General features: G+C 41.6%; 1 protein-coding gene and 1 pseudogene across 1 annotated transcript; both read left to right on the forward strand.

Annotated features, from left to right (window-relative positions):
* Window positions 1-25,420: 25,420 nt before the first annotated feature.
* On the forward strand, window positions 25,421-58,183 carry MEOX1 (mesenchyme homeobox 1). The gene is made up of 3 exons (XM_069067558.1): window positions 25,421-26,322; window positions 54,908-55,080; window positions 55,741-58,183. Exons 1-3 carry the CDS (start codon window positions 25,869-25,871, stop codon window positions 55,861-55,863), a joined length of 750 nt encoding a protein of 249 aa, XP_068923659.1. The 5' UTR covers window positions 25,421-25,868; the 3' UTR covers window positions 55,864-58,183.
* Window positions 42,108-43,650, forward strand: LOC138145907 (elongation factor 1-gamma-like; annotated as a pseudogene).
* Window positions 58,184-67,077: the final 8,894 nt, after the last annotated feature.

The raw sequence follows: 67,077 nt of genomic DNA on the forward strand, positions 1-67,077 counted from the left end.
AAACCAGAGAATGTCAGAACTGGAAGAGACTTTAGAGTTCCTCTAGCCCAAGAGTTCCAAAACTTTTTTATGCCTTAGACCCCTTTGACAGTACAGGGAAGTCCATTGATCCCTTCTCAGAAGAATGTTTTTAAATGCATAAAATAAACACATGGGATTACAAAGGAAATTACTTATATTAAAATAAGGATGTAATTTTTCCCATCCCAATTCAGGGACTCACTGAAATATATCGATGGACTCCATGTTAAGAACCTCTAATCTAACCTAACCTCCTCCCTCATTTTACCAAAGGAGAAACTGAAGCCCAGAAAGTAGAAGCAATTTGTCCAAGGTCACATTGGTCTTCTGATAGAACAAGGACTGTGTCTGAATCTCCTAACTCCCTGGTCACTACCTCCATGCTCCCTCCCAGCATAACATGTACCCCTTTGAAGAAGATAGCTACTTAGTAGAGAAAAGCCCTTCAGCAGGCCCTACGTTCTTAAGAAAGAGAGAGCCATGGCATGCAACAGTGTCCCAGATTACAAGACTTCTTTCCTCCATATGCTAGGTCCTCTGAATGCTCCTTTCAACCTGTCTTCCTCCTCATCTCTGCCACCTTAGTCTCTGAGGAGGGGAAGGAGATTAGGGTTATGGCTTTTAAGATCCCATAGAGCACAGTCCTAGTTCCAAGTTCAAAACCCTTCCCTCAGACTACAGTCCCAGGCATCATGACTGTTCAGGACTTCCATGCTGACCTGTGTGGCTGCATCACTCCACCTGCAATCCTGGTTCTAAGGTTATCATGACTTGAACTCCCAGTCCCATGAGAATCATCTCTGACACCTGAAACTGAGGACACAAACAACACAGAATAGAAACAAATGCCTCCAGGCCCCTTTCTCAGAGCTAGGGTACAAAAGACATAAGCAGGGTAAGGTAAGTCCTTCCCCTCTCTAGTTCAGTTCATGGCGTCCATGCTGAGCATAGCAAATAGGAGTGATAGAACAGAGTATAGCCAAAAAGATGGTGGAAAGAGAGAGAGTAGCTAAGTATCACACCTTTTAAAAATAAAGGCCATCAATTACCCACATGGTAAGGGATATAGTGGGCCCCTTGCTAGACAAGACAGACTTGCCAAAAACATGCCAAGAGAAATCCAGATGACACAACCTCAACCTCCACAATCTTGTAGTCATCTTCTGTCTGCCTCCTCCTGCAGGTGACACATCAAGACCCTCTTAAGACTTGCAAGTATCACCAGGGATACCTAAACCAGGCAAGAAGGGGTAATTTCAAGTCATTCCTAGAATGTTAGATCTGGAGTCAGAGATTCTGGGTTTGAATCCTGCCCTTCATTACTGATGAGATCTTGGGCAAGTCAATAACCAGTAAGCATTTATTAGGCATTGTGCTAAGGATGGAAGAAAAAAATAAGAAAAAATATATAGTCCCTGCCCTTAAGGAGCCTACAGTCTGATAAGGGAAGAAAGTGCACAAAAGTCACTTAGAATCTTGGATCTTGAGCCAGAAGGGACTTCAGAGGTCATTGGATATACACCCCTCATTTTATGGATAAAGAAACTGAGGGCCAGAGAAGCAACATGACTCACACAAGATCACATAGGCACTGAGTAACACAGTTGGCATTCAAACCCAAATACTCTAATTTCCTATCCAGCGCCTCCACTTTCCTTGTTGGGCCTCAGTTTCCTTATCTGTAAAATGAGGGGTATATACCCAATGATCTCTGAGGACCCTTACCATTCTGGTTCCCATATTTTAGTGTTCGGGGGTGCTAAAGTGGTTGGGCATATGAAACATTTGGATTTCTGTGGCTCCTTAAAATATACTTCACCTGAGCATCAGGACAAGGGAATTAAAGCCTTAGGTTCTAGAATGTTTGTGGTAATGGAAGGGATGTGGAGGATTCTGGACTATAATCTTTTATACACATTTATCTTTTATCCCTCTCTGGCTCATCAAAATCTCATTTGCCTTGCTGTTCTACTGTAAATACAGGGCTTTAGAACAGAGATTGCTGTCCCCCTGGGATTACAGCAGAAAGTGAGTTCATGTTTCCTGACACTTTGCCCAATATCTAATGCCTTTCACTCTTTAACCACACTGGCTTTCTCTTGGCTGTCTGAGAGATCATTTAGCTTTTCAAGAAAAATAATCCCAAGTCTATGCTTTTATCATTCTGATATCTCTGGAGGACAGAAAGATGGAGAACTATGCAAGTGACCAGTGGGCAGATCCCAGCCACGGCCTGTGAGCTTATCTATTTCAGCCCTCTCTCTTGTCCTCATTAATATCTTTCCCCTCCCTTTCAGTGACCTGATTCCCCCCTCCCCCTTTGAAAGTTTCTTCCTTAAAGAAATAGCCTGTCAATAAAGCAATTTTCCTCGGGAAAAAAAAAAGTTTCATCCAAGTCTCACTCCCCTCTCTCTTCTGTGGCCCAAATTCATCCAAGTCTGACTCATTTCTCATTCTTCCTTTCCCTGGCATTAAAGGCACACTGCATCTGGATGACATAGGAGCTCAATCAACCTCCTCCTTCCCACTTACTCAAGTTCCCAAAATTTCCATTCCAGGAAAAATCTTTTTTATACAAATATTCTCCCTGCATGTGTTTGAAACTCACTCAACTTTTCTCCTGCCCCTAAGAGATTGCCTCCATCATCATCAAAGGGGGAAAAAATCATGACCGAGTCTGGGATCTCATGCAGATATCATAAAATAAACCTTCTTCCTCAGGCTAGACTTTTATCACATCACTTCACTGCTCAAAACCCTCTCTTGGCTCACCACCATTCTTAGAATTAAATCCAAATTTCTCTGCCTCACTTTTAAAGTCTGTCTCAATCCTTACTGTGAAATAGAATTCTAGAAAATTTCTTTTATGATTGAAAGGATTTTAGATATCACCTAGTACCATCTTTTCATTTTACGGACTTGAGAGAAAGCAAAGGCACAGGTACTACCTGAGCTGAAGGGTAGAACCTAGATCTTCAGATTCCCAAAGAAGAGTTCTTTCTACTATGCCACAATTCATTACTCTGCAAAAAAAAAAAAAATGTGAAATGTATTTTGAGGCTAGTAGGCCTTAAGTGTGACATGGCTAGACCTCTAGACTTAGGCAGAGTTTTATAAACTATTAAGCATGCTTCACTTTAGGAAGGGGAGCACGAAATTCCCTCCCCTTTCCCCAGGGGAGACAAAAGCAATGGCCAAAATTATTGAGAATTTGCAAATGTGATACTTTTTTTTTTGGGGGGGGGGCAAAAACAAAGTGTGAATTAGATGACAAAAGTGAGACAGACAGGGAATTCAAGACAACTGCCAGTGAATATGGTGCAGGATTACTTTTTCAGATATGGGCAAAAGTGGCCAAATTTTAGTTATGGTATGTCAGGTCTCAATGGAGGAACCATCTGCCACCATCACTGTTGATGCAGGCCTGTGACAGAGAGAAATTGTGGTTTTTTTCCTCACTCAGTGTTTCTTAACATAAACTGTACAAACTCAAAGTTGCATAATTATTTTGTGGAAGATAAAAGTACCACAGTATCTCCTATATCCATCATCATTATTCATTTTGGTAAGTACAATATCATATGTAAACTGGTTTCCAAAAACAATGCCAACCTTTTATAAACAGACGTAACTGGAGAACAGTTATAGAAAATTTCTTGAAGTGATCAACAATTAAATTTGTCACAAATTCGTTATTGTTTTTCTTTTTTTTAAAGTGAAATAAATATTATTTTTAAAAATACATAAACACCTAGCTAGTTTGAAGAAAAAAATCCATTAGAGCAGCTGAAACTAGTATAAGCAAAAATAATAGAGATGATTTATGTGGCAGAAATATAAAACAAAAAGGCCAAATGCAGAAAATAATACCCAACGTGGGATTCATAAATACTGGCATATAGAAAAAAATGCAAAGTATTTTGGAAAGGTAATTCGCTAGCAACTGGGGAGATCAAGAAAGGTTTCATGTAGAAGATGGCAATTGAGGTGAATCTTGAAACATTTTGAGGGGAGGAGCTGAAGAGGGAGTAAATTCTAGCCACTGGAACCCACCAGTGCAAAGGCACAGAAATAGGAAATGGAATGGTGTGTGTATGTAGAACAGCAGGTAGGCTAGCGGTCCAATATGCAGAGAGGAATGCATCATGTCTCAGTCCCTTGCTTGTTCTTCCAGGTCTGGACTATGTGATGGATTCTTGACCTCATCACTCCCATAGAAAGCTGGACTTTCAGAAATTCTTACCAGTTGGACATATGATTCCCTTCTCAATAGCTGCCATCTCTCAGGCCAAGAGTCTCTGCCACTGACTCTTCATGCAATTTATATCTTGGGTTAAGGGAGAAATGCTTGAAGGCGAGGATGAACAGAAAAGTCTTATAGTTTTATACTAATAAAGCCAGACTTTATTATTCTCCAGGGACCAAAATTGGGTCTATGGTCAATTCGCTTTGGATTTCTTTCTGGCAAATCATCCAATAAGAAAGAAAGGAAGGAAGGAAGGAAGAAAGAAAGAAAGAAAGAAAGAAAGAAAGAAAGAAAGAAAGAAAGAAAGAAAGAAAGAAAGAAAGAAAGAAAGAAAGAAAGAAAGAAAGAAAGAAAGAAAGAAAGAAAGAAAGAAAGAGAAAGAAAGAAAGACAGAAAGAAAGAAAGACAGACAGAAAGAAAGAAAGAAAGAAAGAAAGAAAGAAAGAAAGAAAGAAAGAAAGAAAGAAAGAAAGAAAGGAAGGAAGGAAGGAAGAAAAGAAGGAAGGAAAAAAGGAAAGAAAGAAGGAAAGAAGGAAAGAAAGAGGAAGGAAGGAAGGAAGGAAGAAGGAAAGAGGAAGAAAGAAAAACTTGTTTTTATTTTTACGGGTACCTTTTGTTTTTATATTACAAATTTTAAATGTATCCCTCCTCCTCCTCTACCCAGTGAAGCTGCCATCCCTTTTCTCTTGGTCTGTGTTCATTCTTATTTGTCACAAATGAAACACTCAGGGCTATCACACTCACATCAGTTAGTTTTATGAAGATATAAAAATTCATACTGAGCTTGGTTTTCCATGATCTAACCCCCAGGTGAAGGCGTCCTGCAGGGTTGCTCCATTTTGACCTGGGGGCTCTTGGAAGGCAATGAGAACACTCCCCTTCCCCCCCATGGGCTCCTCTGAGAGGCTCCTCCCCTCCAGGTGGCTGCTCATTTACCTGGGCCCAGATCATCTACCTGGGTTACCCAGTGTGCTCTATCCCTCACCACAATCCACTCCTTGATTTTTTTTTTTTTAAAGCATTCGGGGTTAAGTAACTTGCTCAAGGTTACAGGGCCAGTTATTTCTGGGTGTGGTGCTGAGTATCTGAACCCGGATTTGATCCAGGTCATCCCGACACTGGAGCCAGTGCTCTTACTCGCTGAGCCACCTGGCCGCCCCTAAGCAATTGGGGTTAAATAACTTGCTCAAGGTTAAATGGCCAGGTGTTTCTGGGTGGGTGCTAAGTGTCTGAGCCCGGGAATTGATCTCCAGGTCTTTTCAACACTGGAGTCAGTGCTCTTACTCGCTGTGCTACCTGGCCGCCCCCCACTCCTTGAATTTTGACCCTCTGGGACCTAGTGAGGGTCACAATTCCTGCAAATAATGGCCAGGTTCCAGGAGCTGGTACCCCTAATCCTCACAGCTGCTTCCCCCTTGGTCTCTGGTTTCACCAAAGCAGATGTTAGTCCAGAGTCTCTCTTCTGCCCCCTCCTCCTTAGAATAGTCACAACAGTTTTCCCTGGAGTTATCCCCAGGGCTCCATACTGGTATTTAAGTGGAGGAGTCTTTAGCAATTCCAGTTTACATTAAGCAAAAGATTATAATGGGCCTGCTCGTGCAGCTGTCCCACTCTGGTACTGGTACTGGCACAGATGCCCCAGGAGCTGGTGTCTGTGCTGACTGATTTTACTAAAAAAAAAATAGTTGTCTGGTCTTCTTAGGTAGCAGATTATATACTATTCTTCCTCTCCCTGTCTCCCTCCTCCTAACCCCATCCTCTTTCTCTCTTTCCCTGTGCTTGTAGTTCTCCAGAGGGGGCACTGATGATATTATTCTCAGGGTTCTAGAAATGACTATTTTAGGTGGTTACACTCCTATCATGTAGTTCCTGAAGCCCCATCAATGCCACCCATTAGCAAATCAGTTAGCTGACTCAATTGAGTCTTAACAAAAGAATTAACATAAAAGGTAAAGCAACAATAATTATACAACAAAACAGCAACAAAGAACAATAATTATACAACATTCCACTCATAAACCTGGAGTGCACTCTCCTATAATAACAAATAGAATCCATGAGGGAGAGTGTACAAAAACTTCAAATACCATGGCATATATTTAGGGAATATGTGTATTGTTGCCGCATGGCCATAGCAACTCATAATTTTGGAATTGTCAGCCTTAGTGTCCTTTACCTGTCTTGAGGATTGTGCTCATAAAGATTCATTGATGGGCATGGCATCTGTGTTTCAGTGGTAGCTTTCCTGCTAAGCTAGGCTGCCCCAGTACATTGAATAAATCATCTGCAGGCTAAACCATAATTAGGCAATGTATAGTTGTACAATAATCACAAGACAGCTTTCTCCTCTTGGCCATGTGCAAATAAATAGAAGGTAAATAAGGCATCAGTGCAGATTTTGTCTTCAGTGAGTGCATTGTCCCTGTGGAATGTTGTTGTTGTTTTTTTTTTAAGTGTTTTTCACATTCGAGTCTTAGGCTTTTTTATTGTCTTTGTCCCTTTTAGTCAGGAAAATTGCCAAAGCCTGAAAAAGACATTCTTGTACTTGTCAGCAGTTCCAGAACTTGAGGAGTCTTTTTGTTTCTGACTACTACCCTTTCTGCCCCACAAGGTCATCGTGCTGCATCCTATCAGCTACAGCAATTGGTTCTTGTTCAAATTTGATCTGATCTGGCACTAACAGACTTTTAAGGAGCAGCGGTATTCAAATCAAGAGGTAACTCCTACTGAAGTACCAATGCATATATAGAACAAGGGTTCGTCACCTCCTTGCCAGGCCCACTCAGTGACCCCAGATGGAGGGAGCCCTCACAATTAATCTCTCAAGTTTGAGGAGCGCTCAGGATGGGGACAGAGAATCCCTTCTAAGCCCCCAGAGAAGCCCTTCCCCTCCAGGTGACTGTTCACACACATGCTCAGAGAAGCCTCCTGGGTTGCCATTTGCCCAGTGATTAAGCCAATTATTGACTGCCACACCTGAAGCAAGATTTAAAAAGAGGGAGAGGCAGCTAAGTGACACAGTGAGTAAAGTGAGTAAAATTGCTGACCCTGGAGTCAGGAGGACCCAAGTTCCATTCCAGCCTCAGATACAACACCCACACCCACACCCACACACACACACACACACACACACACACACAAACTAGCCATATAACCTTAGGCAAGTTACGTAACCCCAATTGCCCTCCAAAAAGGGCAAATAAATAAATAAATAGAGGGAGAAAAAAACAGTCTGACAAAACCAACCAACATATCAACATCATATGCAATATTTCACATCTGTAGTCCCCACCTCCATAATGAAAAGAGGATGGAACATTTTCTTAACACTTCTCTAGAGTCAAGCTTGAACATTATAATTATACCAGGTTCCATTTCTTTTTCGTTGTTGTTCTGTTTAGCCTAACCCTTTTTAGAGACCTAGTACAAAAGTATATCTTAATTGAAGCAGTAAAATATCATTCTCAATGCTAAGAATTAACCATTCATCTTTAATGAGGTGTAGATGAATCAATTAAGTACTTGGGGTTGGGGTGCAATCCTACTGTCCACTTCCCATCAAGGAGTTCTCCTTAGTCTTCCTTAGGAGACATTATTGACGTGCCTTTTATAGGAACACAGGATCAAAGCCCCAATTGAGACCTCAGCTTTAAGCTTTTTTTGCTTAAGCTCCCACATTCTTTACTAATATTTAAACATATTCTACTATTTCCCATACACTAGTACTAGCTCTGTCAAAGCCCAGCTGGGAAGAAGCAGGAGGTAAAGGGTTAACCAGCAGTAGGGGCTTAGTGAAATCTACTGTAATTTAAAGCGGGTCTGATGGGGTTAGCACCATATAAACGTGAGCTATTATTCTTTCCCCCAGAAAAAAAGGAGAAAGGGGGATAACGTCTATTAGTTATTAGTTCTTTAGGTAGTTGTTTGTTTTTCTCTTTTTCTGTTGGTAGGGTAGGGGGAGGTGAGAGAAAAAGAAAATAAGTGCTTGCTAATTGAAAAAAATTATTTAAAAAAAAAAGGTATTGTACTATAATAAAGAGGGCACTGGCCTAGGAGTCAGGAAACCTAGTTTCTAGGTCCTAGGAACCACCACTTCCCTGACTGTAACCTTAGCCATGCCTCTTAAATCTCTCCAAGACTCAGTTTTCTCACCTGTAAAATGAGACTGGTGGAGAAATGATCTCTAAAATCTCATTCAGGCAAAGAAACAAAAACAAAAAGGGGCAACTAGGTGGCACAGTGAATAGAGCACCGGCCCTGGAGTCAGGAGGACCTGAGTTCGAATCTGACCTCAGACACTTAACACTTTAATAAGTGTTTCTAATAAGCCATGTGACCTTGAGCAAGTCACTTAACCCCAATTGCCCTGTCTTCCCCCCCTCCAAAAAGCGAAATAAAATAAAAGCTCATTCAGGGTTCAAGTTCTGACTAGAAGGAACTTAGCATAAGCCTGTTCCATGGCTCTATGCTATGGCCAGCGCCTACCTTAAGGAAATTCAAGAGTATCTGTATCTATAAAATTAAAAGTGCACAGCAGAGAACAAAAGAAAACTTAAAAGGAAGTGAAGAAAAGATGGATAGCTCTCAACACAATGTATAGTATTTATTATATAGGCTTTCTTCAAATGGAAATTTATTGCTATATATTTTGAATCCTCTTATACTCTGCTGTGTGCATGACATGGTTTTTTTCCTTTTCTTATTGTATTTAAGTTTATAATATGTTTCTTTTTCTTTTCTTATTGTGTATTTAAATTTTAAAGAAATAATTTTTTTTTAAAATTTTAAGTGTCTGTATTTTAAGGATGGGGAAATAGAGGCACAGGACAGAGACCACTCCCAGACACTGCTCTGCCCTATTCTGCCTCTAGGTCAGCCAAAGTATCTGTGGAATTTAGTGGCCCCACGTTTTCCGAGGAGAGAAGCTCCAAGAGCCTAAGCGAAAGGTTGGGCAAAAGAATTCACTCTGCTGGCCCCCCTCCAGGCCACAGTGCCCCACTGGAGAGCCCTTCCCACAGTTCCATTTCCTACCACAGGATGTCTCTCCTGGCGCCTCCCGGTGCTGAGCCTCCTGGCTCCCCTCAAGCTAAAGTCGTTTCTGCCTGAAAGCATTTGCTTCAAACATGGAAACTGGCTTCTTCAATGAGTTCCCATTTAGTGGAGGAGGAAAGTTGACTCCAGAGACTGAAGGACAAGCCCCTTTGAAAAGGCAGCCAGATGTGCATGAAAGGGCCCAGACCTGGTCCTAAAATATTTTTTTTGGGTGCTAAAATGCTAGCTCCCCACTGCATGTCAAGATGAAGGAAGAGAGAGATAGGAAGGTGTCTGTCTCTGATAGAGTTGGAAGACCCAGGTTTGATTCCTGGCTCAACTAGCCAACCCCAGTCAAGTCAATCCTCTGAGCCTCAGTTTCCTCCTCTGTAAAATGAGAGGCTTGAACTCAATAGTCTCTTTAGTCTTTTCCAACTCCAAAGTTGTATAATTCTATAAAAATACTGCCAAGTAAAATTAACCACAAGTCCAGCTTTCCAAGAAAAATACAAGGGGAAAAAAGTCATGCGTAAGAGAGCGAATGTGCTCCAAGATCTTGGTGTCTCTGAGCTTTTGCGTGTGTCTGGGGATATGTTTTGTTGTCTCTGAGAATGTGTTTCCAGGTGGGAACATGTGTGTGCATAAGAATGAATAGTGTTGCATAAACACATTGATACGTCTGGGTATTCATGTGTATCTGTATGCCTGCATATCTGTATCTGTTCTGTGCATCTGTGTCTCTATGTGTACTGATGTCTCTGACCGTAGAGAGTCCTAAGTGGGTGTATGCGCATGGTATTGATGTCTCCTAGAGTATCTGTGTCCATTTCTGAGTGTTTGTCCACATTGTTGCTGTCAGTCAATTTTCAGTCCTGTCTGATTCTTTGGGACCTCATCTGGGTTTTTTTTTTTTTGGCAGAGATAACTGAAGTGACTTGCCATTTCCTTCTCCAGATCATTTTACAGATGAGGCAAACAGGGTTAAGTGACTTGCCCAGGGTCACGGTCACACAGCTAGTGAATGTCTGAGGCCAGATTTGAACTCATAAAGATCAGTCTTCCTGACTCCAGGCCCCGTACTCTATCTACTGAGCTACCCACCTGCTCATATGTCCAAATAGCATTTATAGAGGGCTTTAAGGTTTGTGAAGTAGCATGTGTATGTGTACATATATGCATGTAATATTGGGGTATTTATTTATAGAAGGCTTTAAGGTTTGTAAAGCAGTATGTATCTGTGTGTATACATTTTTAATATAATTTCATCTGATCCTCACAACAACCCTGGGGAGAAGGGAAGGTGCTCTTATTATCCCCATTTTACAGATGAGGAAACAGTGGTTAAGAGAATGACTTGCCCAGGACCACTCAGGTAGTAGTAAGTGATCGGGCAAATTTGAACTCAGGTCTTCCTGACTTCCATTCTCACACTCTATCTATGCACACCCTACTACTGGCATCTTGGAGAATGGTCAAGGTGTTGTATGTACGTACACATATTGATTGCTCTAGGCATTTTTGAGGGCGTGTGTATACCACAGGCCCTCACTAGGCACCAGGTAAGTCTTCTGCTGATTTCTCAAATTTTCCTCCTTTCTCTGGGAGACAGAAGGACATCCATCTCAAATAGCCACTCTTACAGTAAGAATCACACCTACATCTTCTCCTTGGCCAAATAGGCCTCATATATTATTTATTTATTCAATTAAAGAAAAAGAAGCTGAGGGAATTGCTGGGGCGGAGCTCTAAGAAATTAACACACTTTTAAAAAGCTACAGCTTTTAAAGTCATAAACACAGTAGGAAGAGCAGCGGCAGCAGCATTTTAGTTGCCCTGAGGTTCCTCCCTCCCTCTCTCAAATGGGTCCTGCTTCCCACTGCCCCTGAGGAAGATTCTCTGCTTTACTAGAAGAAATGGCCCTGCCACTGGCCTGGTGAATGGTCATGGAGAGATATGAGGTCACTGCCCCAAAGCATTTCCAGGGCATGTGGTTCCTATTCTTCTGGGTTCACAAAGTCAGAGCTATTTTCATAATAACACTTGTTGTTGTTCAGTTGTTTTTCAATTGTGTCCTATTCTTCATGAGCCCATTTGGAGTTTTCTTGGCAGACACTGAAGCTGTTTGTCATTTCCTTCTCCAGCTCATTTTATACTTGAGGAAACTGAGGCAAACATTGTAAAGTAAACAGTGTAAACAAGTAAAAGTGACTTGCCCAGGGTGACACATCTAGTAAATATCTGAGGTCAGATTTGAACTCAGGTCCTTGGGACTCCAGGGCCAGCACTCTCTCTGCCATGCCACCTAGCTGCCCATCAATAGATATGACCCATATAAACAATAGCTCTTGGAGGGGTCCTCAATTTCTGAGAGTATAAAGATGCATTTAGGGGGAAGGCAATGGCAAATTAATGTCATCCCAGCTCAATATATCTCCTCTCCCACTCTTCTCCACTAGTCCCCACCAAACTCTGTCCAAGAGGCTCCTCCTTCCCCTCCTCATACCACCCTAATAAGGAATACTGGCCCTCCTAAGTGATGTCCTCAAGTACTCTCTCTCCACTCTACCTCCACCTCCCTACCCAGGACCAAAGGCTAAGAATGACAAAGGTTGGGAAGGCCACCCAGAAGGGGCAAAGAGGGTCATTTGGGGGAGACTCTCAGAATGATACAAAGGGAACTCTGCTCTACATGGAATAGTCCCACTCCCCCACCCCCTTTCATAGCCCCTTATAAGTAATTCACAACTGTGGTTTTCACTAGCGTTTATTTCTTTTTAAAAAATACTGCCGTGTAAACAGTGTTGGAAATGTGAGCCATTCCCACACTACATAAATCCCTGGGTTGCCAGTTCCTGTCCTATCTTGTTAGGCCACTTTCCCAAATAGTTCCATTGTTGGCTCCCAGGCAAATGGTTTAGAAAACATGGGGCAAGGGATTCCTACAGAAGATCCACTGGGCTCAAGGGTTTGGGTCCCTGGTGGCTCCTGCACAGGAAGAGGAAGCCCAGCCTTCTCCAGCCCACTCTTCTCTTTGGTGCACTTATAAAGAGAGTCACAGCAGGGCAAAGATGGCCTGATGGGAAGGTCCTTGTTGCCTGCCACAGGTATTTGGATTTGCCTTCACTCATTTGACCTGGAACTCTTGCTTCTCTTCCATCCTGACCTTTACAGTTGACATGGAACCAGAAGAGAGCTGGGTTCAAATTCCACATCTAACATTTACTAGCTGTGTGGCCGTGAGCAAGTTATTTGTTTGTGTGATGGAGTAGAAAGAGCAATGGGTTTGAAATCAGAGGACTTGAGTTTGAATTCATCTTCTGACTATGCAACCTGGAGTAAGCCATGTGTATTCATAAAATAAAAGAGCAGGAACTATGTAGGTGGAGATAGAGAGACAGAAAGAGGGATAGAGATGGCTAGATGGGTCAATGGATAAATGGAATAAACAAACATTTATTAAGTGCCAGGCATTGTGCTAAGCTCCAAGATACAAACAATTATAGAAAGCAAAACAGTCCCTGCCCTCAAGAAATTTACATTCTAGTGGGAAAAGATAACACATTAGGGGAATTTAAAAATGGGGTTGGAAGAAAAGGAAGAATACCTGCACAGGGAATAATGCCAAGAGGGAGGAGAAGGAATTCAGAGAGATAGTCCAGGCATGATTGAGGCGAAACATGGATATAGCCGATATATTGTCAAAATCAAATAGAAATGGGGACTACTAAACCAAATCTAAGGATCTCTGCTGGTCATGTATTGACTTAGAAAAACACATATTAACATCATCTCTGTTCTGTTGTGTTTTTATTTATCCTGTTAAATATTTCCCAATTACTTTTTTTTTCAAGGCAATGGGGTTAAGTGACTTGCCAGGCTCACACAGCTGTTAAGCGTCAATTGTTTAAGGCTGGATTTGAACTCAGATCCTCCTGACTGATGCCCCAATTACTTTTTAATTTAGTTTGTGATATACTCGAGTATTTCAGGTTGGCCATGTTTGGCACCAATGCTACAGATCTTCCTAAAACGGTGGTCCTGAGATGATCACTAATTGTAAATCTAACATACTCTATAATACATGGGATAGACACACAAACACATACTATAGTTGACAATTATTTTGTGTTTATAGTTTCCCAAAGAACACAGTCTCATTGAGTCTCACAATAACCCTGAGAGGCAGGTATTAAAGATATTACATGTATTATTATCCCTATTTTGCAAATAAAGAGGCACCAGAAGTTAAGCCACTTACCCAAGCAAGCTCTAGATGGAGTATATCCAATATAGTGCTGAGCCTGTGTCCCAGTCACTTACAGGAAAACATGCTCACCTCTGGAGGAGTGGATGCTTTGGTATGAGGTCCTAGGAGGTTCCCTGGTTCCCCACCCATAATAGCTGAAAGTAAGGGGGAGGATGCATCAGAAGTGCACCAGAGAGAATGGCCCACTAAGTCAGGGTGAATGGCACACTTGTTTCTTTTTTTTTTTAAGCAATAGGGGTTAAGTAACTTGATCAAGGTTATACACGGCCAGTTATATTTTGTGTGCATGCTAAGTATCTGAGGCTGGAACTGATCCCAGGTCTCCCAACTCCGGGGCCAGAGCTCCTACTCGCTGCGCCACCTGACCGCCCACACTCATTTCTTAAAAAGAGAGTGGTTCTGCCCTTTGTCCCTTTCTTGCTTGGATTCTCCTATGTATTAAATAGTTCTCCCTCAATAGACTCTGTGATGGAATGAGCACCTTCCTCCCTCCTACCTACCCCCAACTTTGGCATCCCATAACCACTTAAATGTTCAATGAACATTTGCTGCGTTGTCAAAAGATGAATTTACTTTGACGAAAATTTTTTTAATGCAGCAAGATAAACAACTCCCCCTTCCCCAGATTATAGCTTAATGAATGCATAGGAGGCAAAGATTGAATCTGAGCAGGACCAGTCTGGGGCAAGGATGTAAAGCTGGTGAAACATGTTCATAGAGCCTTCAGTTTCCCCCATGGTCTCTCTTCCTCTCTCATTTGTTGGGGCCAATTATTTCATACTTTCTCTATCTTCCGACATTTTATTTTTCAATTAACAAGCATTTGTTTTCTCTCCCTCCCATCCCATTCCCTATGTAAAAAAAAACAAAACCCTGTAACAAACATGCCTAGTCAAGCAAGTCAAATTCTCCCATTTGCTATATCCAGAAACATTTCTCATTCTACAGCATGAATCCATCTCCTCTTTGTCAGGAGGTAGATAGCATGTTTCACCATCAGTCCTCTGGGATAATGGTTGATCTTTGCATTGACCAGAGTTCTTATGTCTTTCAAAGTCATTTGTTTTTACAATGCTGTTATTTTATAAATTGTCCTGGTTCTGATCACTTTACTCTGTATCAGTTCATACAAGTCTTATCAGGTTTCTTTGAATGCATCACATTCATAATTTCTTTTTTTTTTTTTAAGCAATTGGGGTTAAGTAACTTGCTCAAGGTTACACAGCCAGTTATTTCTGAGTGTGGTGCTAAGTATCTGAGCCCGGATTCGATCCCCAGGTTGTCCCGACACTGGGGCCGGTGCTCTTACTCACTGTGCTACCTGGCCGCCCCCATAATTTCTTATGACACAATAGTATTATACTGCATTCATATACCATAATTTCTTCAGCCAGTCTCCTAATTGATGGGTATTCTCTTTGTTTCTGGTTCTTTACCACTATAAAAACAATTACTATAACTATTTTTATGCATCTGGTTCCTCCTCCTCTTTTGTTTGATCTCTGGGTGTATAGGCTTAATAGTGATATGCCTGGGTCAAAGAGTATGTATGGTTTAGTGATTTCTGGGGCATAGCTCCAAATTGCTTTTCAGACTGGCTGGGCCAATTCATAGTTCCATCAACAGTGTATTAATGTGCCCATTTTCTCATGGCCTGTCCAACATTTGTCATTACCTTTCCCTGTAATCTTTGCCAAGATGGTGGTTATGAGGGAGAACCTCAGTTACTTTAATTTGCATTTATCAAATTATTAGTGGTTTAGAGAATTTTTTCATATGGCTATTGATAACTTGGATTTCTTCCTCCAAAAATAGCCTGCTCATATGATCCATTGGTAATCCCCTCTCTTTTGTTGTTGTTGAGTCATTTTTCAATTGTGTCCTACTCTTCATGACCCCATTTGGGGTTTTCTTAGCAAAGACACTGTAATGAGTTGCTATTTCCTTCTCCAGTTCATTTTACAGATGAGGAAACTGAGACAAAGAGGATGAAGTGATTTGCCCAGTGTCATAAAGCTAGAAAGTGTCTGAGACAGGATTTGAACTCACAAAGAAGAATCTTTCTGACCCCAGGCCAGCCTTCTATCCACTGCACCACAAACTGAGTCCCAGAAACAGGAAGTGACCTATCTTAGGCTGAATCATGAGTTATTGTCAAACTAGAACTTAGGTCTCCCAACTTCCCAAAAAGACGCTGCTGCTGCCTAGTCTCTGCCAGTTTCATTCAATTTCCCAGATAATGTCTATGCTTTAGATACCCCCGAAGAGCAGCAATGAGAAAATGAGGAGGCTGAGCTGCCATAGGACACCCTGGAGGCCCTCCCACTCCCCCATTGCTCTTGGTCACAAGGGCATGGCTAATTTAATGCTCCAATGGAGTTAGACCGACCCTGGTTTTCTGGGTCTAATCTGGATGTGGACTCATCTCTTCCTGAACTGGACTGAGCTTCCAGATGATCTCCTAGAGGATATAGGGTAGCCAGTCCCAGGGTCAAATTCAGGGGAAAATCTGAACCAAGGTGGCGACTGCTTCTTCCCTCTCTGCCATAGAAAATTATCTTTGGGCTGAAAAGATGAGAACAAAAATGTTATAAGAAAGTTGATACCCAAGAAAAATAGAGAGGTAGTAAGAAAACAACTAGCTACCCCTAAAATTATCTGATCCAAATGAACTACATTTATCCAAGGACACTGAAAATATTGGCAGATGTGATTGCTAAGTCACTGCCATGGCTCACCATGGAGAGTAGGGGACGTAATGCAGGTTTCAATAAGGAAACAATGTTCTGAGATTTTTAGATATAGGTATAGATATAGATGTGCATGTGTATATTGGAATCTATGTCTACAAATGCTCTGATATATATGTACACACATGTCTCTGTGTATGTGTGCATACATGTGTGTCATACATATATCTGTATAACTATGTGTGTTTCCCTACATATATGCATAATATAAATAGATACATACACATGTGTATACACACATATATCAGGACATTTTCCCTTATTGAAATCTATAGCCCTTCCTCTACTCTCCATGACTTCTGTGTAAGTACATACATATAAAGGAAAGCTAAGTGATGCAGTGGATAGAGCACCAAGCCTGGAGTCAGGAAGACTCATCTTCCTGAGTTCAAATCTGGCTTCAGACACTTACTAGCTGTGTGGCTCTGAACTAGTCACTTACCCCTGTTTGCCTCAGTTTCCTCATCTGTAAAATGAGCTAGAGAAGGAAATGGCAAACCACTCCAGTATCTTTGCCAAGATAACCTCAAATTGGGTAATGAAGAATTGGACACAACTAAAAATGACTAAAATATAGAGACATGTATATATATACATATATATACATAAATATATATACACACACGCATAGGTATGTTTATATATACACAAACATGCATTCATAATGTATAACTGCACCACTATATGATATATACTACATACTCTATATAGGCATTTATATATTCTATATAACATATACATGTTTGTTGTGTGTACATATATACATACATTTATTAGTGCACATGTGTGTGCCTATGTGTATAGCCATGCATGCATGCATACGTATACATATATATTTATTTCTATGAAGAAAATGGAGGTGGCAAACTCTAGACCAGCGTACAGGAAGTAGCTTGGCTAGAACCTAGAATGCCTGGATAGAGGGAGGGGTTGGTAATGTGAAATAGGCACTCAAAATTAGGCTGGAGTTGATCAACAAAGAACTTTTGATGCCAAACTGAGTCTGTATTTTGTTCTAGAAGCAATAGGAAACCAATGCAGATATGTGAGGGAGGGAATGACATGGCTAAGTCTTTGCTTTAGGAACGTAATTTTGGTAACATATAACATTTGGTATCATTTTGGCAGAGGATGGATTGGAGAAGAGATACTGGAAAGAGTGAGTCCAATTACTGTAAGAGGTTATTATTATGATCTAGAAAGGTGTTGAGGGCTTGAATGAGGGTGGTGTTCATGTAAGTGGAAAGAAGTAGATGGATACAAGAGATGCTATAGAGGTAAAGTCACAAGAATGATTAGATTGGCAACCAATTAGATGGGGGGGCAGGGGGTGTGGGAAGAAGAGGGTTGAGGATGACTCTGAAGCTGTGAATGTGAGTAACAGTGATACCCTGAACAGAAAGAGATAAGTTTGGAGAACGAGTGGGTTTTAAAGAGGAAGCCAATGAGTTCCATTTTGCATATCCATTTTTGAGAAACCTACAGGAAGCCAAGAGAAGATTCTCAGTAGTCAATTGGTTATGTGGGAATGAAGTTCAGAAGAGAGAAGATTGTTGAATATATAGATCTGGGAGTCATTTACATAGAGATTATCAATGAACCACTTGCATTTGATATCACTGAGGAAGGATACATAGAGAAAAAGGCCTTGTGGGATATCCATGTTATGAGGACAGGACAGAGTTGATAACACAATAAAGAACACTGAGAAAGGATAGTCACCCAGGCAGGAGAACCAGGTCATGTAAAGGAGAGTATCCAAGAGAATGTAGTGTCAAAAGCTATAGAAAGGCCAAGAAGGATGAGGACTGAGAAAAAGCAATGGGATGTAGCAATTAAGAAATCACTATAATAAAACTGCTTACCCTTTGAGCTAGCAATGCTGGGTATGTATCCCAAAAGAGATAAAAAACAAAAAAGAAAAGGACCTACATGTACAAAAATAATTATAGCAGCTCTTTTCTGGGGGCAAAGAATTAGAAATAGAGAGGATGCCCATCACCTGGGGAATGACTGAACAAGTTGTGGTATGTGATACTGTTGTACTATAGGAAATGATGAGCAGGACACTCTCAGAGAAACCTGGAAAGACTTTTATGAGCTGATACAAAATGAAATGTACTGCAGATGAAGTAATAGCAATATTGTAGGATAACCAGCCATAAACGACTTAGCTATTCTCAGCAAAACAATGATCCAAGACAACAATGAAGGACTTATAATGAAAAATTATTTCCATCCCCAGACAAAGAAATGATGGTTTCTGAATGCAGATTGAAGCATACTTTTTTTAACTTTCTTTATTCTTCTTGAGGTTTTTTTGTCTGTTTTCTTTCACAACATGACAATTATGGAAATATGTTTTACATGACTACACATGTATAACCTATATTGAATTGTTTGCCTTCTTAATTGGAGATGGGGTAGGGAAGGAGAGAGGAAGAGAATTTGAAACCCAAAGTTTTAAAAATGAATGTCAAAAAATTGCTTTTACATGTAACTGGGGAAAAATAAAATACTAAATAAAGAAACAAAAAAAATCACTGTAAACATTGAAGGGAGCACTTTTAGTCAAGAGGCAGGAGACATAGATAGATTGTAAGGCACTGAGAAGGGAATGGGAAAAGAGGAAGTCAGGCAACAAACATAGATGGCTTTTTTCTAGGAGTGTGCCTTGAAAAGTTTTATTAAACTTGGTGAATATCTCAAAAAGGAAGAATGATCATAAAAGACAGCATGTCTTTCTCAAGAGCAGGTTATTACGAATGAATCGTATTTCCTTTTTTAACATGGTTGCTAGATTGGCAGAACAGGGAAATATAAATATAGTTTAACAAAATTTTAGCAAAGTATTTAACAAAGTCTCTCATGCTATTCTTGGGGGAAAGATGAAGAGGTGTGGAGCAGGCAATAATACAATTACGTAAATTTGGAACTGGTTGAATGCTTGGACACTAATGATTTGATGACAGCTTGAAAGGAAATTTCCCATGGAATGAGTGGGCCAGGGATCTCTGCTTGGCCCTATGCAACTTAACACTTTTGCAAATGACTTGGCCAAAAGCATAGATGGCATCAGATTTACAGATTACATGAAGCTGGAAGGAACAACTAACACTGGATAATAACCAGGATTCAGAATGATCTTTACAAACTAGAATATTGGGCCAAATCTAATATGATTTGATTGATGATTGTATATTGTATAATGGATGGATGTAAATAAGTACATCTGGGCTCAAAAAATCAACTTCACAAATCCAAGATGGGGGAGGTATGACTAGACAACAGTGCATCTGAAAAGAATGAGGGGTTTTAATGAACTTCCAACTCAATATGAGTCAATAAGGTAATGGGGGGCAGCCAGGAAAGATAATTCTATTTTCTGCTGCAGTTAGAGAGGAATGACTTCCAGGAATAGGACATGATAGAATCATTGTGCTCTGCCTTGTTCAGAACACGTCTGGAGTATTGTGCTCAGTTCTAGATGTCAAATTTTATTAAGGGCATTGACAAGCTCTTGAAAAAGGCAATCAGGATGGCTAAAGGCCTTGAGTTCATTCTATATGAGAATTGTTTGAAAGAATGTTTGAAAGCCTAGAAAAAGGAAGACTTATTAGGGACATGATAGTTGTCTTCAAGTAACTGAAAGATCATCACCTAGAAAAGAGAACACATGTTCAGCCTGGCCCCAGAGAGCAGAACCAGGTTCAATGGTTGACAGTTGTGCAGAAATAAATTTAAAATCCATGTAAAGAAAAACTTCTTTGCAGTTAGAGCTCTCCCAAAGGGAATTGCATATGTTACACTCTTCTTGACCAAGTGTCTTCAAGAAAAAGTTGAATGACATCTATTTGGGGACATAACAGAGAAGATTTTTGGTTTTTTGGCGGGGGGAGGTTAGGAAGCTAGGTGGCTCAGTGGAGGGCCTGGAGTCAGGAAGACCTAAATTCAAATCTGGCCCCAGGCACCTGCTGGCTGTGTGACCCTGGGCAAATCACTTAACCCTCTTTGCCTCAGTTCCTCATCTGTAAAATGAGCTGAAGAAAGAAATGGCAAATCGCTCCAGTATCTTTGCCAAATGGGGTTATGAAAAGTTGGACATGACCGAAAAACAACTGAAATGAGTTAGACTAGTCTGTCTCTGATATCCCTTCCAATTCTGTGATGCTGAGAATAACTAGTAAGAAGAGAATGATCCACGTTATCAAATGTTGCAAAGAGGTTAAGGAACAAAAAGGACTAACTTGTAATAGTCTGAAGCTGGATTTGAACTCAGGTCTTCCTGTTTCCAGACACAGCAGTCTTTCCATTGCAACACCTCAGGAATTAAGTATAAGGGATTGTTATTGTTGAGTCGTTTCAGTCATGTCTGACTCTCCATGACCCCATTTGCTATTTTCTTCTCCATCTCATTTTACATAAAAGAAAACTGAGGCAAACAGGGTTAAGTGATTTGCCAGGGTCACACAGCTAATAAGTGTCTGTGGCTAGATTTGAACTCCTAACTCCAGGGTCAGTGGTCTATCCACTATGCCACCTCACTGCCCCCACTTTACTCTTGTCCAACTACTTAAATGGATCTGGAATTTGATCAGTGTGGATGTTCCCTTACAACTCATTCATACCTGCCTATCCTCAGTGATTCGACTCTGCCCTCCCATAATTTTGCTACACAGAATTCACCCAATGTGCTGGACACTTTCCTTGCTTTTTCTTGATATCACAAAGTCAGAAGAGTGCATGGGCTTTCCACTAAGTATCCTTTACTCTTGCCACATGACCAACTCATCTCATATATTTCCTTGTTAACATCCTTATTCCAGTGCTTCTAGGTTCCATATTTACAATGTTTTGCAGCCCACTCATCTACCCTGAGCCCTGCCATTGCTGGCATAATAATTACGATGATAATCACTTGTGCACAATCAATAATAATATTAGCTCACTTTAATATAATGCTTTAAGGTTGGCAAAGAACTTTTGAGAAAATGTTGTCAAGTTCCTGGTAACTCCTTGGAGCTCATGGTCCTGGACCAATGTGCTTATCATTTCCATTTCCCTCTTCTTCTTCATTCATCTCCTTCTGCTCTCTGCTTACTCATTATTCACATCTGTGTCACTATACCATGAGGATTCATCAGGATGAACCTAGGCCATGACCCCCTACTTTACTGATTCTCTTTTCCCTTCCCCCCATAGCTCTAACAAAGTGGAATTATTGGGTTTGGCACCCACAGCTCCTTTCTTGGAAACCCCTAGTTCAGTTTGTTGGTCTCACTAAAGGAGTTTCTTTTGCAAACAATTGTTTTCCATCCATCTTAGCCTCTTATCCAGACCTGGATACTGACAAGGGAAATGTTGACTTTAAGAAGGTTAAAGGTGCCAGTCCCCAGCAGCATCTAACAAATGGGTTTCAGTGACAAGGAGGAATTGTTGTTTTTTCTGGTTTCAGAAGAGTCAACTGTCAGGAAGATGTAGAGGGCAAACAACCCCCCCCGAGGGGAGGTTGACAGACACAGGCAGCTGCTGAGGGTGTTAGGGGGCTGCAGAGCCAGCATGTTCTCACCACCAAGAGCACTGCCCTCTACCCACCTATCTTTTCTCCATACACCCCATTGCTCATATCCCATTCCATAAGCCTGCGACCAAGGCGCAGGGGGAAAGAGAAAGCAGAGAAGGGCATTTATGAGTGACAGGCCACACTGGACAACTTAAGGTAGTTATTGGGTACTCTTGACAAACCAGCCACCCAAGCCCAGGTCAAGGATCCAATCATGGCCTTTCCTGGATCAATGAAACTGATCTTGAAAGACTTTCCTGTATTGTCCAGTAGCATTTCCTTTCCACCCTCCCACAGATGGCTTTCAGAGCTCACAATTTGATACGATTCCCTTGGACTTACCCTTTCTCTCTTTCGAATGAACAACAATCATGTGTTTTACTATTACGGGCTATGATTCAGAACCAGAGAGGCAGTGTGATATAGGGGGTAGCGTAGTAGACTTGGAATCAGCAGACAGGTTCACAACCCTGATCATAGGTGTGTTAGAGATGGGAGACATTAAGTTCTTTAGGCCTATTCCAACCAGGAAAAGCTATATTAGAAGAAGACAATAAGGAGAAGCTAGATTAGAGGATTTCATGGAAGGGCCCATGAAGATACCAAGCAGAGGGAGGCTGATCTTTATGCTCAGGTACTTAGCAGCATAACAGACTTTTCTCTTGCTTCCAGGGCCCTGAATCTTTTCTAAGTGTGTTCTGGCTTAGAATGAATGTCAATGGTAACTGTTTCTCTTTGGAATAGCAATCCTGAAGGTCTTCCCCTCCCAGCTTGATTTTTTTCTTTTTCCTATTTAAAGGGAATCCTTTAATCCTTTAAATCCATCCCTTCACCCACTTCTTGAAGAGGCCTATCCACCGAATGGGCATTACCTCACTCTAAGTGAGCACCTGAAAAGGCCTTAGCCTAAAAGTACCAGGGTCTCCCATTGCATCCTGGGTCACCTCCAGAATATCTGGTCACTGGATCCAGATGACTCTGAAGGAGAAAGTGAGGCTGGTGAGCTTGCACAGCCCCTCCCTCACTCAAATCCAAGTCAACCACAAGTCATGTCATCATTTCCCTGATGTCACGGTCCTCTTCAAGAACAAAGGACAAACACAACAGCAATCAGTCATAACAATAACAACAGTAATGATGATCATAATGGAGAGGCAATATGGCAATAGTAAGATGATTATGATAATAGAGAAGCAGTAATACATGGCAACTGGCCCTGTTCTGGAAAACCAGTGTTCAGATCCTGCCCCTGACACAGACTGGCAGCATGACCCTGGGCAAGGGACTTAATCTCTCGACACCCACAGGTAACTCTCCAAGAGTCACAGATGCTGATATGCACTTGGTAAAGGTATTTCCCTCACTAGGAGTGCCCCATACCAATGAAACCACAAGTCCTATGCAACAATAATAATAGTTGACATTTACGTAGGGCTACAGGGTTTCCAATGCAGTTGACAGATTTTTTTTTCATTTGATCCTGGATCACAACAACCCTGTAAGAAAGATTGGTGGCACAGATATTATCCTCATTTTATAGCTAAGGAAACTGAGGCTCAGAAAGATTAAGCAACTTGCCTGGGATCATATAACTAAGTAAATGGCAGGGATTTTGAATCTAAGTCTCATCTACTTTGCAGCTCTCTTTCATAAGAGGGGAATCCCATCCCCTTCTGTGCCATTATATTTGTCATTCTCACATCCTGGAATTCCCTTTCCTGCCTCCTTGATACCCACTTATGCCCCCTCATCTCCTTCAAAAGTGATTTCCTTCCAGGAAGCCTTTCATGAGGAGCTCCACCTGCCTCTGGTCACATATTTACTCTGGGTCTCCTTAGTCCTAAAACACTCAGTTTACACCTTATTAACATGATAAAGTGCTTTTTCATTTAGGTATGTCCCATTTCCCTAAGTTGTTAGGTCCCAGAGAAAAAGAATGATATCTTTTTCTTACCTAAGCTTTACAAATATGAACCCTTACAATGTCATGCATCCCCCCACACACGCACACACACACTCACACAAACACACACTCATTGCCCAGTGCTATTCAGTGTCCTGCACACACTGAGTGCTCAATATATGTTAAATGACTCACAGATTCAAGCTTCCATATTGCCTTGAAAGATAGGACTTCACACCCAACTCCGCCAAAACCTGTCAAATAAGAAAACTTCCCCCACCCTTTCCATTGACTTTACTGTCAGGTCACAGAGTTAGAATCCCTGGAGTTCCCAGCTTGGGGGATCCCTGGGTCTCCATGATAACAGCAGTCAAAAGACTAGCCTCCAGACTCGGTTCTGTAGACATTTTCTGCACCCAGATCCTGTTGCTTTGTCCCATGGAGACATTCCAGATGGCACCAGCCACCCAGCTCCTCATTAGAGGGAGAGGAGTTCTGCTCCCCATGTGTTCAGAGTGTTATTTCTCCAAGAAATTACAATAACTTTTCAGGACTGCTGCAGTGCATGGAAGATTACATGAAATGTTGGATGTGATTGAAATATCACTCAGGGAGTGATATCTCCCCAGGAAATCTCAGATCTTGGTTACCAGCTACTCCAAGAAACTGATCCCTAAGGTGGGTAGATAATATGGTGGGAAAGCCCCCTTCTAGTTAGAAGACAGAAGCTTATATTAATATTATAGGCAATAGTCTGGGCACAATTTATAACTCCTTTGCCAAAGATAACTCCTTTGGAGAAGTCAGGTCTTCCCCCTCCTTTTTTCATCACAGATGGTAAAAAGCATTGACCATGAAAAAGGCAAGGCTGGGGGGAGCCAAGAAGCTGGGGAAGGTAGAGAAGGAAGTCAGTATGGAGGCAGAGGACACCTTCAAGTAGAACACAGGAAATTTCAGAGTCTTGTTAGTGCAAGGAAGAACCAGCCCTGCTACCTAAAAAGGATGCCTTAGCAAATCAGTGAGAATGCCAGAGTCTATTGATAGGAAGGAAGGTATCGATTCTTGTGTCAAGTTGCTGAGAAGGTGAACAAATCTTCCACTGGGCAGAGAAGGATGGCACTCTTCTGGGGTTTCAACAACTCTGTCTTTATATCTAGGTTAAACAGTGGTCCTCTATCAAGACTTGGACAAAATCTCTTAGAAATAATTTTGACTTTTGAAGTCCATAAGAGAATGGCTTTTAAATCAAATGTAGTCAGCAAGCTTGTCTCTTGCTCCTTATTCCCTGGAATTTGGCATCCGATGGATTCTGGATCTGGTTTAAGGCTTTTTCCAAATCCAAGACTTGGGGAATTTTGTTAACAGTGCAATAAAAATAACTTAATAGTGTTACAGGGAAACATGAAAGACTTTCTGTGTGTGTGCTGCTCTCTCCCCTTTAAAAAAAAATACATACAATGTTTCTTTAAAAAATCTCCATCTGCAAATCCCATTAGATGTGCATATAAGGTTTCTGATGATTAATAGCTCAGTGCTTTGCTTTGGTTGGAGGATCTAATGTGTGCAGGTTAACCCCTCCTTCCCCTCTCTCACATTTCACTTCAGAAACTTGTCATTCTCTCCCCACCACAGTATTTAAAAAGTGTCTCCCCAGCCCCCCCTGTCCAGCCTCTCACAGGAGTCTCAGGGCCTTGGGAAGTGCATTTGGGCTGGGCTGCTAGCAACTCCTAACCAGCTGGTGGGTCTGAGCCAGGACAGTGAAAATGTTCATTCACATCTACTGCTTCCCAACAAATACATTTACAATAGAACCAAAATAAACAGGCTGACTCGTTAGAGGGTGGGAAGTTAGAGGCTGAAGTTTTATATAGGTGGAAAGAGAGAGAGGAGGAGATATATTTGATTTTTTTTTGTAAGTAGGGAGGGATTTTGTTTGTTTGGGGGTTGTCTGGGTGGGCGTTCTGTTGTCTTGGGTGGTTTGTATTTTTTTTTTGGTGGTTTCCTTTTTTTTTTTAATCTGAATTAAAGAGTAACAACTGAGCTCACTTGTGGGAGGACTGAGCACAGCACCGCAGCCGGAGACGCAGATGGATTCAGCAGCCAACAGCTGTATGAGGGGCCCCCATTCTCCAGCCCCACTGTGGGGCTGCCTTCGGAGCCCCCATTCTGAGGTCAGCGGGCCAATGGCACTGCCCCACTACCCTCCTGCTCCATTCTCCTTCCACCAGAAACCAGACTTCCCGACGTACCCTGACTTCTCTGCCTCGTGCCTGGCCGCTGCACCCCATAGCCTGCCCCGAGAGGAGAGGCTCCTTACTGACCAGCACCCTGCCTTTCCACAGCCCCCTGACTGGCACTTCCCTGGCTCTGAGGCCAGGAGAAGACTCACCCCAGGCCCAACCTTGAGTCCTGGGGAGGTGGGTGAAAGTAGCCCTGGCCTCATGGATGCTGTAGGGAGCCTAGGGGAGGACTATGGGGTCCCTGGGACCACTGCCAATGAAACTGAGAAAAAATCAGCGAAAAGGAAAAAGGAGAACTCAGGTAAGTGGCATGGGGGAGATGGGAGGGGGCCAGCACTGGGACAGGTGGGCACTTAGAAGCTGTGTAGCCTTGGGAAAATTGTTCAACCTCTCTGGGCCTAGTTACCTAGTCTGTAGCATCGGGACAATTGTCATCCTCTGAGGCAGAGGGCTGGATGGGATGGTCCCTTAAAGCTGTGTCTAGTTTGAAGACTTATTATTCTAGGATTCTACACCCTATGGAAATGCTGTGCCAAAGAAAGTGTATTCTGGGAAGAGGATCGGCAATTTCTAGGGTCTAGATCCTGTCAAATAGTTTTTTGACCCAAGGAAAGGGATGGAAGCTCAGGGAAAAAAAAAACAGGACACTCAAATTGATCTGCCAGGTGATACGGCAGTGCTTTCGAGTCACCCTGGCCTGCTTGATTCCCACTTAACTGAAGAGAACCCAAATCATATGGCAAACACCACATAAAGTTGGCCCTTAAAGAAGCAAGGCACGTTGGAACTCAGTGACCACTTGCCTAAAACCATATTTCCTTGGGGTGACAGTCCTACCCTTGATGATTATTTGGATTTGGGGTTTCAGTCAAAACTCTCCATCTAGCATTTTTAAATGTCATCCCAAATAAGACGGTGGAGCTGAGCTGACACAAGAGAATGAATGGGGCAACAGGGGGTAGGGGAAAGGTAGGACTCAGAGGGGATGAGGGAGAGGAAGTCGAAATCAGCATAAAACACAGTGCCCCTTGGTGATTTAAGGAAGGGTTAATCAAGGTCAGAATCCCATGAAACTGGTGAAAGGGGGAGGGATCCCAGAATCTCAGAGCTAGAGGGCAGCTCTGTGGCCATAACTGTAAAAGACTCCTAACTTCCATGCCACAGATGAGTGGTCATTCACAGAAGGCCTCCAGTGAGAATGAACTCAAAACTTCGGGCAGTAACCCATGTCACTTTAGTATGACTAATTGTTAGGAAGTGTTTTCCTTAGGCTTAATAACTTAAAGCAATTTGCAATTTGTAAACACTTCCCCTAGCTCTGCACAGTAGGGAGATAATAAAAGAGGCTGGGAATAGCATGGGGGCAGAAATGAATGGGTCCTGGGGTATCACTTGGGCAATGCTTCAGAATGGTCTGGCACAGGACAGGGAATGTAGAGGAGGTCTTCCTCATCCCTCACCTTGGCATGAACATGGGGGAAGGTGGCGCCATTTCATATTAAGGCTCCCAAAGAGCAAACTCATTTACCACAAAAGTATAGCTGACTGGCCTAGGACACTGCCCAGGATTGGGATCAGGGTCAGGAACACCTATTTCATTGTGAAAATGCAGCAGTGCTTTAGGAAACCCTCAACCTGGATTGAGGTCAGAAAGCCTTCACACTGAAGGCAAGTGGGCAGAATGACCCTTGGAGCTGACACTGATCACAAAGCTAGTCATTTCTATGGCGTTGAAGGACTGGAACTAGCTGAGACAAAGAGTGGTTGTGATGATGCCTTAAATTAATCCTTTTGATGTTGTTCAGTTGTGTATGATTCTTCATGACTCCACTTGGGGTTTTCTTGGCAAAGATACTGGTGTGGTTTACCATTTCCTTCTCCAGCTCATTTTAAAGATGAGGAAATTGAGGCAAACAAGGTAAAGTGACTTGCCCAAGGTTACACAGCTAGTAGTTTGCCATTTCCTTCTCCAGCTCATTTTACAGATGAGGAAACTGAGGCAAACAAGGCAAAGTAACTTGCCCAAGGTCACACAGCTAGTAAGAGTCTGAGACCAGATTTGAATTCAGGAAGATGATTTGAGAGCCAGCACTCTATTCACTGCATTACCTAGCTGCCCCCAAAATTAATTATTAGCGATGTTAATATTTTCCTTTGTGCCCTTGATGGTCTAGGACAATTAAGATCCTTGCTTGTCACCATTTTCCCAGTAATGTATTCTACAGTTGCAATAAGAAATCTAACCAGGATGGGAAACTGGTCTCTCCTGTCTTCTTCCTTTACCACGTTCTTCCCCACTTCACTTTTCCTTCTTTCTTAATCAAAGATAACTTTCAGTGAGTGGGTCTATAGTACACCAGTCTGACCTCACCTGACAGACCCTAATTGAATCTTTGGCAAATCTACATTTGCCATCCCCTTCTCCCCTACCCCCAAAAAAACTAACATTGGCAGATTTTATAAGTCACCAAAAAGTTCATTCTCTAACATCAACTTTCCAGTGATAATTTAAATCCAGTCAAAGGAGATTATGTGTACAAAGCACTTAGTAAACCTGATAATTTAAATCCAGTCAAAGGAGATTATGTGTATAAAGCACTTAGTAAACCTTAAACTTTCGATCAGATGAGATTATCTATGTAAATCACTTTGCAAACTTTAAAGTGCTACATAAATGTTAGCCCTTTCTTATTATTTCATTGTTCTTACCTTTCTGTTTCATAGGTCTCAGAAATGCTCCTGAGGCAAGGCACTAGCCTGCTATTATTCTTAATGTTTAGTGTTCAGCAAACTTATGTGGGTGAATAGAATGATAAGAGTTTTTGTTGAGTGAAAGTTTCTATTATTTTTATATTATTTATTATTTTTCATATTATTGCCTCATCCTTCTCTATTATTGTCATTATTATTATTCCCTACCTAGCTTGGTGCTCGGATAGGCAATATAGTCTGTTGCGTGGACTGGGTTCAAGAGCTTTCCAGGCATGATGGGATCTGGTCAGGCTTGTGCCCCACTGGCCTAGGCTTAAAGAACCTGTGTATTCCCTCTATGCTTCATCAGAGGAGGGCAAAACTGAAGCTATTTTCACCTGTGTGAGTGCAGGCAGGGGGAGAAAGAAGGAATCTATGATTTCATCACCTTAGGAAACTTTTTTATTAAATAGCTCAGACATATATGATTTTTTGTGACCCCATTTGAGGCTTTCAAGGCATTTCCTTATCCAGCTCATTTTACAGATGAGGAAACTGAGGCAAAGCGGGTCAAGTGACTTGCCCAGGGTCACACAGCTAGTATAAGTCTAAGGCCAGATTTGAATTGGAGTCTCCCTGACTCCAGAGAGTCACCTAGCTGCCTAGGAAACTACTTTCATTGATGAAATCAGCAGTTTACCTGTAATTTATAGTTTTAGAAAGTTGCTTCCAGCAAAGAGGTGCCCACTGTCACACAGCTATTATGTCCCAGAGGAAATACTGTAATTCTTCTTGGATCCAAAATTGGCCCTCTAGGAATGATGCTAGGCTGCCTCATCATGTGGTGGCCAGAACAATTAAAGGCTCCAAAGAAATAATTTCCTTTATTTAAAAAAAATGACATGTTTTAGGTTTTTAAAAAAGTCCTTATCATTAAACAATCTCTGGAATCTCAATTCATTGTAATGTTTTTGCACATACCAATAAGCAGAGTTGACCCTTTAAAACCTCAGTGAGATAAGTAATCTGAACAGCCTCCCTCCTGCCCCTTCCCACCCTCACCCGAGCTCTGTGACTTAAGGTACTGGCTCCCCTTGTCTTCCTCCAACGATTCTAAGTCAGCTCCAAAACTACATTGGAAAGATCTCATTTTGCATTCTCACTGTTCCTCCTTCTACTCTCTCGATTTTCCTGAAATGCGAGGTTATATGTGCCTTCCAGTGGAACCGTGAGTGAAAACAGACTGAGACCGGACAATGGTTGGTCAGGATCTGACAAATTTACTGCAATTATTTTTCATTGCCCTAGACAGCCCAGCACTCTTGCTTGTGCTTGCAAATGGCGAGGGTACTTCATTGAGTTGGATTGAATGCTCCTCTGTGTTTTTCTGGTTTTATTATTATACAAATAACACATGGAGCAATTTTGTTTAGAAAGTCATTGCAATAACAAGGTTTCCATCCACGGAGGTGATGTTGCTGAGTAGCCATCAGGAGACCATATGTTCTGAGTTGTTTTTTCTGTAGCAGCGTGGGTTGGTGCCGTTGTCTGGTCCTCCTTGGGAAAAACAGCACATATTTATGAGGTGAGGCTGTCAGTGGCCCTGGTATTTCATTCACTCCCATATTGCCCCAGCATTACTATCTGACCCTACACAGGAGATGTTGTCTTATATTTTAAAATATTATTAAAATAATAACAATGACAACATTTATATAACACTTACTATATGCCAGGCACTGTAATAGCTAATAATCATCTTTAAGGTTTACAAAGCCCTTTATAATTATTATCTCCTTTGACCCTCACAACATCCCTGGGTGGTAGGTGCTGTCATTATTTCCATTTTGACAATTAAGGAAACTGAGGCAAAGGGTTAAATGCCTTGCACAGAGTCTACTGAATCTGGATTTAAATTTAGGTCTTCCTGCCTTGAAGTCCAGCTTTATCCACTGAGAAACTTCTGCTGAAAGAACACTGGAAATGCAATCAGAGGACCTGAGTTCAAATTACACCTCTCCCACTTACTGCCTTTATGATCTGTGGTGAATTCCTTAACGTCTCTAAATCTCAGCTTTCCTCTTCTATAATTGTAGAGGACTAACTAACATCAATAACCAAATCCCTCTATGTTAATCCCCCCATGATTACCAGGGAGGCAGTGTGGTATAGTGGAAAAGATCAGATCCTGCTTCTAATATTTACCAACTGTATGACCTAGGCATGCTGCTTAATTTTTATGAGCCTCAATTTCCTGAAAAAAGGAGGTTGAACTGGATAATGTTCTATGGATGATCGCTTCTATTCCAAATATATGACCCTATGACCTCTAATGTCATAGCTTTTAGCTCAAAATCTATGATCAATATACAAACTTTCCCTAAACTAAGCAGGTGCATTTTGAGCTCCAAACAAACAGAACTTATCCCAAAGACAACACTTCTACACCTTCACCCTACACTGACCCCAAAAAAACTCAACATGTGGTTATCTGTCATTGCTAGCATCCCAGAATAGTTTACCCAATGGGGTTAGGCAGGTCACTGTCTTAGGTGCTGTGGAGGCTATGGAGATGAATAAGGCACAATCCCTGCCTTTAAGATCCTCATAACCACTGCTCTGTCCTGACGTTCAGGTGTTAAATCAACTGGAGTCTTCTAGGCTCTTCCAGGGGTTTGGTAGGGGGAAAAGAGATAGGGAAGAAGGGGCACCGAAGAAGATTCCTCATTCATCTTTTACCAACAAAACCCTTAAGGGGTGCCTGGACACCTGGTAGTTTAAATGTCGATTTTCCCTTGCCTCCCCTCCCCTTTTCTACCTGCTCTCCTTCTAAGAACCAAACTGGCTTAACTCCACTCTGATGTCTCAAGTCTAATAAAGAAAGGGCTGCCCCTGATACTGCTCAGGCACATTGCTACCTTTCTACTTGGTTCTGTTGACTTAACCTCCTGTTATCATCATGGCATCGTGGATAGGGCATGGGACTTGGAGTTAGGAAGACCTAGGTTACAGTCCTGCTTTGGATACTACATATATGACTCTGGGCAAGTCACTTGATAATTCTCTGCCTCAGTTTCCTCATCTGTAAAATGAGGGGGTTGGATTCAATGTCCTCTTAAAATTTCTCCCTGCTAAACCTATTCTCCTATGAAATGTGATGTTATCTTACATGGGACTCTTCCAAGCATCTCACTATTTCCAAAATCAACACTCCTCAGTGGTGACAACTGTTTGGTTGTTTCTGTTTACCCCTCCCCTAAACTAGCTGAATAGTAGGAGCCCCCCCCCCCAAAAAAAATCATAAGTCAATTGAATTTATCATTGTGAGAGAAATTGGCAGTTTCATAGTAGAGTTCAAGGGAAGGAAGCATTTAATCTTTTGTCTGTTTCATTTAATATAAATTTAATCATATGTAAAACCCCATTTGTCTGGGCCCTGGCTCTGCCCTCCTTCCTCTATTACATTTCTTTCCTGCTTTAATCAAGTTTGACACCAGCCAACCTCACCCTCCATCCTCAGAGTGCACACATACGGCCGATACATGTTCTCAGCCCTTGGCCCTGCTTTTATTCTTGGTGGTTCTGATGATGCTGGGGATAAAATACAATAAAAGACAAAACATTCTAGAAGTTTATATTCTAAGAGGAAAAGGGAACTAGGACAAGAAGTCTGTTTAGAGCTCACTGTGACGGCTTCTTGGGAATGAAGCCCTTTTGCTATGGGTACTCCTGGGCTACAACAATCAAGGCACGACTTGACCTTTCCACGCCTGAGAGAGGCACAGAGCTTGTGGCAGTAAAGTATGCCTGAAACGTAAAACTAGCACCAAGAAGGGCAAGGGTCAGTGAGAAAGAAAAAGCCCCACTTTAAGCCACCGTCTGGGCTGAAGCTTCAGATTACACAGGATATCAGAGCTGAAAGGGATCTCAGAAGCCACCTAGTCCAAGTTGTGCCTGATAGAGAACCCTTCTCTGCAGTGATCAATATATGACAAGTTTATCAAAGGAATCTCTCAAAAAAAAAAACACCAGTTCTACCCTCACAAATGATCATCCAGAGAACTGGAAAACCTCCAGGGATGGGGAACTCACTACCTCACAAGGCAGCACCTTCTACTTCAACACATTCTCAACATCCCTCTTAGCACCTATTACCCATTGTTGAATACTAAGCTATTAGTATCTTAGCAAGCCAGCCCCTTCATAAGTAAGACTGTCCAGGGAAATGGCCTCCTGACGAAGAAAGAGGAAAGGAGGTGCCAGTCACAGACTAATGAAAGGGTTAATCCCAAAATATCATTTGTTTGTTTGTTTTTTAGGGCAATTGAGATTAAGAAACTTGCCCAAGGTCACATGGCTAGTAAATGTTAAGTGTCTGAGGCTAGACCAAAATAACATTTGAAGGGGTCCTGGGATGGGATAATTTCTTAGCACTGGAGTCATATGCTTGGAGATAACTGCCTCAGTTCTATAGAGATATAGCAATAGTGTGAGGAGAATTTTAAAGATAATTATCTTTTAAGGGGGTGGGGGGAGGCAATTAGGTGGTGTAGTGGATAGAACACCATCCCTGGAGTCAGTAGGACCTGAGCTCAAATTCAGCTTCAGACACTTATTAGTTGTGTGACCCTGGGTAAGTCACTTCACCTGTTTCCCTCAGTTTCCTCATCTGTAAAATGAGCTGAAAAAGGAAATGGCACACTATTCCAGTATCTTTGCCAAGAAAACTCCAAGGGGGTCACAAAGAGTTGGACGTAACTGAACAACAAAAATCTTTCAAAAGATGGGTGCCATTCTGACCACAGCAAGGTAAAATTGGGGGCCTTGAAAAACTTAGGCAAAAAACCTCAACTATTAGTAACCAGATGAGGCTTACTTAATTCGAAAGCATAACACAAAATGGCACAGAATTAACATGGAGAAAGAGGAGTAAGGATATGTGTTACATCGGAAAGAGTGTTTCTGTGGAGTTTGGAGTCAAAGGACCTGGGTTCAAATTATAACTCTGACTGTACTTGACTTTAGGCAAGTTAATTCATCATTCTGGGCCTCACTTACCTCATCTGGAAAATGAAGGGGATATGCTAGATGTCGCCTAGGGAACATTCCACCTCCAAACTGAAAATCCTGTGAGCCCAGAAATTCAGTTCCCCCACAAGAACAGAAGCTAATGTTCACCCCTTCCCCAGCTTTTCAGCTTCAGAACGCGCATTCACATGTAAGGGATCAAGAAAAGGAGAACCGAGTTAGCATTTTAGCGCTATTGTGTTTGTAATGACATAAACACACAATGAAAACTGGAAAACGTGTCCCCAAAGACTCATAGGCAAGAGAGAGCACCAGTTGGAAAGCAGTTTTCTAATTGGCTTTACTCTCCCTCAGAATGCTAAATGAAACTGGTAGCAGTATGAAATTGGGGGCAAGCAGACCCTGGTTCAAAGGTTCTGGTGCCAGCTGTCATTGACTAGCTGTGCACCCTTAATCCAGTCACCTCCCTTCGCTGGGTTTTAGGTTTAGAATGTTGTTGTTATTGTTGTTTTTCTCTTTGAAAAATAATAAAGATAAATAAGGATGGTGCGGGGTTGAACTGGTGATTTTTAAAAGTCGAGTGTTTTTCTCTAGCTGTTGGCTTATCCTTTCTGGGAAACACAACTCGGATGTCAGTATTGATTGAAAATGGGGGAGGCTGTGACTCAGTGTCCCGCACTGGCTTTGCAGGAATTGCCTGGGTGTTTCTGTTCTTCCTTCCCAGTTGTCAGACCTGAGTTGTTTGACTTTCTTCAGGTCGCTAATTCAGCACTCTCCACCACTCCACTGCCTTTCCTCCTTCATCCGTCTCCCCCTTCCCCCCCCCCCCCAACCAGAGGCAACCGGAAGTTGGTTTGAATAACTACACAGCTGCAGGCAGACTAGAAATCCCTTCTCTAGGCTTACAGCCCTTAGGGAGGAAGACGAAATTAAGATCCAAGGCTATGGGCAGAAGAATGGCTTTAGAACTGGAAGGGGTGAAGGGGCCGATTATACCAACCTCTCTCCCTTGTACAGAGATAGAGCTGAAGTTAAGGGAGTTGCCATGCTCACCCTCAGGGTCCTGTGGCAGGATTTGTTATTAGTCCAGTATTTGAGCCACTACCCTATGAGGAAACCCAGAGAAAGTAAAGGGGAAAGTTTGGTGTTTACTATCGACGAGGCTGCTAAGTAGCTTGAGTTTTAATACCTTATCAATGTAGCCTTGAGCTACAAACCAGAGGCCGGCGCCCTGGGCATAATGGTCTCTAGATAAATGTTGAACCAAATTCCACAGAGCTCTCTCTGTCTCTCCCTTTGCCTCGGGACAGACGGCACCTAAGTTTGGTATTCTCCCAGCCTTTTCCAATAGAAGGGCACCTTTCTGATGTCTAACAACTTCTTGGCACTATGCCCCCACCCCTCACAGGTGAACTATTCTTTAGTCTTGAGTGAAAAAGTACCCTGATGCGCAGCTAAATGGCGCCTTAAATGGAGAACCAGGCTTGAAGTCTGGAAGAACTGAGTTCAAATTCCGACTCATACGCTTGTTACGGTGTGACTCTGGGCAAGTCACTTAACCCTGATTGCCTAAAAAGAAAAGAAAAAGTACAGTAGGACAAAAAGCTATTGTGGATTCATTAAATAAGCATGTGCTTGTTTGTTCTCAACAGCTTTTACAAACATTTGTAAAAAAAAAAAAATAAGTAATTTATGTGGTTATATTCAAGACCTATTTATCTATTGGAAAGACAGTCTGATATCATGGAGGGAGGGTAGACTTTGGCGACAGGAAGACCAGGAGCATCATGGGTAAGTCAGCGACTCTCAGGTGCCTCAGGCAAATCTCTTAAGACTCAGTTTCAGACCAATTGCCCAAATGCACAGGTAGAAAGTGTTTCTACAGGGTGTCCCTAAAGTCAGGACACATAGGAAATCTCATTAGCTATGCATATTTTCAAGAAATGAAATGAATGAAATTTTCAACAATATTTTATTTAATTAGTATAAATGAGATTTCATAGGAAGACATAGGAGACATAGGAAATTTCATTAATTAATTAAATTTCTCTCATTAATATGGAAAATAGTCCCAAATAGCTAATGAAAGCTTTTATTTCATATGAAATTGTTTTGGCTAAAATTACGCTAATTAAATAAAATGTTGAAAATAGGAATTTTCCAAATTGCTAAATATAGGGTCATAGATTTAGAGCTAGGTACATCCTTAAAAGTCATTTTGTTCAACTCCTTCATTTTACATTTGGGGAAACTGAGGCCCATCAAGGTTAAATGACGCAGGCTTAAAGCTATAAGGTACCTCAGAGGCCATATAGTCCAACTCCTTCATTTTACAAGTGAAGAGATGGAGGCCCTCCTTCCTAGGAGGAAGGACTCTCCCAAAGTCACCCAAGTATTTATAATATATTTTACTATTTAGTGAATATTTAGAAGAGACTGGTTCAAATTGATATATATATATATATGTATGTGTATACATATAGGTATATTCATGTGCTTATAGGGGATGTTACAGAGAGAGTATACAGGAAAAGGAGAGAAGGAAAGAGGGAGGGAGACAGAGAGACAGACGGGAGAAGGGAAGGAGACAGTGGGAGAGAGAAAAAGAGAGAGCTGTTTGAATCCAGTGTCTTCTAAATATTGAAATACCTATATGAGTGTGTGTGTCTCTACTAGACACGTATATGTATGCATAGGGTGGGGAATCGATTCACTTGGATTCAGTCAGAAGGTCGCACTTGAGGACCTAGAGTGCCATATGTGAGCTCGAGGCCACAGGTTCCCCACCCCTGAATTAAACCCATGGGTCATGAGCAGATCCATAGGGATGCTGCCTTATAGTAAACTTGCTTCTAATTGGCAGTCCTCCAAAAAGATATTCCTCCCTATGTGAGCAGGCTTACCCTCCCAGCTGGCCCCCAGTCATCAGAGTAAGGCCTTCCCACCCAAAGGGGTTCCTGGGCTCTGGGCCAGGAAAACTCCCCCTTCCTTCTACCTTTTTTTTTTTAAGGTTATTTTTTTTTTAAACATCCTTCTTTTTCCCTAAACCAAGAATCCAGAGAAACGGTGAGTAGGCTCCGGCATTCAAGCATGCCATTTCCTTCAGTGACAGCTAAGAACAGCATCTGGAACTTATAAAAATAAACAAAGCCAGAGGGAGCCTCAACCCATCCCCCTCTCTCCCTTTCCCCTCCCCGTGTTCCCATCTGACCTTACCCCCTACTATGAGATACCCCCTCACTTCACAGTCATTTCCCCAACCCTGCTGACTACCGCTGCTCTCAACCCATTCTGATGCATCCCCACTCTCCCCATCTTATTTAGCCCTTCTGTCCCCTCACACCCCACCTCCCACCTCCTTGACTGTCAACACAGTCCCCTTTCCTTCTGCTCTCCCCACCATATCTCATCTTTTCCTCTGTCATTCCCTGGAAGTTGGAGTAGACACCAATCCCTGACTTTCCCCTTCCACATGGATTCTCTCTCCTTTTTATGAAAAAAAAAATAATAATAATACTGGCACCCCCCATTCACATGGTAAACAGTATGGTACAATGCAGAGGAGTTCTAATTCTGACTGTGCTACTTCCAATTCATGTGACCTTGAGCAAGTGACAACCTTTCTGGGCCTCAGTTTTCTTACCTGAAAAATGAGAGGATTTGTGTCAGAGGTCCTCTGAAGTCCTTTCCGTTTCTATATCTATGACCTGGGCAGCTAGGCAGCTCAGTGGATTGAATTTTGTGCCTGGGGACAGGAAGACTTGTTCAAAATTTGACCTCAGATATCTTCTATCTGTGCAACCTCAGGCAATTCACTTAACCTCTCTGGGCCTCAGTTACCTCATCTGTAAAATGGGGGGGGAATTGTATTAGATAGTTTCTAAGGCCCCTTCTAGCTCTAAATCTATGACTCCATGGTCTTATGTAAGCTTGGAGAAGTTCCCCTCTTTGAGCCTCAGTTTCCTCTTCTGTAAACTGAGGAGGTTGAACTAGGTGATCTCTAAGGGCCCTTAGAGGTCTAGATCTGAGCTTCCATGATCCTATAACTTAAAAGTTTCTCTTCTTTGCAATAGAGCAGCAGTGTTTTCTCTTCTCCAGCCTGCCTTCAAGATGAGATGTCATTTTTTTCCTTTATTTCTTTTCTTCTTTCCTTCATTCCTTCCTTCCCTTCCTTACTTTCTTCCCCTCTTTTTTTTAAAATTTTTTTTTAAAGCAATCGGGGTTAAGTAACTTGCTCAAGGTTACATGGCCAGTTATTGCTGGGTGTGGTGCTGAGTATCTGAGCCCAGATTTGATCCAGGTCATCCCGACACTGGAGCCAGTGCTCTTACTCGCTGAGCCACCTGGCCTCCCCTAAGCAATTGGGGTTAAGTAACTTGCTCAAGGTTACACGGCCAGGTGTTTCTGGGTGGGTGCTAAGTGTCTGAGCCCAGGATTCGATCTCCAGGTCTTCTCAACACTGGAGCCAGTGCTCTTACTCGCTGTGCTACCTGGCCGCCCCTCTTCCCCTCTTTTTCTTTCCCCTTCCTTCCTCCCTTCTTTCCTTCTTTTCTTTTTTCCTTCTTTTCTTTCCTTCCTTCCTTCCTTTCTTTCTCTTTCCTTCTTTGTTTCTTCCTTCCTTTCTTTTCCTTTCCTTCTTTCTTCCTTTCCTCTTTCATTCATAAAAAAAAGTCTTATTGGCTTTTCAGTGAAAAAAGCATAGACTCTATCTTCAAAGGACCTGGGTTCAAATCCTATCTTTTCTAGCTTTTAATTCCATCTATTTAATTTCTACCTAGTTTAATTTGTATTTAGTTATATCTATTTAGTTCTATCTTTTACCCTTAGTATATGTTACCATGGGGAAGCCATTTAACTTCTCTGGTCCTCAGTTTCTTTATTTGTAAAATAAGAGTGTTGGACTAGATGACCTGAGACCCCTTCTAGCTTTAGATCTATGCCCTTTTTTTACACCATTCACTTCTCAGTGACTCAATGACTGTCCCCTCCTGTTCCCACCTAGAGCTCTCCCTTGTAGCACAGAAGTACAATTAAATTAAATCAACACATTGGCCACATCTGGCAATGTATGCCTCATTCTGCACCTACCATTCACCAACCCCTATTGAGGGGAAGGGGGGGAGGGAATATGCTTTCCTATTAGTTGAGAGATATTATTTCCAGGTTGATCCACTGCCTGGTACTGAAATTGAACTTCATGGGTTTGGGATGACCAGTGCTATGGAAGTGGACTCCTCCAAGGAGTCTGACCTCTTAGGACTTGAGCCTTCTTTCAGCCATGATAAAATGCTGACTTTAAGCGAGACTGACAGATATGACACTTTTTTATGAAATAATCTGCCTTGTAGTCATAAAAGTGCACCATAGAAACCATAATCACACACACACACACACACATCCAATTGGCAGCTGTGTGGGCGCATTCATGGATTTCATCAGAGAACCTCTGTATTGGTATCTTCCTTTAAACAAGAAACATGAGTCCCTCTGACCCTTGTAATTGTTGATTTAGGGCAAGCCCTCCAAAAGAAGGCTTCTGTGGCTTGGCATGGGGGAATAGGGGCATTTAACTCCTGCCCACAAATAGGAACAGCCAGTGCTGAGCTGTCGGAACTTTTTAAGATGTATTTATTGCTATGTCCTGAGGAGCTGAAACAGGAGAAATAAGCTAGAATTCCATTACAATCAATCAGCAACCATTTACTAAACACCTACTATGTGTCAAGAACTGTGCTCTCAGGGAATTAAAAGACAAAAATGAAATTGTCCCTAACCACAAGAAGTTTTCAGTCTGGGAAAAGAACATGTACATATATAGTGTGTCCCAAAAGTTTTAGTATGGGCAGCTAGATGGGGCAGTGCTTAAACCACTAGGTCTGGAGTCAGGAAGACCAGAGTTCAAATGTGACCTCATACATTTACTAGCTGTGTGACCCTGGGCAAGTCATTCAACCCTGTTTACCTCAGTTCCCTCATCTGTAAAATGAACTAGAGAAGGAAATAGCAAAGCACTCTAGTATCTTTGCCAAGAAAACCCCCAAATGGGGTCACAGAGAGTCAGACATGACTAAACCACAAAAAAAAAGGTTTAATTCAGTTTTAAGCTTCAATAACTTCTGAAGTATAAAAGCCTCAAAACTTTAAAAGAAATTTGAAGGTCAATTACTTAAAATTTTAAGAATAATTTTTTAAATTAAATTCAACATAACCATTGTCTTATTCAATATTTTAATCAATTTTCGAACTTGGTAAAAACTTTCATCAACTGCTGCTCACCATGTTTCCCCGATAATAAGACACTGTCTTATTATTTTTTTTTGGACAGAAAAACACCAGAGGGCTTATTTTCAGGGGAGGGCTTATTTTAATGAACATTGACAGCAATTTTAATAAACGGGTAAATGTGAACAAAAAAATGTACCTTTATTCAATAAGCAAATCACTGGGGAAGAACAGGATGAGGCGCTCACTGCTGCAGCTCTGATTGGATGCAGCTCAGAGCGCAGCATGCGTTTCACGGGGGGGGTGGGGGGGGGGGACGGTGCATACAGAGGGTACCGTAATGTAGCGTGTAGCGCAGGGGATCACCTTCACTACAGTAGCAATCTCAATAGGGCTTATTTTTGGGGGAGGGCTTATTTTAGAGGAATCTTGCACAGTAAGGAGAGGGCTTATTTTCGGGATAGGTCTTATTATCGGGGAAACACGGTCAGTGACTGATATGTCTTTGGAATGATGATGAAAGCTTACCCAAAGAATAAGGTTTTGATGCTCCCACAACAGTTTAAAGGCAATAAGGCAGGTGACTGAGAGGATGTCCTCCACCAATTCACTGGTATGATAAAGTGCCACTCAGAAATTGTCGGGCATGAAATGTATAATGACAGGGGTGCTTGTCTTGTTAAAAATCAAAATTTTAAATGGATTATTCAGACTTCACAAAAGTGAGTAAATGAAAAGAAATTAAGTAGATAAACTTTCAAATTTTGAGAAGGGGTATTTTGTAACATCCCTGTTTCTAAAGTTATTAAAGTTTATAAAACTGCACCAATATTTTTGGGACACCCTATGTAAGTTACTATTGAAATAAATATTTTCATGTTTCACTGTAATAACAATCATAGCCACATAACAATGAAAGGAAGTTTGATATAGTGGAAAGAAGGCGGAATTTGGAGTCAGACATTCAGGATTCTAAGCTTGGCTCTGCTATTGACTATCAGTGTGACCTTAGACACTCATTTAGACTCTAGGGGTCAAAGTTTCTGAGGGGGCTAGAGGGTTTCTTAGATCTCTTCTAATGTAAAGTCTATATTCCTATGAAGGAACATCCTCTGAAAAACAGTGTCCAGGGATAATCTTATGTTATCAAATGCTAAATCCTTTTCTTAAGGTAGCTCAGTGGTGCAATGGAAAGAGAGCTGATCCTGGAGTGAGGAGGATCTGAGTTCAAATCCAACTTCAGACATTCACTGGTTGGGTAACCTTGAACAAATCACTTCCCTCTGTTTTATTTGCCTCAGTTTCCTCATCTGTAAAATGAGATGGAGAAAGAAATAGCAAACCATTCCAGTATCTTTGCCAAGACTAATCAAATGGGAGTTGAATGAAGAGTCAGACATGACAGAATAATAATGACAATTTGCAACGGCCTGTACGTAACAGAGATGGGACTTTGAATTTGGCCATCCTGACTCCAAATCCAGATATGAGAAAGTATATATATTTTTAAAACCAAGCATCTATAAGAGAATTTTCCAATGAAGCTCAAGGTCACATGGAATGTCTGTGTAATGCCTGGGATTCCCCCTCACTGACTAACCATGCTAACAATAAATATCTCTTCCTGGACTAGTAGCTTCCCTGCTCTCTTTACTCTCCATCTGTATTTACAGTAGGGAAAGAAATAGAGAAGAACAGGAAGTCACGGTACCTCTCCCCACTTGGGTCAGATGATGGGATCTGGTGGAAAGGGAGGAGAGAACCTAGGGAAGAGGGAAAGGTGAGGGACTCCAGGACCTGCCTACTGCATTAGGAGCCTAAGATTTAAAGCTGAAAGAGACCTTCAAAGATGTCTAATCCAGTTCCATCATTTTACATCTGAAGATGAAGAGGGGAAGGGATTCAGGAGTAAGGAAATTGTGACCCCAAGGCCATGTGACCTTCTAGGTCCTTGGGTGCAGCCTTTTGACTAAATCTAAGTTTTACAGAACAAATCTTTTTATTCGGGGGATTTGTTCTGTGAAGTTTGGATTCAGTCAAAGTGCTGCACTTGAGGACCTAGAGGGTCTCAAGGCCTCCAGTTCTCCACCCGTGGATCATCAAATGCATAAGGTTCCACAGATAGTAAATATCAGAGTTGGAATTTGAATCTAGGCCTTTTGACTCCAGGTCTGTGCTCTTTCCTCTTTACCACACCCTGCTGCCCTACATGTTACATCCTTTCTGCATATAATATAAGAAAATAATATACACCCCCCCCCTTTCTCTGCGGAATCACCATGGTGGCCGGGACCCTGTACACATACCCTGAAAACCGGTTGGCCTTCAAGGCCCTCACTGCTGCACAGTACAGTGGGGCCCAGATCTGCATACTATCCGCACCTCCCCATTTCCACTTTGGTCAGGACCAACCGCACTCCCGAATTCCTCTGAAAATTTCCTGCGGGCAAGGTTCCAGCGTTTGAGGGTGATGATGGGCTCTGTGTGTTTGAAAGAAAGGCCATTGCACACTATGTGAGCAATGATGACCTTCGAGGCTCAACCCCGGAGGCTGCTGCCCAGGTGATCCAGTGGGTGAGCTTTGCTGACAGTGACATCGTTCCTCCAGCCAGTATCTGGGTGTTCCCTACTCTCGGCAACATGTACCACAACAAACAGGCTACAGAGAACGCAAAAGAGGAGGTGAGGCAGGTTCTGGGGCTGCTTGATGCCCACCTGAAGACTCAGACCTTCCTGGTGGGGGAGCGCATGACTCTGGCTGACATCACAGTTGTGTGCACCCTCTTGTGGCTCTATAAGCAGGTCCTGGAGCCATTGTTCCAGCAGGCCTTTCCCAACACCAACCGCTGGTTCCTCACCTGCATCCACCAGCCCCAGTTCCGGGCAGTGCTGGGAGAGGTGAAGCTCTGTGAGAAGATGGCGCAGTTTGGTGCTAAAAAGTTTGCTTAGAGTTAGCCCAAGAAGGAGGTCCCAAGAAAAGAGAAGGGACAGTGAGAAGAGAAACCCAAGGCCCAGGCAGAGCAGAAGGAAGAGAAGGCAGCTGCAGCCCCCAGCCCTGAGGAGGAGATGGATGAGTGTGACCAGGCCCTGGCTGTGGAGCCCAAGGCCAAGGATCCCTTTGCCCACCTGCCCAAGAGCACGTTTGTGTTGGATGAGTTTAAGCAAAAGTACTCCAATGAAGACACGCTGACGATGGCCCTGCCGTACTTCTGGGAGCACTTTGACCGTGATGGCTGATCCCTGTGGTACACCGAGTACCGCTTTCCCCGGGAGTTCAGCCAGACCTTCATGAGCTGCAACCTCATCACTGGAATGTTCCAGCACCTGGACAAGCTGAGGAATAATGCTTTTGCCAGTGTCATCCTTTTTGGCACCAATAATAGCAGCGCCATTTCTGGAGTCTGGGTTTTCCAGGGCCAGGAACTCACCTTCCCGCTGAGTCCAGACTGGCAGGTAGACTACGAGTCCTACACGTGGCGTAAGCTGGATCCTGGCAGTGAGGAGGCCCAGACCATGGTCTGAGAGTACTTCTCCTGGGAGGGGGCCTTCCAGCACATGGGCAAACCCTTCAATCAGGGCAAGATCTTCAAGTGAACACCCTCCCGTGCTACCACCTAGCTACCTGCTTCCTCCTCTGCAGGGAGGTGCCAGTCATTAAATGAAACTGAACACAGGAAAAAAAAAAAAATATATATATATATATACATATATATATATAATTTACATTTAAAAAAACCACAAAGAACCCAGATAGGAAGGCATCAGAGAGCCAAAACTGGCATCAGAGGCCTGGGTTCAAATCTTGGCTTACTACCTGTGTGCCCTTGGGGAAATCACTTAGCCTCTCTGGGCTTCAGTCTCTCTATCTGTAAAATAAGGATATTGGACAAGAAGGATTTTCCATCTCTAAATCAATGGTCTATGACCAAATTGGAGGGGGAGGTTAGAAATTCCTGATTCAGCTACACACAGCAACGTGTGTAGGGGAAAGGATCTCAAAGAGATGCTACAAACATGACCAGTCCCAGCCCCAGTCCTGGTCCTCACCTTGCCTGAGGACAAATGATTTGGGGAAGAGATCTTGGCAAGAGGCATCTGCATGTCTCTCCAAGCCTTAGATAAAGAGAGATTCCATGGCCTATCCCAGAACAACCCAACACAGTCCTGATTTGAGTAGGGGGCTTGGAGAGAGAGTAAGGAGGGAAGACTTAAGAAAACTCTCATAATGATTTCAGTGGTCCAAAAATGGAATGAGCTTCCTTGGAAGTGAGTTCCCTCTTACTTGGGGTATTCAGAGACAATAGAAGTCAAGGAGGCTGTAGAGATACCTGAATAGGCTTAGGTTGAGCTAACATTTGGTGCCTCTAAGATTGTGTTATAAGGCAATATATAATATAAGAAATGGACTATATAAGAAATATAATATAAGAAATGGACTAGGCAGGGCCCCACATCTGGTTGAGGGAGGCACATGAATCATTCCAACCATGACATCACAGCTCTCAAGTCAAACAATAAAAACCCAAGGATGGAGAGTGATAAGTGGGCCCAGGGAGGCTGGTTTTGGCCTGGTTTGTGGGTGGCCAGCCCTGTGTCCTATCCTGGGCAGGAAAACAAAGTCTGGGTAAGAGCCAAGTTCTTCCTGTCCTTGTGGCCCTCCCTTGACCATCCTCTCTCCTTGCCCCAGGGAAGGGAGGTGGGCTAGGGAGGAATAAAGGAGATGGCTTGATTAAGTCCTTGTTTTCCCATGTCTCAAGTCTAAGACATATATATGGTCAGTGTGGCTTTCACTATACTCTGGGATAGTTGTGTCTGGGTATACAGGGGGTCCTCAAATCTTAGTCCAAGCTTGAAGAGTTTAAAACTGCACCAACACTTTTGGGACACCCTGTATGAGTGTGGTTTGTGCTTTATGTTTCTTTCCATAGGAGATTAGAGATTAGACCTGTGTTTTCATTGGGGTACTCCCAGATGGAGAAACTCCTTCTACTGGCGTAGGTCAACAACTCTGAAACTTAGTGTTGAATAGTTGTTGAGATCACTGAGAGATTAAGTGATTTGCCCAGGACCATGTGGCCAATGTGCATTGAAGGCAGAACTTGAACTCAGGTTTTCCTGCTCCAAGGCCAGCTGTCTATCCACTATGCCAAGGTGCCTCTCCTATAGTTACATATGTTATCTTGTATCATTATATCCATTTTATAAATAGGAAAGAGCTCAGAAGGGCAGGTACCATTATACCTATTCAAAAGATGGGGAAACTGGGGCTGAAAGAAACTGCATTTTTCCCCAAGACACACAGCTGGTAAGTGGAAGGGTTAAGGTAGAAAATCACATCTTCTGGGTTTTCCATTGCTTTCCAGGAGACTCAGGACCTCCCAGTTTATGTGATGTTAGGAGGTCCAAGTTCACAATGGTGACCCTATCCCACATTCAGGACCCAAGTCTAGCCTTAAGTTAGCCAAGACCTTTTCAACTGCTCTCTCTTTTCTGCTGCTTCTCATGATCCTCTCTCCCTTTCTGTCTCTATCCCTCTCCCACCCTTTCCCTAGGGTCTATCCTTCATAAAGAGTTCTCTCTAGTTGAATTATAGAGGTTAGCACCTAAGAGTTTGGGAGGAAAAACTGAGAGACTTGGCCAGAGGACAGAGTCCATAACCAAGTATAGGATATGGCAGCTGATCCCACCATATGTCTTTCCAACCCTCCTCCTCCCACCCCCATTCCCTACCTTTTTCCATACCCTGTCTGAGCTGTGATCTAGAGCCTGGTTCAGGCTTGACCTGTCAATGGAATATAAAGGAACTCATTACTTGGGCTGATAAGCAAACCTCCGAAGCTGTTGCTTCTTCCAAGCAGACTTAGGGGTAGGCAGGTTGGAGTAATTTCTTCCATGGTTAATGATGCCTGACGGAAAGACAGGGCCAGGAATCCTCTGGGACTCAGACATTTCTGGCCCTGTGACCCTAGCCCTTTACCCTCACCTCACTTCCCCCTCCCTCCTCACTTTCCCCACATTTCTGTTTCTTGAAAGGTCTGACCCCTCTGCTTTCCCGCAGGTGGGCCAGTAGTTTTCCCTGCCAAAAGAGTGACCTCTACTCCTCTCTCCACCTCTATCCCTGGGGTAAAGGGGGGCTCAATGATGAGCAGGCCTAGAATTTAATGTATATATCATCTGTAAAAAGGCTATGATATTTTACTGCCCACTTCATGGAGTTAAGAGAGAAAGTATCGAACAGAAGTAAAACAAAATTGAATTTTTAAAAGAGGGAAAGTGCTATAAAGCTGTTATTATGGTTAGAGTCTAACAGTTTTGGAAAACATTGCATCAAGAGTCATACCCACTTTCTCTGGTAATTTCCTAATATCATTGTTTTTGTTCATTTGTTTCATTTGCACCCTTCCTCACCCCATTTGGGTTTCTCTTGGCAAAGATACTGAAGTGATTTGCCATTTCCTTCTCCAGCTCAGTTTTACAGGTCAGGAAACTGAGTCCAACAGGGTTAAATGACTTGCTCAGGGTCAAACACAGCTAGTAAGTGTCTAAGGGCAGATTTGAACTAAGGAAGATGAGTCTTCTTGCCTCTAGGTCTGGAACTCTCTCCACTGAGCCACCTACCTGCTCAAATATCATTATCGTTGAGTATCTTTGCAGACTATGAGGTCAGGCTCATCTCCTCACTGCCTTCCCTTCCCTATCCTCATTTCCTACCCCCCAAAAAACCCCACCATCACATGGTCATTTGTGTATTTGGTACCCTGCTGTTCTCCATACCTGGAATACTCCCTTCCCACTTCCTCCATCCACTCAAATTCCACCCATCTTGTGAGTCTTAGCCTAAACTCTTCTTTCTTTATGGGTTCTTCCCTAAATTCTTTAACCACTCTGCCCCCCACCCTACCCCTAAACTTTTCTATTCCACACACATTCTATACCAGAGAGTTGAGTTCTAAATGAATATTTGAGTATCCACTGATGTTAATCATGATTAATTATACTATATGAATATATTAATATTATTATATGAATATATGTATAATTAACTATATGTTAATCATGAATCTCCAAATGTATTGTAAATTTCTTAGGGACCAGGACCATGTTTTGTACTCCTATGTAAGGATGTGTTAGAGCAGGCAGAATAAATAGGTTTGCAAAAGGCTGTAAATCTTTCAGAGTATTTACACCTCTGAGATCAGCAGACAGATACAAATCAAGGCTTGATTGTTTTGTTGATTGTCTCTAGACTTAAGAAAGTGATAGAGAAAGTGTGAATAATGCAGATTACATTTGAAAGTGTGTCTCATGTTTGTGGAGAGCCAGTTGTTAAACATTCACATCACTGCTCTTATGTCCCCCTCAGTTCCTGAAACAGTATTGAGCATAACAATGAATGCTTACTTAGTATCACAAATTTTTTAAAATAAATATAAACATCCACAGACAATGGCTGGCTTGATCCCTAACAAGCCCTTGAATAAATTAATGAACAAGCTTTTAATAACCTCTTACAATGTGCTAGGAACTACAAGTGGGCTGATATATCCCAGGACAGCAAAATTCCCTGGAAAAGAAGCAGGACACCCCACAGTAACCCCCTCCCTCCTCCACCCTCAGTGCCTCCCACCTGGCCCAGGGCTCCTAAGTCCAAATCCTTGTTGATTTGGGGTGTTTGTGGCTTTCTCTGCACTTTGTCTAGATGACTCAAGGGGGAGAATCCAGACCTCCTCAGAGGCTCTGCAGCCAATTCATCTTAATGATGTAAAACCTGAGGCCACATCATAGAAATCACTTGATGGGGGAGTGAGGGGAGAAGGGATTAACAAGAGCAAAGTGGTTTGTGCAAAGGAAGGATGGGGAAACCCAACACTGTCTGCTCACAAATTGTTTTAGCATGAGCCTTTCCTTGGCCTTTCTGCAGAGGGAAGGAGCCAACTGCTCCCCTCCCCTTCTCCTCATGTGCTCCCCAGCTCTGGAGGATAAGGAATGAAGTCTGGTAGAAATAGGAAAGCCCAGCACAGAAATACTTGAGAATCTCAATTGTTTGCTAAGTATATTTCCCATAGTAAGAATAGTAATGGCAGCTGCAGTGGTGATAATGGTAATAGTAGAAGTAATCCTGAGAGGTGGTCATAAGATCATAAATTTAAAATAGTGTGCTACCCACTCTGAGCTACCTCCCCAACTTGGCATTTCCCAGGGGGCTATTCCCAGGTTCAAACTACTCTGTGTGTCTGCAGTCTATAGTTCACAAGCCCCCATCAGTGTGCTTCCCTTTAGTAGACAGCAATTAGACAAGATTAGTTCAAAGCAAAGTCATTCACTGCAATAAGACATAAAGAACAATAGCTACAATATAGTCCTTTGCCATAGATCGAGCACGTATTCTTCTACAACTACATTCAAGATCACCAAAAAGGGTGTACACATACACAAGAATGTACAGGTTGAGAGATACACACATAGGGAATACATGCAGCCAAGTGACCCACACCTCTGACACTACAAAGTCCTAATATTATTTCTTTTCTCTTTACAATGCTTCCCACTGGGCATAGCATTTCTTCTAGGCAGTCACTCAGCTGAGTTCCCAAGGCATTCTCTTCTTTGAATCTGTTTCCAAAAATTCCAGATTATTTCCCCGTTAAACTCATAGCTAGCTCTGTTTTCTACTTCCCAATGTCATATTCCTCAACTCTCTACTTGCTGTCTCTCCATATAGTGTCTCTCTCCTAAGGAAGGAATGATTCCCTCTCAAGAGCTGGATCTTAACTTTGACAGCTGGTTCTTTTCTGTGCTGTTGGAGGTCACACTCCTCAAAGCTACCTTAGAATCAGTGTTAATGACTGGCTCCTCAAGCTTGGCTGAAAACTTTTTTCACACTTTTTGGAAGGGGTAAGGGGAGTAACAAAGCTTCCTTCTAATTCTGTTGAACTTGAGTAGCAGATTCCTTTCTTTAAGACTTCCTTTAAGATTTTAAAACCTTGTCCTTGTTACTGGTCCTTTACTTTCTATGATTTAATTGGCTGGGCCAGGAAGGGAGGAAATAAGTAGATTACTTGATCCAGAGTGTCCTGATCAACTCACTCCACTGGACTAATAATAGTAATAAAAATTAAAATGATGATGGTGTGAGGTAATGGTTGGAAAGATGAACTGGGGTAAAGTCCCTTTGAGACATATTGGCCCTCTGAGCAGGTCAATTCATCATTGCCCCCAGGCAGCTCTCTAAGACTAGAAATTAACAGGTGCCAAATCTGTATAAACAGAGGAAGTTCCTCACTGGGAATTTCCAGACACCAGTGAGATCACAGGTAAGATCTAACAACAATAAAAATGTTTACATGCCTATGGCCCTTTGAGCCTTGTACAGCACGCTATAGGGAGTAGAATGTTGGATTTGGAGTTAGAAAAACTCATAGTCAAATCCTAGCTGTATGACACGAGTGCATCATCACCTCTCTTGACCTCAGTTTTCTAACTGGTAAAATGGGAATCCTCACAGTTGTTGTATGTGAATAATAATAATAAATATAGATAACATGTATATAGGGCTCAAAATGTTGTAAAGTATCCCTTTTGATAAAATGGGATAATGCATATAAAGAACTTTTAAACCATAAGTCAATATATAAATATCGTTTATTATTATGAAGCACTTTTCTCTCAGCATCTTTGTGAAATAGTCTCTCTATATATGAGGGTCCCCATCTAGATGTTATGGATCAGAAAACAGAGACCTACTGTCAACAAATGGCCTACAGCCAGTTCAGCATACTTTCCCACTACCCTATACTACACCTCTTATGCCATGATGCATGACCTCTGACATAAAGTTTTGCAGATAAGAACTAGGAATTGTCTGGCATATGTCTAGAGGTCTAGACTTGGAGTGAGAGAACCTTCAAATCGCAATTCTGGTACTCAAGTCCTATGTGACAAGTCATTTTCTTTCTTTTCTATCTATAAAATGAGGATATTAAAATCGATTACCTTTATGGTCCCTTGCAGTTCAAAAATCTACAAAGCAGCCATCTAAACCTTGCTTGTCCTTCAAGACCTGATTCAAAATCTTTCTCCTCCTTGAAGCCTTCCTAGACCTATCCAGTCCAACACTTCCTTTCCCTGAATCCCTAATTATAGCAGTCACTGTCTGTACCACTCACTCAGCATGTCCTGCCTCCTGTTATCAATTAGTTTTTCTTGTGTCCTAGGCCCAACTAGATTGTAAATTCCTTGAGATCAGGAGCTCTGTCTAGAAAAATACTGGCAGAGGAATAAGGAAACCCGGGTTTGGGTCTTAGCTCTGGTGCATGACGCTAGGTGGGTCAATTAATCCCTCTGAACTTCAAGCCAGAGGAATCTGAGACCCAGGGATACTGTAAGGAAATAACTTTGTAACCCCAAAAGTACCATATACATGTGTAAATTATTAAATGAATGAATGACTGAACTCATTATCTTTCCACCAAAACCTTCCCTTCTTCCAAACTTTCCTATTACTGTTAAGGGAACCACCATCCTTCCAGTTACCTGGACTCACAACCTAGGAATCATCTTCACTCCCTCTTTCTCTACCTTTATAACATCTCTTGCATATGTCCCCTTCTCTCTTCTGATGCTCCCACCACCCTAAAGCAGGCCCTCATTACCTCACACCTGAACGATGGCAATAACCTGCTGCTGGGTCTGCCTGCCTCTAGGTTATCCCCACTCCAATCCATTCTCCACTGAGCCATCAAACTGATCTTACAGGCGAGTCTTACCATATCACCCACTATTTACCCAATAGTTCTCTCTACACTCCAGGATCAAATATAAACTCCTCTCTTGGTGTTCAAATCCCTTAGAACCTGGCCCCTTTCTACCTTTTCAGTTTTCTTAAACCTTACTCATCTCTACATGCTTCAATCCAATGACACTGGCTTTCTTAATTTACTTTGCACACAATACTCTGCATTCCTACTCTGGGCATTTTCTTTTATTTTTAAATTTATTTAGCATGTTATTTTCCTTCAACTACACACACACACACACACACACACACACACACACACACATTTTTAACATTTGTTTTTAAAACGTTAAGTTTTAAAATCCCCCTCATTGAGAGGGCAAGAAATTTGATATAGGTTATACATGTGTAGTCATGCAAAACACAATAGTCATAGTGTGAAATAAAACATAGAAAAAAAAACTCAAGAAAAATAAAGAAAGTAAAAAAGTATGCTTCCATAAGTATTCAGACACTATCAATTCTTTGTCTGGGGATGGATAGCATTTTTCATCCCAAATCCTTCAGGGTTGGCTTGGTTCATTGAGAATAACTAAGTCATTCAGAGCTTACAATATTGCTCCTGCTTTATACACAGTACATTTCACTTTGCATCAGTTCATGTAAGTCTTTCTAGGTTTTTCTGAGAGCATCCAGCTCATCATTTCTTATAGCACAATAGTATTCCATCACAATCACATAGCACAGTTTGCTCAGCCATTCCCCAATTGATGGGCATCCTCTCAATTTCCAACTCCCTGTCACTAGAAAAGAGCTGCTATCAATATTTCCATACATATAGGTCCCTTTCCCCTTTGTTTTTTTATCTCATTTTGGAAAAAAAAAAAACCTAGTAGTGGCACTACTAGGTCAAAAGGTATACATGGTTTTATAGCCCTTTGGGCATAGTTCCAAATTGCTCTAACATTATAATAATTGAATATATATAAATAATTATAATAATTGAATCAGTTCGCAACTCCACCAACAGTACATCAATGTCTCATTTTCCCCACATCACCCTCATTATTAGCCACTACAATAGGTAAAAGGTAATACCTCGGAATTGTTTAAATTTGCATTCCTCCAATCAACAGGGATTGAGAGCACTTTTCATATGGCTATAGAAAACTTTCATTACTTCATCTGAAAACTGTTCATATCTCTAAACTAACTCCTTTGTCCTCTGGAATATCATATTCCAAGCCCAAGCTCTCTGATCCTTTAATGTAGAAGTCTCTAAATCTCATATTATCCTGACTGTGGCTCTACAAGATTTGGATTGTTTCTTTCTGGCTGCTTGCAATATTCTCTCCTTGACCTGGAAGCTCTGGAATTTGGCTATAATATTCCTGGGAGTTTTCATTTTGGGATCTCTTTCAGGAGGTGATTAGTGGATTCTTCCCTTTCTATTTTACTTTCTGGTTCTAGAATATCAGGACAATTTTCCTTGATAATCTCTTGAAAGATGGTGCCTAGGCACTTTTTAATCATGGCTTTCATGTAATCCAATAATTTTAAAATCATCTCTCCTGGATCTGTTTTCCAGGTCAGTTGTTTTTCCAACAAGACATTTCATGTCATCTTCTATTTTTTTTCATTCTTTTGGTTTTGTTTCATTATTTCTTGATTTCTCATAAAGTCATTAGCTTCTATTTGCTCAATTCTAATTTTTAAGGAATTTTTTTTTGCTGAGCTTTTGCATCTCCTTTTCCATTTGACCAATTCTACTTTTTAAGAAGTTCTTTTCTTCAGCAAATTTTTGTTCCTCTTTTCCCATTTTGTCAATTCTGCTTTTCAGGGCATTCTTCTCCTCATTGACTTTTTGTACCTTTTTTACCTTTTGGCCTATTTTGGTTTTTGAGGCAATATTTTATTCAGTATTTTTTGTGTCTCCTTTACCAAACTGTTGACTCTTTTTTTTGATGATTTTCTTGAATCATGCTCATTTCTCTTCCCTTTTTTCTACTTCTCTTACTTGATTTTCAGAATCCTTTTTGAATTCTTCCGTAGCCTGAGACTGATTCATATTTTTCTTGGAGGTTTCGGATGTTGGAGTTTTGACTTTGTTATCTTTTTCTGTGTGTGTTTCGATCTTCCTTGTCACCAAAATAACTTCCTATGGTCAGAAATTTTTCTGTTGTCTACTCATTCTCCTAGCCTATTTCCTGACTTTTAACTCCTTTTTAAAGTAGGAGTCTGCTTCCAGGGTGGAGGGCACACTGTCCCAAGCTTCAGGGTTTTGTGCAGCTCTTTTCAGAGATACCCCTAGGGATCTGTAAGTTTTCATTTCTTCCAAGGTGGTATGATATAAGGAGAGGTGCGTTTACTACTCTCCTGGCCTGTGCTGTGGTCTGTGAGTGACCACAAGCACTCTTTTCTGCCCTGGAGCTGTGATGAGGGTCCTTGCTTCACTTCGGCTACAAGCTCTGCCATGTTAGTACTCCTCCTCACCCTGGGACTGCCATCCAGAACTGTGAACCATATAGGAGTATGGGCAAAGTAACAGAGTCCTGCCTCAGTGCTAGCAAAGAGACCCCTCTGATCTCCTTCTGACCAGTTGTTTGACCCCCCTTACCATCGATGAAGTGAGAGCTCCAGAAGCAGCTGCTGCCACTGCTTATTCGGTGGCTCCAAAGGCCTGCTTCTGGTTTTCTGGGGCCATTTGCTGGTGTGCTGGCATTATTTAAAGGTATTTAGAGGAGTGTGGGGTATTTAGAGTATTTAGAGAGCTCAGGAGAGTCATTGCCTTTTTTCCTCCATCTTGGCTGCTACTCTGGGCATTTTCCCTGTCTGATTCCTCTGCCTGGAATGCACTCCCTCCTCATCTCTGCCTTCTAGCTTCCCTTGCTTCCTTGAAATCTCACCTAAAGTCCCAACTTATACAAGATGATTTTCCCAATCTTTAATCTTAGGGCTCTCCCTCTGAGATTTATCCTGTATATATTTTATTTGTACATAGTGGTTTGCATGTTGTCTCCTCCAATAGACTGTGAGCTCCTTGACAGTGGGGATTTGTCCCCTTTCTTCTTATTCCTAGCACTTATCACTTCTTAGTCCTAGCACTTATTTCTGGGCATTTAATAAATACTAGTTGACTAACTGGGGCAGCTAGGTGGCACGGTGAATAAAGTGCTAGGTCTGATGTCATTAAGACATCTTCCTGGGTTCAAATCTATCTTCAGACACTTATTAACTATATGACCCTGGGCAAGTCACTTAACCCTGTTTGCCTTGGTTTACTCGTCTTTGAAATGAACTGGAGAAGGAAGTGGCAAACCACTCCGGCACCTTTACCAAGAAGAGTCATGAAGAGTCAGACATGGCTGAAAAACAAGTTGACTGACTGATTGACATTGACTGAATAACCCAGTTCAGCTTTCCTTATCAGCATGCTCGTTCATCTTTCAAAAGCTAAAAGAAGTCAGATTTCCTCTTCTCCCCTCATTTCCCCCAATCAGACACACTAAAAAAGCTGACCAGTTTGTGAGTCTCTAGTGATCCTTACAATAGAATGTTAGCTCCTTGAGATCAGAGACTCTCTTGGTTGTCTTTGAGTCTCATGACTGGGCACAATGAACATAGAAGATGTTTAATGAATACTTGTTGAATAAAGATCATGGGATCATAGATCTAGCGCTGGAAGGGACCTTTGATGACAGATAAGGAAAATGAGGCCCAGAAAGGCTAAATGACTTGCCTGAGGTCATACGATTAGTATCAGAAGTAGAATTAAATTGAATTGAATTATGCTGTTACACACATATATATATCTCATGGGTATGTATATAATGTGTGTATGTGTGTTACATATGTGTATTTATAGCCACATATTCACATACATGCATATGCATTTATATGTTATATAAGTACAGAATAAATAATTAGGGGGATTAAGAAGATTTAGATTAGATAGCAAAAAGAACTGCCTAATTTACCTGAATGTGAGACATCGGAGAGGTGAGGGAGGTCAAGCAAAGGTAGTATCTTTTCCCCAGAAGGTCTTTTAAAATGGGAAAGGAAAGAAATAGTCCTGCCTAGATTCAGAAGAAAGACATAATGGCTTCTGGAGGAGCTGGCTAGCTTTTATAGGTTCTTCAATTAGTGTCTTCCTCCCAAGAATAATAATTTCTCTACAACCTCTGTACTTTCTCTCCTCCTCTACCCCCAGAAAACCAGGACTGCAGAGGGAAGCCAGAAACCAGCAGCAAAGCTCGAAAGGAGCGGACAGCCTTTACCAAGGAACAGCTGAGGGAACTGGAGGCAGAATTTGCCCATCACAACTACCTGACAAGACTCAGGAGATACGAGATTGCTGTGAACCTGGATCTCACTGAGCGCCAGGTGTGAGAACTTCTTTGGACTTTACTTTTCCCTATTCTTTGTTTTCTTCTTCCTCTCCTCTTCTTTTTACTCTCCTTATCCTTCCTCTCTCCTTCCTGCCACTCTCCTCTTCTCTCCCCTTATTTCCATTTTCCTCCTCTCCTCATCCCTTCTTTAATTCTTCCCTCTACCCTCCTCCTCTCTCTTCCTCCATTTTCCTCCTCTTTCCCCTTCTTTCCAATTGCCTTTCCCTTTCTTTCCCTTCCCGACTTTCCCTTTCCTTTCATTTTTCTTTCCCCTTCTTTCTCCTCCCCTTCATTCCATTCTTCTTTTCCCTCTCTCCCCTTCTTTCTCTCCTCTTTCTTCTCAATGCCACTGACTTTTTCTCTTTTCTTCCTCCACATCCCCCCTTCCCCTCCCCATACACAGTTTCATTATCTTCTTTTTCCAGAGCGCTTCTTTGTCTGCTTAATGAATGTAGTACCTTCTCTGGGGTAGTTGGTAGGGAAGAAAGTGAACCATGTGAAAATATTGATATGCTCCTTTCCATCTCTGCTCTCTGGGCATGTTAGGGTAACCAGGTATTCTATCCCTTAGGACTAGATTAAGTGTTGACATAGGGGAGAAGTCACATGAACTCCAAGAGTCACTAAACTTGTTTTCATCCTTTCTCCTCCCCAGGTCAAAGTGTGGTTTCAAAATAGAAGGATGAAATGGAAGCGGGTGAAAGGGGGGCAGCCTGTTTCCCCCCAGGAGCAAGATCCTGAAGATGTGGACTCTGCAGCCTCCCTAAGTTCAGAGTGAGACACTCCAGGAGGAGAGAAGTGGGACTGGGAGCTGTGATCCCAAACAACTCTTCTTCCTACCTGTCGCCTTCTGTAGACTACACCCCTGACATCCCGAAGGACATCCCCCAAACTCTTCTCTCTATGCCTCTTGGAAGGAAGACAAATAACTCAGCTCCTCTGGAACCTTGAAGTTCCAGAGAAAAAATGTTCTGTTTGATCTAACTCACTGACCCTGTCTACTTTAAAAAAAAAAAACAATGTCTCTCCCACCTCCCATCCCTACCCAACCACAAAGCCATCGGGTGCCTTTGTCAGGAAGCAGCTGCAAAAAATGGATACTCCAAAAAAATGGAAGCCAAACTGAAAAGGCTTCCACTCTTCAGCTAAGGTGGCCTTTCTAGTGGGTTTCCTGGTTCACTGATTGACACTTTAACCCAGTCCCCAGTCTCTCCTATTCCCTTTTCCAGCCCCATCATGGAGCCAATGCTCAGGCTTGTGTTCCTAACTTCATATGAGAAATGTTCTCTCCATCCAGTGGCACATATGATGGACCTATTGACAACCTTCCAGAATGAGAATACAGGAAAAAGACCCCTATTTCCCAGTCCTTACCCCAACCAGACTGCCCTTTGAGTCCAAGACTTTGGATTCCCCCCCCTTCCTTTTTTGACACTTTGAAATCCTCCAGAAAACAAACCTAAGAGAGTATACCATGGGGAGAAGTTCTAATGCCTTAACCTGGTCAGAACGATCCAGGAGCCTACTTCACCATGACTCTTGCTTTTCCCGGTGATCTGATGAAATTTACTTTACAAGTTTCTGGCCAGTAGCTAAGTGATCTATGGATACACTTGCTGGAATATCACCCTATAGTCAAAGCCTTGGCCCTGGGATGGTTGGGAGGGTTGAGGCAGCATATTAGGAGAATGGCAAAATGTCTCTTTAGGAATCCTAGAGTTGGGTCCCATGAGACTTGGTACAAGGCCTATTTATCTCTAGTTTAATTGCCAACTAATTCTGTTGAAGAAGAAAAAAGAAAGGGGAGAGATCCCTATATGTCTTTATAAAGTTAATGCCAAGCTGATGGCATGTGGTACCAGGTCTCCTCCATACCCCATTCAGTGCAACACTGAGCCCAAAGCTGTGTGCTACAATGGAAACAACAACAAACATACTGGTGTTGGTGACGGAGATCAAGGTTCAAATCACACCTCTAACACTTATCATTTGTACCAAGTCATTTCACTTCTCTCCATGATTCTTGGTTTCTTCGTTTATAAAATCAGAGAATTGGAGTAGGTGAAGTAGAGATTTATGATGTGGAGATTTAGCCTTAATTTATGACAAATATCTGGAAATGCCAATGACCTGGGAGTTGGGATTAAAGTATTGTAAATGAGGATCCTAATATAAGGAGAGTCAATAGTAGGGTTGGATGGCCTATGAAAAAGGGAAATTGCCTAATGTCAGTATTCCATGTCATGACAGAGCTCCAACACTAAATATTCCAAATGAAATGCTCCCCTTTTGTGCTCACAGATCCATTTCTGCTCTCTTCAATTCAATACAACAAACTTTTATTTAGTACCTACTGTGTACAACGCACTGTGCTAGGCACTGCGTTCCTATATATTGTCTATAGTAGGGGTATAGTTCTCATAATTTGTACCTCCTTCTCAGTGGTGGCACAATAATACTGATGGGCAGGGATATACCGAGGGGGTCATTGATTTAAAGACCATCTAGTCCTGTTGCTAGATGGCAAAGTGGATAGAATGCTGGGCCTGGAGTCAGGAAGACTCATCTTCCCGAGTTCAAATCTGACCTCAGACACGTACTAGATGTGTGACCCTGGGGAAGTCATTTAACCCTGCTTGCCTCCTCTGTAAAATGAACTGAAGTAAGAAATGGCAAACCACTCCCGGTATCTTCCAAGAAAAACCCTAAATGGAATCACAAAGAGTCAGACACAACTGAAAATGACTAAATGACTGAAATCTTGATGCCCTGGTAGATGGTAACAGATCTTCCTGGGAAAGAGAACACCTCCCTCCACCCCCCAAAGGAGACCCCACTCGGTTTAGTTCTCAGTTCCCCTGAGTCAACCCACTGCAGAGGATAAGGCAGCCAGGAATTGTCTTTGATCTTTCATATGTGGTTTTAAACGGTCACAAAAACCGTGGAAATTGATCATCAACCAAGATGACTGGTTTTAGCATCTGTAATTTTTTGTAAAGCACAACTGTATATTTCTTATCAATCTAACTCTTCAAGATCATTATACTTTATAACAAAAATCCTAAAGAAAAAATCAATAAATTTTTTTTTTAAATACTTGAGCGTTTCCCCTCCTTTCCCCCTGATTTTGTATACACTTCTCTTTCATTTCTGGTAACAATCCTGATTTTTGCCTGAATGAAACTAAGGAAATCCCACCAAATAGCCAATCTTTGCAAATTGGAGGGAGAAAAACCTTATCCAGATGGAAATATTTCCCATCCCCCTCCAGCAGTGTAAAGGAAATCTTGGCAAAACAAGATATTTTCCCATGGACTTGCAGTGTAATTTTAGTAATAACCATTCATGTCTGTTGTAGGAGGATTGTTTAACAATTCTTGCCTTAAGTACACCAGAGCCTTGACTTCTCCCTAAATTCCATCAACAAAAATAAGGGAGTTAGAAGGAAAGGATGATTTAGAGGGGAAAATAATGAGTTCATTTTTAGGCACATTGAGGTTAAGGTTGAGGTACTGTTGAGACATACAGGTGGGGATGTCCAGCTGGGCATTTGAAGATGTGGGACTGGAGGCATAGGAGAGATTGTGACTGGAGATAATAACTAAGGAAGTCCTCTGCTTAGAGATGATGATTGAAGCCACGGGAGCTGATGATATAATAATAACTGGCATTTATACCACTTTAAGGATTGGAAGTTGCTTTATAATAAATCATTTTATTTTATCTTCATAACAGCCTTGGGAAGTAGGTGATAACAAGCATCCCCATTTTACAGGTAAGGAACAAAATGATTGAGAGATTTGCTCTTGATGATAAAGTACAGGATTTGAATTCAAGTCTTTCTGATTCCAGGGATAGCATTGTATCCACTGTGCCATCTAGATACCTAGCCAAAAAAGGTGAGGTATAGAAATAAAAGAAATTAATCATCGAACCTCGAAGTTGGAAAGGACCTCAGAGATCCTCTAATCCAATCTATACATGGACAAAAATTTCCTTCACAACATCCTTGGCAAGAGGTTATCCAGTCTTTGCTTGAAGACCTCCAAGGAAAGAAAACCCACCATCTTCCAAGATAGCTCATTCTAATTTTGGATAGCTTTTAGGAATTTTTTTCTTAAAGACCGAAGGCTGAATTTGGTGGATGCTTACACTAAGACTTACACTAGACTAAAAAAGGGATGAAGGAAAGAAAGGTAAATGAGAAAGGAAGGAAAGGCATGAGTACAGATAGAAGCCAAAGGTGGATAGACCATTAAGAATCAAGGAGTGTTTTACATCATGGGATATGTATAAAATATATCAAACTGCCTACCATTTTAAGAAGAGGGGAGAGGAGGGAGGGAGAAAAATTTGGAACTCAAAATCTTGTAAAAATGAATGCTAAAATTTTTCTTAATGTGTGATTGTGGAGAAAAAATAAAATATTACTTAAAGCAAAAAAAAAAAAAATCAAGGAGTGGTCCACAGTGTCAAAAGGTACAGAGAAGTAGATGAGGATAATTGGGGAGAAAGAATATTGAATTGAGTGACAAGGTCATTAGGTTACCAGCAGTGAAAAAAGGACCTGATCCTTGAAAGGAAATCACTGGGCAGGGAAAGGGGCGGGCTAGAGTTGGGGACCCCTCTTCCTGCCTTCTTCCCATTGGTTCTTTTATGGAACTATTTCCCTTGAATGTTATCAACATTAAGGGGGTTAATTTATTTAAATTCAATTTTGTTTTTCAGGCCCACATTCTTTACCTCTCCTCTCTCTCCCTTACCCTCTCTCCCTGAGAAAGCAAGAAAAACATACCTTATTACAAATATGTATAGTCAAGCAAAATAAATTCCTTTTGTGTAAAAAAAAAAAAATGCCTCAATCATAGCAAGAGGTTTATGAGTGAAAAGGTGGTATGTGGACAGGATGAGTAAGTGTGATCTACCCCCAATAGTCTGACAGTAGAAAAGAGAAACAAATAGGAAAATAACCTTAGGAGTATTAAAATTTAGGAGAGGTTTTTTTTTTTATTACAAGAAGATCTGGGAATTCTATAGACCAAGGAGGAACAATAAGAGAATGAGATTTCAACAATGAGAGAACTGAAGACAAGAGGAAATGAGATGATTAGTAGAATAATCTAACAAAGGACATCCAAATAGGATCAAGGTCACAAGCAGAATACATTTAGCCAGGAAGAAACACATCTCATCAATCCACAAGCATTTATTAAACACTATGTATCAGGTACTGGCATAAGCACAGGAGAGAAAAAGACAAAAATGAAACAGTAACTTGTCCTCAAGTTTACATTCTATCAGGGAATATAATAAGTATGTATTCTTTTATATATGCTATGTATTGTGTATTTAATATGTACACATGTAATAAATATAAATAGATTTATTACAACAAAATAAACATACTTATATTTATATATAATTAATATAAGGTAATTTGGAAGAGGAGGCATTAATAACTGGGGACTGAGAGAGAACAGGAAATGTCTCATGTAAGGATGATATTTGAGCTAAGTTTTTTTTTTTCAAGCAATCGGTGTTAAGTAATTTGCTCAAGGCTACACGGCCAGTTATTTCTAGGTGTGGTGCTAAGTATCGGAGCCCACATTTGATCCCCAGGTCATCCCGACACTGGAGCCGGTGCTCTTACTTGCTGAGCCACCTGGCCGCCCCTTGAGCTAAGTTTTAAAGAAAACTAGGAATTCTAAAAGGCAAGAATAAGGAGGAAACATGTTCCAAGCATCTTGTTCAAAAGCAGAGATACAGGAGGTGAGAGATAGAATGACATGTGTCCAGGAAGTGGCAGAGGAGGGATTAAGGCAATCATATGGGATAGTCTAGTTAAACCTGCAACCTTGAGACCATATGTGACTCTCTAGGCCCTCAAGTGTGTCCCTTTGACTGAAGCCACAGAACAAATTCTTTTATTAAGGGAATTTGTTCAGTGAAGTTTAGATTCAGTCAAAGGGTCACACTTGAGGATCTTGAGGGCCACATGTGGCCTCAAGGCCACAGGTTCCCCACCCTTGGTCTAGTACTTCCCAGCCAAGCAAGAAGGTAGCTCATTAGATGAGAGGGAAAGTGATGGGATGGAGATGGAGTCTTGCAGAGAGAGGTAGTTTGTGAGGAAATGGGAAGTGTGATAGACAAGATAAGATAAATACAAGAAATGCTATACCACTGTGACTTAAAGCTATATTTAGTAAACTCATGAGATCTATAGATAACACTAAGGAGTAGCTAACACACTAGATGACAAGGTCAGATCCAAAAGGATTTTGACAGTTAACAACATTGGACTGAATCTAATAAGATAAAGGTCAATAAGGATAAATGAAAATTTTTTCAACCTCTTAAGTATGAGATTGGGGGAGTATAGTTATGCAGCAGATGTTCTGAAAAAGATCTAGGGGTATCAGAAAACTACAAGGTCAATAGGAATCAACTATGTTATTGTGACATTTGTTGCTGTTGTTTAGTTATGTCTGACTTTTCAAGAACCCATGGACCATGGCACTCCAGGTCCTTCTATTCTCCACTATCTCTCAAAGTTGGTTCATGTTCATGTTCATTCTTTCCTTAACACTATCTATCCATTTCATCCTCTGCTGTTCCCTTTTCCTTTTGCCTTCATTCTTTCCCATTATCAGGGTCTTTTCCAGAGTCCTGTCTTCTCTTTATGTGGCCAAAGTATTTAAGGTTCAGCTTCACTATTTAACCTCCCAGTGGATCACATAAATTAATTTCTTTAAGTATTGACTGCTTTGATTGCTTTGCTGTCCAAGAGACTCTCAAAAGTCTTCTCCAGCACCACAATTTGAAAGTGTCAATTCTGCAGCACTAACTCTCACAGTCATATTGCTATTGGAAAAACCATAGCTTTGACTATATGGATCTTGGTTGCCAAGGTAATGTCTCTGCTTCTTAATACGCTGTCCAGGTTCATCATAGCTCTCCTTCCAAGGAGCAAATGTTTTTTAACTTCATGACTGCATTCTCCATCTGTAGTGATCTCTGAGTCCAAGAATATAAAATCTGATGTGACTTACATTTCTTCTCTTTCTCTTTGCTAGAAAGTGATGGGACCAGTTGCCAAGATCATAATTTGTTGTTTTGTTTTATTTTTTTTATGTTAAGCTTCAAGCCAGCTTTTACACTCTCCTGTTTTATGCTGATCAAAAGGCTTCTTAATTCTTCTTCACTTTCTGGCACCAGAGATTATGACATCCAAGAAAACTAATGAGATCTTAGACTGAATTACATATAGCCTCCAGGAATAGGAAGATGATGCTATATTCTGCCCTAATCAGACTTCGTTTGGAGTATTGTGCTCATTTATGAGTACTGTGGCTTTAAAAGGACATTGACAAGTTGGAAAGTGTCCAGAGAAGGCAACCGAGATGATAAGGGGCTTTGCATTCATACCATATGAGGATTTGTTGAAGGAATTGAGCCTGCTTAACCAGGGAAGATTCAAATGGATATGATATCTGTATGGAGGAGAAACTAGATTTCTTCTAATAGATATATTATAGAGGAAATTTATTTCATGTATTGAGTTGGGCTAGATGGCTGAGGTGGTTTCTTCCAATTTCCAATTATGTGTGTGTACATATTTTTTATTTGTATGTATTTAGATTTATGTTATAAATACATTTTTATATTTTATGTGTATAACACATGTTTTATATACATATGTACATTACATATAAAAGTATGTGTATTATATTCCCTGATAGAATGTGTATTATATTCCCTGATAGAATGTAAGGGTGAGGAGAGGTTATGGTTTCATTTTTACCTTTGTCTCTCCTGTGCCTAGGCCAGTGCCTGATACATAGTAAGTGTTTAATAAATGCTTGTCAATTGAGGAGGTGTGTTTCCTCCCTGCTAAGACTATTCTGCTTGTGTCCTTGATCCTGTATCCTTCCTTGTCCTTTGTTAGATTATTCTATTAATCATCTCTTTTCTTCTCAAGTCTTCAGTCTTTCTCTCATTGTTGACTCCTTCCTCCTTAGTCTACAGAATTCTCATATCTTCCTGTAATTTAAAAAAAATCTCTCGTCGATTTTGCTACTACTCAGCTCCCTAGATTCTGTGATTCTATGATTCAAGTAAGATAAAACTTATAGTGAATGCAGTAAGTCCATGATTTTCTTTAGCAATATTCAAGGATTATGAGTAGAAAGAGAAAAGGCAGATGAATCCTTGGGGGTTACCTAAGGAGAGAGGATAGCAATGGTAGAAGGTCAAGGGAGGAGGAGAGGGCATTACTGAAAGGACTTACCATTAATTGGGTAAAGAATGGACATGGAAAAAAGGCAAAACAAAGCTTATAAAGTAGAAGAACAGGCTAGGTTTGTAGAACAATAAGAACATAAAACAGGTATGAAAGAAGTAAGAAAATGGGGAAAATTGAAAGATCCACTTGAAAGCAATCTAATCCTTGAAAAGGCAGGTGGGCGGTAGAGTGTATGGAGCATAGGGCCTAAAGTCCGGAAGATTTTAAATCCATGAAGAGTTCAAATCCACTCCTAGTTGCTGATTAACTGTGAAGTCACTAAACCTTTGTTTGCCTCCATTTCTTCATCTATAAAATGAGAATGATAATAATATTATCCATCCCCCAGGATTGTTATGAAGATAAAATGAGAAATTTCACAAAGTATTTTGTAAACCTTGAAGAACCACATAAATTCTATTATTATTATTATGGTATATGATTAGTGGTGCAGCAGATAAAGTGCCAGAGCTGGAGTCAGGAAGACCTGAATTCAAATCTAACTTCAGACACTTACTAGCTACGTGACCCTGGGCAAATTACTTAATCCTGGCTGCCTCAGTTTCCTCATCTGCAAAATGAACTGGAGAAAGAAATGGCAAACCACTCCAGAATCTTTGCCAAGAAAACCCCAAATTGGATCACGAAGAGTCAGATGCAACTGAAACAACTGAACAAAAATAACAATTATTATTATTATTACCATTAAAACAAACTCAGCTGGGATCTGTAAACATGGCAGTTAAGAGGTTCCATCTGCTAAGAGACACATTTGCATGTGGAGCCAGGAGGGAGCAGGTTCTAGTTTTTTCTCTGTTACTAACTCATTATGCAATGTGGACAAATCATCTCCCTGGTTCTCAGTTTCCTTGTCTGTAAAATGGAAGTTTGCTCTCGGCTACAGCCTTGAGAACAGGAGTGCTCAGATCAGGTGAGGAAAATGACAATCACTTTCACCAGCAGATATCATCATACACATCCAGGATGACCAATGTGGCCTCCAGGAGCTAAGTTCTGAAAAGGCACCCATGATGAACAAGGTACAGATTCCCCTGGCAGTTATCATGGAGAGAATGATGCGTGGCTAGAGAAAATAAAGCTACTGGTAATAAATATGTACCTCAGGCAAGCCGAATGGATTTGGAGGCTGGCACAATGGATTCAATAATTGCTGGACCATTTGGCTAGCTAGACCTTTAAGCCAGATAACTTCATTTTTTGGCCAGTGTAGTACAAGAAACAACTGGGCAAAAGGCCACTATACAGAGGGAGTTGAATTAGTAGGCTCTGTGTCTACTGGATATGGAGATGAAGGAATAAGAAAGATGTGTGTTTGTAGGATTTATAACTGACCCATTCACTGGGAGGCAGCACTGAATCTGGCAGGGAACCCTGCTTATCACCGAGATCAGAGAAGAGTGGCCAGATTGAATCATGAGTAATTCCAGTACTTTTCCCAAGGTATCAGACAGTGTAGTTCAGCCCTGTAATACAAACCTGTCAATCTACCCATTGGTGTCAAATGCAGAAGAAACCTATTCCATTGACAATGAAATTCTGTATGACATTTGCCTGCAAACCCTTAAACTGACCACAGCCAATTATGGAGACTCCAACTATTCTGCTACCAGGCATACAATCACCACTTCAACCTCCAGTTCCCACCAGCTGAATGCTGAGTTCTACAAACTAGCAAAAAAGCATGGTGTCCTTCCCCTATCAGCATTTCATGCTGGGTTTTGTTCTAGAATGGCTATTTGTAACTCCCAATATAGTTGCTACCTATGACTGCGATCTTCTGGGGCCACATGCTGACAAAGGAGATGGATGAGCAGATGTTTGTCAGCATATTAGCATTTAATTCACTCTAGAAGAGATTCTGGAGTCTAGTTGGTGGTGCAGAAAAATAGCTTTGATGTAGGTGAGGATTTACCCCAGCTTAGGGGAAAGGTAGAATCATAGATTTTTTTTAAAGCTGGAAAAAAGTTTAGGCTTGATCTCTTCCAGGAGTGGAGAATCTGTGGCCTCAAAACCACATTTGGCCTTCTAGGTCCTTGGGTGCATCCTTTAGGCTGAGTCCATTTTACAAAACAAATCTTTTTATTAAGAGGATTTGTTCTGTGAAGTTTGGATTGAGTCAAAGGGCCACACTTGAGGACCCAGAAGGCCACATGTGGCCTCGAAGCTGCAGGTTCCCCACCCCTGACTGGTCTCAGATAATCTCTAAGATCCCTTCCTTTTCAAATATCCTATGAAAAATTAGAATTAGTGTTCTGCAATAGCATTCTGGATAATGTTTGTTGAATGAACAAATAAATAAAAAAGACACTTATTAAAATCTTACTGTGTACCAAGTACCATGCTAAACAGAATATAAACTAAAATCAAATTTCTTTAAGATATGAATAGCTTAATTTGCTAATTCAGTCACAGCAAGTTTTCCAAATCGATCAAGAAAGTCCTGCCCATAAAAATAAAGGTGCATTCACAATGCAATCAAATGTTTTTTGGTTTATAAATCAAACATGGAATGTTGTCCCTCTTGGTTTAATATTGAACATTAACCCATTGCTGAATATTCATTAAAATAAGAACAAGAGATTCTCCAAATTTTGAGCTATTGACCTCCAATTCCACTACCCCACATGGTCATGTGTGTGGGGAAGTGCTGTTCAAGGCAAGTTTTTCCAGATTTTGGCAAGTGATTGAATTTGAAGAGAACAATTTGGTGAAGATCCAAATGATGGGAGATGCCAAACTATGCCTTTCTTTTCAGTGACTGGCTTCTCCCTCTTGGGAGAGTATCAAGGATGAAGTAAACATTAACTAAGCTCCTACCATTAGTTACTCTATATTTTCCTGTAAGTACAAGGCAGGGGAAAACCAGCTTTAAAACTCATGTGCATGTTGAACACTCAGTGTTTCCGAAACACATCAGCAACTCCAAGTCTGTGCCTTAGACGGTGCCTATTTCTGACAGCACTTTGGAACCTGAGCTTGTCCCATGAGTCTTTGCTCACTTACAGAAGGGAAATGGTGTCAGGCAGGGAGACTGTTCCATGCCTTCTCACTCTTCATAACTGAGGGATTCCATAGTGGGAGGCTTTCTTTCCCTTCCATGGACTGGAAATTAGCTCCAAGCTGCCTAGCTGAGCCAGAGGTCATTCGAAAACGAAGAGACTGTTGGAGAATAATATTCTATTGGCTGTGCTTGTTCTCTGCCTTCCAATCCAAAAAGACCCTTTGTTACAAATAATGACAGCATGAGGGAAGCAGTATGAGAGAAGGGGTTCCCTTTTTTATGTGGATTAAGCTGGCTCACCCACCATCCTTCAGCTAGACTGGCCAGTATGATATATTATTCCTAGTCTCTGTTTCCAGAACACCAGTTTTCTATTAATAATCTTTTACAAGAACACCTAGCATAAACAGTTCTAAAATTCTATGATCTTCTGATTCAGAAAGAAAGAAGAAAATGAAGGAAGGAGGGAGGGAAATAGGGAAACAAAAAGGAAAGGAGGAAGGAAAGAAGAAAGGAGGGATATAAGGAGGGAAAATAGGAGGAAGAATGGGAGGAGGAAAGGAAGAGGGAAGGAAGGAGAAAGGAAGAAAGGAAGAAAGAAAGGAAGAAAGAAAGAAAGGAAGAAAGAAAGGAAGAAAGAAAGGAAGAAAGAAAGAAAGAAAGAAAGAAAGAAAGAAAGAAAGAAAGAA

This window comes from Petaurus breviceps, unplaced genomic scaffold, assembly GCF_028583685.1.
Source record: "Petaurus breviceps papuanus isolate PSGF00001 unplaced genomic scaffold, PetGlider_PUasm1.0 90750, whole genome shotgun sequence".
Lineage (NCBI taxonomy): Eukaryota > Metazoa > Chordata > Mammalia > Diprotodontia > Petauridae > Petaurus > Petaurus breviceps.

What these genes read in the sequence shown, in the direction of transcription:
- MEOX1 (XM_069067558.1), top strand. Translation starts at nt 25,869, where the DNA reads ATGGATTCAGCAGCCAACAGCTGTATGAGGGGCCCCCATTCTCCAGCC. An exon ending in AAGGAAAAAGGAGAACTCAG is followed by an intron (nt 26,323 to 54,907) that starts GTAAGTGGCATG and finishes CTCTACCCCCAG; the next exon opens with AAAACCAGGACTGCAGAGGG. An exon ending in TGGATCTCACTGAGCGCCAG is followed by an intron (nt 55,081 to 55,740) that starts GTGTGAGAACTT and finishes TCTCCTCCCCAG; the next exon opens with GTCAAAGTGTGGTTTCAAAA.